The following is a 71,068-nucleotide window of genomic DNA, read 5'->3' on the forward strand; positions in this document are numbered from 1 at the left end:
ATGAGGCTGAGGGCCACTGGATTCGGGGAACCTGTGTTAATGATTTTGAAAGGAGATGCCTCCATTTCCACTGAGCTTTGGCCAGATGAGTTTTGCACACAAGTTGCTGGACCTTTAAGATATGGAAGAAATATATTTCCCTACTAGGCCTAAAGGCAGCCCAGAAGGACTCTTGTACTGTAGGTTCCTGTTAGATAAGAAGACCAAACCCAGGCTCCCAGCCAGAAATCCTAGGGTCAGGCCGTGTTTAACCAGTTTAATTGTTGTGCGAACAAAATGTAGCACTGCAGCACTTTGTAGAGTTTGATCTCAGAGGGGCCATTTCCCCTCCCATCCCTGCCTGGTGGCCTGAGCAGTAAAGACAGCTGATTAAGCATCCTTGCTTTCTCTCATCTGGCTCCTGTCTGACTCTCCAAAAGCAAGAGACAACTCTGCCCAAGAGCAGGCCAGGAGGATCTGTGTCATTTAGGGAAATGGACAAGGAAGACATCAAAGGGGAATGGCAGGAGGGTGATTAGGAGCCACAGGGAGCAAACAGCATGTGGCTGTTCCCTTGGGTTTCTCTGTTGTTTGCAAAGCCCGTCATGTTAAGACACTCTGCCCATCATGGGGACTGTGGAAAAGAAAAGCAGCATTTTAGCATTCGACATCCTAGTCCTTGTATTAACATTAACTGGGAGATAAAATTTGCTTTCTCCTCTCCCCTTTCAGTATCCACTTATGTAATAAAACCTTTTTTGATCACAAAATCTTTTAACCAGAAGCTTCAACCATCCAGAACAAAAAAAATGTGGACTTGATTTTGTAGCAGAGGTTTAGGCCCTCATTTTGAGCCTCTTTATTTACATTTTACTTTCAACCCTTAAGAGCATATTTTAACTAGCATTTATTGGATCCCTACTTTGTGCTGGCCCTAGACTAGCTGTTAGAGACTGATCAATGGTTCCAACATCATCTGCAAGCTCTACGAGGCCATGGTCTAGCTGAAAGCTGCCCAGCTACAACTTACCACAAGACGACTCAGACAGGCCAAGGGATCTAATAATGATGTTAATATTATTAATAATAAACCCAGTCAGAGCTAATACGTCTGATTAGAGGGTTTCTACAATCTATAGCAGATAAGTCAGAAAATTCAAATGTGGGAAAGAATTGTTCCAGATAGTTGAAAACCTGAAGGCAGAGGAAGGAACAAATTCAACAACTCAAAGAGCACAGTGGTCTGGGACCATGTGGTACAGGGCGAGCCATCTGATAAGCCTGTAGAGATGTCCCTGTTTTAATACAAAAGCAAGATGCTAGTATTAATAGCTGTGATTTCTTGCTAGGTGCTGCACTCTGTGCTTCAGGACAGGGTATTTCGTTAGTCCTCACTACAACGCCGAGCTAGCACCACTTCCCATTCAGATGAAGGAACTGCAGCTCAGCAAGCCCAAACAGCTTGCAAGGGCCCTCAGCTGTTCCATGCGAAGTCAGAATTTGAACCCAGGTCTGTCTATCTCCATTCCATCCCCAAAGTGATGTTCATGGTTACAAAGTCAAAGACACATAAGATTTGGCAGGGAAAATGTCTCATTCAATGACCCTATTTCATTGAGGAGGAAGCCATTCAAAAAATGAAAATTATATTTCTATATATTTCATTGAGGTATAATTTAACATATTAATTTCATTGTACAATGTAATGATTCAATATTTGTATGTATCACAAAATGACAACCACAGTAATTCTGTCCCCATATAGTTTTTTCCTGTGATTAGCACTTTTAAGAGCTATTCTCTCACTTTTAAGAGCTATTTTTAATGTTTAAAAAATGCAATATTGCATTATTAAATATTGCCCCCATGCCATATGTTAACATCCCCATGACATTTATTTCTGAAATGTGTATGTTTTGACCTTCTTCACCCATTTTTCCCACTGTGCACGTCTACCTCTAGTAATGACCAGTCTATTCTCTGTATCTACGAACTTGGGCAGGTTTTTTGTTTTTAAAATTCTACATGTGAGTGACATAAGTACCTGTCTTTCCCTGACATCTGACTAACATAAGCCTTCTAGCACCATCCGCGCTGTTGCAAATGCTAAGATCCATTCTTTCTCATGGTCAAATAGTACTCACTGTGCTGTGTATACACGTTTTTTCCTCTCTTTATCCAGTCATCCGCCAGCGGACACATAAGATGTTTCCATATCTTGGCTGTTGTAAAAATATGCTTCAGTGAACACAGTGGTTTCATGTATCAGTTCAGTTCAGTTCAGTGCAGTCGCTCAGTCGTGTCCGACTCTTTGCGACCCCATGAATCGCAGCACGCCAGGCCTCCCTGTCCATCACCAACTCCCGGTGGTCACTCAGACTCATGTCCATCGAGTCAGTGATGCCATCCAGCCATCTCATCCTCTATCGTCCCCTTCTCCTCCTGCCCCCAATCCCTCCCAGCATCAGAGTCTTTTCCAATGAGTCAACTCTTCGAGTGAGGTGGTCCAAGTACTGGAGTTTCAGCTTTAGCATCATTCCTTCCAAAGAACACCCAGGAGGTTTCATGTATAATTCCAAATTAATGTTTTTGTTTCCTTCAGATAAATACCTAGAGGTAGATTGCTGGATCATATGGTAGTTCTATATTATCAGTAATTTTTTAAAGACTCTCCACATCATTTTCCATAGTGGCTGCTCTTATTTACATGCACAAGGATTCCCTTTCCTCCACCTCCTCACCAACGCTTGTTATTGCTTGTCTTTTTGATAATAGCCATTTTAACAGGTGTGATGTTATATTTCATTGTGGTTTTGGTTTGTATTTCCGTGATGATTAGTCATGCTGAGACCTTTTTATGTGTTTGTTGGCCATCTGTATGTCTTCTTTAGAAAAATGTCTATTCAAACCCTCTGCCCATTTTTTAGGCATTTGATTTTGTTTTTTTGCTACCGAGTTCTATGAGTTCTTTATATATTTTGGATATTAAGCCCTTATCAGATATGTGATTTGCAAATATTTTCTCCTGAAAAATTATATACTCAGATTCTTTGCTTAAAAAGGCAAAGGAAAAGTATAACATTTCATGAAGATTCCCATTAAATATCATCTTCATAACCCTGTCACATGTTGGGTTCCCTAGAATCGGAGTCTGAGGCCTGTGGCTTATTGCAGAAGTGCTGTTCAGAAAACCTGTATGGGTCTGAAGCAGGATAAAGGGGAAGCGGCCACACGAGACTCTGGGTCCCAGGTACAGCTAAGCCTTGGCCTGATTCAGGGTGGATGGGTGGGACGTGGAGACCGCTGGAACACAATCAGTACCACAGAGGTGTCCCTTCCCCTCCTTGATGCCAAGGGGCTGGCCTTTTGTTTTTCCAGATTGGTCTTTGGCTCTGGGCTACCCAGGTGGGTCTCACTGATCAGGAGAAGCAGCCCCCATCAACTGAAGGCAACTCTCAGGAAAGAGTGGTACCCATGAGTCTGTGACAGGAACCCACACAGCAGGGAAGGGGCTCAGGGCAGAGCACCAAAGAGCATTCATTCACACAGACTCTGGACAAGTCCTCTGCTTCCCCCGCTAGAGCATCGTTACAGTTCAGCTCCTAGTACAGGGTCTGGTACACAGTAAGCCCTTCATAAATGCCAACAAAATGACACATTGTTAGGAAGGAAGTTGCTATCTCTCAAAGAGGTAAACTGAAGTTATCTGGAAAGAAGTTTCCAGCTGAATGAAGAATCACTGAGCATAAGGTCACCGTGGCCCACAGGAGCAGGCAGGCAGAAAGACTCATTGAATACAGAGCCACGACCTTCCCATCACCAGCAGGATTTGCCGAGAGTGCAGATCTGTTCATCTAAGCGATGCTTCTGCCTCCCCACTTTGGGAGAACATATCACCTCAGAAAGAACCTTTTGATGGTTTCTCACAAGTGGAAGTATGTGCTGTCACTGAGAATTAATTGTAGAAAGCCTGGCCTAAGGAAATGCCCCAATTTTTCCTTTTTGCTACCAGAATTGGTATAAGCAAGAAAGATGCTGGCAGGTGATTAGTGGTGTATTCCTTGCACGTCTCCAAATGGCCTACTTTTGCAAGCAATATCCCACCTTTAAATAAAGCTGCTAGCAAATGCAGAAAACTGCCTATGTTCTTTTGCCAAGTTGCATATTGGGCTTATAAGTGAAATATAGTAAGGCAGCCTCCAGCATCTATAAAGCTGTTACTACTCTGGTAACATAAAATCCCTTTACCCTGGGGTCTCATACACTGGGATGTATTTTCCACACTCATCAAAAATTAAGAAAGATACATGATATCATCTGACTTCTGAATATGGTAATGAGAACGGACACCAGAGGTAGCAAGGGAGTTGATTAGTTTCAAAGCAGAAATCAAGAGATGCAAGGCATCAAGTGTGATGGGAGAGTCAGGGTCTATTTCACTAGGCCTCCATTGCTGCTGCTAAGTCACATCAGTCGTGTCCGACTCTGTGTGACCCCATAGACAGCAGCCCACCAGGCTACCCCATTCCTGGGATTCTCCAGGCAAGAACACTGGAGTGGGTTGCCATTTCCTTCCCCAATACATGAAAATGAAAAGTGAAAGTGAAGTTGCTCAGTTGTGTCCAACTCTTCTCGACCCCATGGACTGCAGCCTTCCAGGCTCCTCTGCCCATGGGATTTTCCAGGCAAGAGTACTGGTGTGGGGTGCCATTGCCTTCTCCGTTAAGGAAAGTTAAAAAAAATCATAAGAGTTAGTGGAGTTTGGGGCTAGACTATGCATATAAGTACCCCCACATCTCTGATGGACTCTGTTAGAGCCGTCGATGTTGACTCCAGCTTACCTGCTTGTTATCGGTGAAGTATATCCTGCCTGTTCTGGCACATTCTGGTTGGGTTTCCATGGGCACACGGTGTGGAAAGTCAAGAGACTTACCCCGATACAGCTTGTCGTGGCCACAATGTTACTGAGGAGGTAGTGGGGCTGGGATGCACAGAAGAAAGGAAGCCAGATGCTACATAGGGCTCACCTACACAGGGGGAGAAAGTCTGCAAGCAGAATAGAAGCTGTAGATGTATTTTGTTTGTCTCACAGTTTTGAGGGTTTAAAACATTTCTTAAATTAGTTGCCAATTTGAAGAATTCAGAGATTTCACCCAAATATCCAGAATTTTCACTCTTCTTGAAAAACCGACTCACCTTCCTGCATGGTGAGTCCTGGCTGGGCTGGGGAGCTGTTGCCCCCTCTGGGGCGATGTGTATTGAGCAAGTCACAGGACTCACTCATTCACTTACACAATTTGCCTGGGCCCATGGATGTTTGGGCTTCCCTGGGGGCTCAGATGGTAAAGTGTCTGCCTGCCATGCCATCGAACCCTGCCACGGGTTCGATCCCTGGGTCAGGAAGATCCCCTGGAGAAGGAAATGGCAACCCACTGCAGTATTCTTGCCTGGAGAATCCCATGGACAGAGGAGCCTGGTGGGCTACAGTCCATGTGGTCACAAAGAGTCGGACACGACTGAGCGACTTCACTTTCTTTCTTTCTTTCTATGGGTGTTTGAATTTGAGACCCCTGATGCTGTGAGCAAATGCTATGAATAATTGCTTCATTTCTTTTTTATTTTTTAAAACTGTGGCAAATATACATAACACATAGCTTCCCTGGTGGGTCAGACAGTAAAGAATCTGCCAGCAATATGGGAGACCCAGGTTTGATCCGTGGGTTGGGATGATTCCCTGCAGAAGGCAATGGCAACTCACTCTGGTACTCTTGCCTGGAGAATCCCATGGACAGAGGAGCCTTGTGGGCTACAGTCCGTGGGATTGCAAAGAGTCAGACACAACTGAGCGATTAACACTTTCATACATAACATAAAATGTACCATTTTAACCATTTTTAGCTATGCAGTTCGGTGATCCTAAATGCTGCTGTGTGACCATTACTCCCATCCATTTCTGAAACTTCTCTTATCCTCCCAAACTGAAACTCAGAACCCATCAACCAACAGCTCTCCACTCCCCCACCCCTCAGAAACTGGCAACCACCATTCTGCGTTTGGTCTCTCTGAGTCTGACTATTCTCAGTTCAGTTAAGTTCAGTCGCTCATTCGTGTCTGACTCTTTGTGACCCCATGAATCGCAGCACGCCAGGCCTCCCTGTCCATCATCAACTCCCAGAGTTCACTCAGACTCACATCCATCGAGTCAGTGATACCATCCAGCCATCTCATCCTCTCCCGTCCCCTTCTCCTCCTGCCCCCAATCCCTCCCAGCATCAGAGTCTTTTCCAATGAGTCAACTCTTCGCATGAGGTGGTCAAAGTACTGGAGTTTCAGCTTCAGCATCATTCCTTCCAAAGAAATCCCAGGGCTGATCTCCTTCAGAATGGACTGATTGGATCTCCTTGCAGTCCAAGGGACTCTCAAGAGTCTTCTCCAACACCACAGTTCAAAAGCATCAATTCTTCGGCGCTCAGCCTTCTTCACAGTCCAACTGTCACATCCATACATGACCACAGGAAAAACCATAGCCTTGACTAGACGGACCTTTGTTGGCAAAGTAATGTCTCTGCTTTTGAATATGCTATCTAGGTTGGTCATAACTTTCCTTTCAAGGAGTAAGTGTCTTTTAATTTCATGGCTGCAGTCACCATCTGCAGTGATTTTGGAGCCCCCCAAAATAAAGTCTGACACTGTTTCCACTGTTTCCCCATCTATTTCCCATGAAGTGATGGGACCAGATGCCATGATCTTCATTTTCTGAATGTGACTGACTATTCTAGGGAATCATAAAAGCGGAATCATACAGCACTCGCCCTTTTGTGGTTGGACTATTTTACTTAACACACTGTCTTTAAGGTTCATCAATGTAGTTTCCAACTCAGAAGTCTGTTGCTCGTTTTACAGAGGAGGCAAACTGAGGCTCCAGGCAAGCGTTCCATGCCCACGGGGGCGTGGTGAGATTGGAACCTGGATCCCCTGAGTTCATCTCAGCACCGTCCCCCCGTGCCACCCCCCTCGGGCCAGTTTCAACGTTCCAGCAACATCAAGGAGAAAGACGTGCTCCTCCTGGCAGCAGAGCCCCCCTGACTCAGGCAGGCTGTGAACGTGTCCTTCTTGCTTGCCCCACACCAGTCTTGGGGAAAGCAGAAGAGAGGCCAATAAACCCTAGTTGCAACCACAACAAAGCAAATTCATCCTGTCCCCTCAGGGTATTTTTAGCTAATCCCTCAGCTCCGAAGAGAATTTGACAATGGCTCTCTAGGAACTGGAGTTGTCACAGCGTTCTCCCGTTGTCAGGAGACGGCGAGGCACCCTCATCCACGCCTGCAGCGTACCTAGAATAGCCCCTGCTGGCTCTCCAGGGAGTGATTCATTAGGCAGGGTTGTGTTTAGGTCACACCCACACATGAGAATTGTGCGGGAGCCATCGTTTTTCCGTGAACGTGAACCACTGCTGGGTCCTGTGTATCTGCAACGCCTCTGCATATTTCTTCCTGCTCTGCACTCACCTAAATTTGCCAGCAGGAAATGGGCAGGAAGCTGTCTGTGTGCACCAACGGGAAGACACCCCGATGGCACTTGCTTTGGCTTCCACGTACCTTCTTACTGGGTGCATTTCTTCTGGAGCAAGCTTGCTCAGAGTTAGCGTGGCTTCACACAAGCTAATTGGCTTCCCTTTCATGTTCTGCCATCCAAGATGCTAGGGGGAATCTTCCTCAGAATCAAATGCTAAATTGGTTTGGCACTTTCTTATTTTAGTCTTGAAATTATTTCTTGATTTGGAAGAGAGTAACGTTTAATTTTACTTCAGAGATGAGCCTCTTCATGTTACTCTAATCAGCAAGGCTTTTCTTGGCTGGGGGGTAGTGGTGGGGTTTGAGGACAGAAGGAAAGGGCGGGGGGAAGCAAAAAGAAAGACCTCCCAAACACCAATAATCCCTTTTCTTGCATGTAAGAATTATTATCAATACCCTAGATGTGAACAATGTGGTCTAGCACCTTCTTTATTTATGACTGTGGCAATGAATATAACTTGGTACTTAACCAATTATTTTTAAGAGGTGGGAGCACAGTATTTCTTTGAATGTTGAAAGCCAGAAATAGAACCTTTAAGAATTTCTTCCATCTGCCAGCCTGAACGTTGGCTGCATAGAGATTTCAACAGCACACGTCATAGAATAGGACTTGTTGCCCCATATGCAGAACACATGCCCACGAAATCCAACGCCCCTTGGGACATGAAATTAGCTGAATCCTGTGTCACCAGCCAGCGCTCCCCTTAACTGCTTGGCGACCAGAGAGAGAACAGTCACTCTGGGTGGCAGGTCTCACCCAGAGGTAAGTGACATTTAATCCATGTCACTACCCGTGAGCACTACCCATGCCCGGGAAGGACAGACTGCTCAGGAATAACACGCATAATGATGCCTTTCAGCAGCAGTTTGCTCATTTTAGGAACTTCTCACAGGGATAAGTAGGAGGTGAAATCTAGGGTATTGCTTTTGTCGTTTCAAATGTCTGTTTGGGTTGGAAATGGCTTGAAAAGGAAGTGGGCTTGTTCTGGATGAGTCAGGACTTTTAAGAAGAGATCCAGAGACGATTAAGATACAGTCCCCAACCCAAAGAGCTCCAGGATTTGTAGGAGAGGCAGACAAGTAGTTGGAACTGGGAAAATAAAACACCCTGATGACTTGGAGTTTGCCCTTGATGAGAGAATAAATCTCTACACCAGTTCCTTTCCTATCAGTGAGACTAGTGGTGGGGGGTGGGGAGCTCCACCTGAGAATTCAATTTGGCCTAAAGTCAAGCCAATCAGTATCACAGCTTTTGCTGCGGTGGTGCGTAGCTGAGAGTAGGGTGCGGCAGGTAGATGACTCGGAGTTGGGAAGGGCACCAAAGTAAGGCCCAGTTCTTTCCTCTCCACATTTCAGATTCCTCATCATGTCTACACTTCCATAAAAGCCTGCTGCACACACAGCCTTCCCTGCACCAGCTCCGTGAGGTCAGTTTGGTGGCAACAGTTTCCTGGAGACAGAGGACAGCAGTCCTAGAGGACACAGCTCCCCTCCGTATACACACTCTCCCCGGATTGCCAGGGAAATGGGAGCCTCACAGAGACAATCGTGAAACACTTGGGTCACATCATGAAGATTCAAGAACATGGCAGAGGTGTGCGTTCTCTACGCATAGGGGTTTCAACGGCCCCCTGTCACCCCTACCCTATTTGCTGGGCCAATTGCAGCAGCTCCTTCCTCGCCTACAGGGAGTTCCACGAAGGTGCCTCGTGTGTGCACACCAACCGCAGGGAGCATCCCCTGACCTCCCCGCTCCTGCCCCTGCTCCTGTAGCCTTGCGGGCGTGGTGCCCTCGCCGAGGGCGACACAGGAAGTGCATGTCAGAGTGTGCCCCCTCCCTCCCACCGAGGCAGGGCTTCCTGCTCCTGTCGCTGCCGGGGCCCAGCACCCTGATAACTGCCCTGTGTGCCCGAAGTCTCTCAGGGGCCTGAGAAAACGGCTCCTTCGGTCTGATGCCTCTTTAGAAGCCTTTCTCTACCCAGTTCTCAGGGGAGGCAATGGAAGCTGCCGAGGAAGACGGGGAGGCAGGGATGGCTTGTTCTTGGGTCTTCTTCTGCGTTAGCCCTGGGATTAAAGACCTTAACACGGTCCCCGAGGCTCGCTATGATCCAAACTCTGCCTTCCTTTCCAGCCCCATTCCTCACCACCCGCTTCAGTCTCATGGTGCTTCTCGCCCGCCCTGCCTCCCCTACCAGTCTCTAGAGACACTGTGCCCTCGGCCTGGAGACGGCCCTTTCACCTTTAGCCTCACCCACGTTCCTCCCACTTCTGTTGATCGAATCCTACTCCTGCTGGGTTCAACTGTGATACCACTTGCTCCAGGAAGCTACCTGTGTCTACTCCCAACGCTGGAGAAAGTCGCCTTCTATACTCCCTGTCCTCCCGTCAAAAGGAGGTCACTTAACATTGCAATGTCTGCTGGCATCTCCTTCTCCCCTACCAGTCCCTTAAGAGTGGGGACTGTATCTTACATTGATTTTATTTGCCCTTCTATTGAGAGGGTGCAGGAGATGATAAATTATCGGATGGATGCATAGTGACACATTTCCCGAGATCAAACTCGCCCCCCTGAGTCTCTTCCTTTAAGACGCATTTTTCTCGAGGAGGTAGCCAGTCCCCAGTGTGCACAGGCCCCCGATGCACCCGCCCTGCTGGTCTTCTGGCCTCACGCTTAGGGTCAGCCTGGCTTAGGCTTGAGCTAGGGTTCCTCCCACATAAGCACCTGATGGGCATGAACCACAGCAGTGCTTCTCAAACTTTACTATGTGTAGGAATCCTGGAATCCTGTTAAAATGCAAATTCCAGCTTGGTAGTTTGGGGTAGGGCCTGAGCTGCCAATGCTGCTGTTTGGAGACCGTACCTTGAGTGGTGAGGCACTAATTAGAGGTCTTGTTCAGTCTCCAGAGACTGATTCCAGGATTCTAATTTACAAGAAATAATTGGCAAAGATTCAAAGTACTGAAGAAGGCTTTCTAGGAGAGATTTATTTATTTATTATGCTTTATCTTATGACAACTGAACAAGTGGCCATCACTATAAGGTTGCTTTCTCCTGTTCTTATGCTCAATCCTCTACTCCCTTGTCTAACAGAGGCTGCTAAATTTCAAATGCCCACTCTCCTAGCCTCCCTTACTGTTCTGCATGCTAAGTCACTTCAGTCATGTCTAACTCTTTGAGACCCTATGGACCATAGCCTGCCAGGCTCCTCCGTCCATTGGATTCTCCAGGCAGGAATACTGGAGTGGGTTGCCCTCCTCCAGGGGATTTTCTTGACCCAGGGATTGAACCTGCGTCTTCTGGGTCTCCTGTATTGGCAGGCAGATTCTTTATCACTGAGCCACCTGGGAAGCCTTACTGTTCTGAATGAAATTCATAACACAAGCTGGGGATAGGAGGCGGTGAGTTCCTAAGTTCTGCCTTAAAATACTAATGCAATGGGCTGCGTTTCAGAACTAATTTCAGGAGTTTAAAGACAGCAGGCCAATATCTTTGCGATTCTCTTAGCCTTCCTCTTATGCTTTTTAACTTGTAGTCACAAAATAGCTGCTGATGCTCAGTAAGATCAAGCATCTCTAAATATCGCCATATATCTAGTCAGTTTCAAATTTTCATGATCATAATTTTTTCTACAGTTGGTTTGAGTCAGGATCGTATTACATTTGGTTATTTAATAGTATTATATGCTTTATGCTCCAAATTTCTTTTTAAGAGATAAAAATAAATCGCTGTTTAAGCCAGCTTTACTGAGTTTTATGTTCCTTACAGCCAAACTGTAATACAGTATACATTTTTTTAAATTAAAACTTTCCTGAATTGACACAAACCAACACACTCTGCTTATAGAAATCTTTAAAAACATGGAATAGTAGAAATAAAGAAAATCAGAGCCCCATTGTTGACGTACTATTAACATTTTGACATATTTCTTCCAGTGTTGTTTAGTTGTGATAATACAGTAGTAATGAATCTGCATCATTTTTGCTTACCATTTTAAAAAAAAGCATTTTAGGGGTGATGAAAATATTCTAAAATTGATTGTGGTAATGGTTGTATACCTATGCATATTCTAAAATATGGATAGGTGATGGTTGTTCAACTATGCATACTCTAAAAATCATTGAATTGTACACGTTAGGTGAACTGTATGACATGTAAATTATATCTCAATAAAGCTGCTTATTGCTGCTGCTGCTGCTGCTAAGTCACTTCAGTTGTGTCCGACTCTGTGTGACCCCATAGAGGGCACCCACCAGGCTCCCCCGTCCCTGGGATTCTCCAGGCAAGAACACTGGAGTGGGTTGCCATTTCCTTCTCCAATGCATGAAAGGGAAAAGTGAAAGTGAAGCTGCTCAGTCGTGTCCGACCCTCAGCGACCCCATGGACAGCAGCCTACCAGGCTCCTCCGTCCATGGGATTTTCCAGGCAAGAGTACTGGAGAAAGCTGCTGACAATTTTTTTAATAAGCATTTTATGTTATGATAAACTTTTAACTATTTTTAATTCTTACACAGTCATCTATTGAGAGTCTAAATAAACCTCAACTGACTAAGCCCTTCCCCTGTTGTTGGATATTTGAGTTGGCTCTACCTTTTGACTGCCGTGAAAATTGCTGCAGCTGACTTCTTGGTACTTAAGACTTCTCTCTGTCTAGAAGTGGCTCTTCCCAGAAGCTGAACTATTATGCCAAAGTGTAACAATGCTTAAGCATTTATTGAACATTTACTGAGGGCTTCTACCAGTTAGCTGTGAACAACAATAAGTATTGTATCAACACTTTATATGTGCAATTTCTTCAAATTCTTCATTACCCTAAGAGTTTCAGTTCAGTTCAGTTCAGTTGCTCAGTTGTGTCCGACTGTTTGTGACTCCATGGACTGCAGCAGTCCAGGCTTCCCTGTCCATCACCAACTCCTGGAACTTGCTCAAACTCGTGTCCACTGGTGATGCCATCCAACCACCTCATCCTCTGTCACCCTAAGCGTCTATTTTATCCCTGTTTTCAGAAGTTGAACTGAAGCTCAGAGAAGACAACTACCTCCCCTGAGCTCACAAAGCCAATGAACAGAGGCGCTCAGGTGCTTGCCCAGCCCTGCCCACTCCCAGGGCCGTGATCACTACACTCCTCACCAGGTCTTAATCCTTCCAAACCTTTCTAAGCTCGGTGGTGAAAACGTAATCTTGTTCTGAGTGCTTTTCTTGTCATTACTGGTGATGGTGGCTAGTTCTTTGGGTTTGCCAAAGCAGATATGGTCCCTTTTTTTGTTCATCACCTGTGTGGCCTTTCCCATAGTCGACTACCCAATTTGAAGAATGAATAAAATGTGATCCACAGCTTATCACCATAGTTAGAAAGAACAACTCCAGGCACAGTTTCCTTCTTAGAGGTCTGCACAAACGTGAAAGTACTTTTAATGATGGCCAACCTGACTCGGGGAACTTCCTACTATCAAGCTCTTTGACACAAATGCCTGGCTCGCTCCCTCATCCCTGCCACCTGTCTGGAGCCTGGCCTCAGACCCTTCAGCTCAGCACAGGGCACGGGAAGGCTACCCGGCTGTGGGGCTGGGTCTCCACCTTGAGAGGAGCCTCTGCTCCCTCCTGAAGCAGAGGGCTCGCAGCAGTACTCAGGCACGTGCTCATCACTCTGCTTCTAAAGCACTTAACCAAAGAGTGACTTGCTTTCCATAGTTATGTAGACAAATATCACAATAACGAGGATGCCAAACACAGCAAGCGTCAAGCCCATTGGAAACGTTTCTAGGCCACTGTCTCCAGCTCTCCTGTTCGCTCTGCAGCAGGCTTTCTCTTTGAGGTTCCTCAGTGCTTTGCATCTGATGTTTGATGTTCTTGCAGCACATCTGTGAAAACAGTAGGGGCCTTTAGGGTTCTGTACAACTGCTGCTTGAGGACCCCTTAAAATGCTTGGGGCTTCAGGCCCGAGGGAGCAACCATGGTGAGACTTCAGGAAGCAACCCTCTGCTCATTTAAAACCTAAGCTAATTTCAAAGAGTAATATTAACAGGATATCATCAACGTGTGAGAGCTCTAAAATCCCACAGAACGTGTATTTATCACCCCGTGTGTGCCGTCTTCCGATGGTGGTGCAAGGCCAGGCTCAGGGCCTTACAGTCCCCTGGTGCCCGCTGGGGATGGGCACTCGCTGATGGGGGCATCTGTGCATTGGCCCTCTCCCTTTTCTCCACAGGTATGAGCACTGATTTTTCAGGGAGGAGATGGGAACTACTTTTGAAATCTGCTTATTTTACATTGCCAAAGGAAAAAGGGGAATTTCTGATCTGCTAGTCAAATCCTGGCAATCGGCCAAAATTTATTCAGAAGTTAGGAAGTATACCAGAAGGCTTTACTGTTTTGACCCATAAAACATCCTGTTTTGAGCTCTTCTTTCAGCTCCTTGCTCTTTTCTTTTCTTTTTTTCCTTTTCTTTTCCCTTCCCTACCAATAGGAATAAAGGTTTCTAAATGACTACCAATGTTTCTAAGTGACTTGGGTTCTGGTCTCAGCTTACTGTAATTTATGCTATCCTCCTCAGCTTCTCCGGCCCATTTCCTTATCTCTAAATATGAGTAGTGAAGTGCAGAGTCTGTAAGGCTCCTTAGACTTCGAAATTGTGAGAGATCACCAATCTTTCTCCTTTCTCCACACATTCCTTTCAGACTCAAACCCTTCACAGAAATCTGAATAATGAGTTTTTTTCCAGGAGTTGCATAAGACTCATATCTTATGTACATACATGTCTTCTCATATGTTAAGAAAAGCATTACCTTCTTCCTTCAGTACGCTTAGAATCCGAGCAGAAGATTTCTACGGCTTTTGGTTTACTGGTGGAAGTCTTGCATCTCTAATGAACAGAAACAAATATCAAGAATTTATAGTTTCCAATATTTTATACAAAGAATCTTTTTTCTAGGAAAAGTCACATAATCTGAGAACTGATACGTTTTTGGTATATCAGGTAGTTTGTGCGTGTGTGTGTGTGTGTGTGTGTATGCGTGTGTGCTCAGTCGCTCAGTCGTGTCTGACTCTTTGCGACCCCATGGACTGTAGCCCGCCAGGCCCCTCTGTCCATGAAATTTTCCGGGCAAGAATACTGGAGCAGGTTGCCATTTCCTACCCCAGGGCATCTTCCTGACCCAGGGACTGAAACCACGCTTCTTGCATCTCCTGCATTGCCAGGGGGGTTGTTTACCCCTGTGCCATCTGGGAAGCCCATGGGGTAGTTTAGTACCTCATAACAAAAACTTTCAGTTAACCTTTCTTTATTCAACAATTAGGAAAAACATCCAAGTTCTGTAGTGTAATATTTTACTTCAGTGACTCAACACGAACAGTAGACACGCCGGTGACGAGGGTCACGTGATGCCAGCAGCATGCTGTTCTTAAACGTCAGCTCTTTTTTTCTCTCTTATTTGTACTCTTTATTGCTTGAAACTTTTTTTAATGAGCCCGCATCATTTTTATACAAAGAATAAAGTTATTTTAAAAGACCAGTTGGCAATGAACATGGATTAGAAAATAATTTAGGAAAATGAAAATGTTCTGTAAGAGGGGTAGAAGGAGAGATAATCATGGCATTTCTGTTTTTTCCTTTTCCCCCAAATTTCTTTCATACTGGTATATTTTCAATAAAGTCAAAAGGCCCTTTAGGCCTTTGTCCCCTCTCTGTGAAATAGAATTGTAAAGATTAAATGATTTAAACTGTATGAAGTGATGAAAACATCTGGCACACGGTAAGCATTCAGTAAACATTAGTCATGTGATTGCGAGAATGATAACATTAATTTCATGCTGTCGTTTCTCCTCATATGTCTGGTTTCCCTTGACTGTCCACTCATACTTAAGATTCAAGCCTCATCATCTCAAATGTCTGCAGTGTCCAGGGGGTGAGCCCCAGAAAGGTGACGATGCGGTGTCAGATGGTGTTGCTGACCGCCGTTTATCAAGTTCTGGGTCCCATTTCCCGTGAGTGCACTGAGCCTCCTCGACCACCCTGCCCGCATTTGTAGACAGTCATTGCTCCATGTTAGAGATCGCATATTTGAGGCACAGAAAGGTTAAGTAAGTTGTCTAAGGTCACTCAGTATTATCAATGGAACTCTACACCAAACTCCTCTTTTCCCTCCTACAAGAAGTCTTCTTCACTGCCCTTATCCACTCAGATCACTCATCTGGTCTATATTTCTTTGACCCTCATGTACATATTCTATACCTGACCTTATTGACCTGAAGTTTTATTTATTTGTTCAACAAACTTTGTACTGTTCTGCAGAGTACCAGTCCCCATGCTGGCAGTGAGGATTTTCAAAGAGACCACCACACCATCCTTGTCCTAAACAGCTAATCACTGAGTGTGGGGATTTTGTGTGTATTCTGCACTGACTTCCTTCTCCCCAGCCAGACCATCTGTTGGATCTCACAGAGCTGTCTTCTATTTCTTTCCCCCCCGACCCAGTTTTATTGAAATAATTGACATACATTGCTGTGTAGATTTAAAGTGTACAGCAGGATGGCTGGATTTTCTGTTTCTCTTTAATCAAGCCATATTTTCTACCACTGGGGGTAGATATTTGTCCCCCTCCCAGGAGCCCAGCACACCTGAACACAACAGGAGCCTCCAACAGCTGCCGTGCTGCTAGAGGCCTCAGGAGGCTGTCGGCTAAGGGTCAGGGGCTCAGGCGCCAAGAGCAAGACCGGACTTGCCTCAGCGAGGGGAGGACTGACCCACACCTGCACAGAGCAATCAAAACAGGATCCAGAAGGGAAGTCCAAAGGAGGCGTTCCGAGACTGGGAGTGAGATGGGCTGACTTGAGGGTGATGGAGGCGGTGGTGGGGGCAGGAGAAGGAGCCACTGGGCCCGCGTGTGAGTCACAGAACGAGCAGGAGGCAGGAGAGCCCTGGTCTCAGCAAGTGTGTCGTCAGGACACCCAACAGAACACACAGCTTAGTGACTGGACAGCCACCTTCAGGCGGTGCTGTGTCAGCAGGCGTGATGGTCTCAGCCCAGCGTGAGTGGGAAGGGCCTGGCCTGCTCTGCGACCGTCTACTGGAGTTCACCCACTCCCGGCAGAGACCGCCAACAGTGAGGCCGTTGTGGCCTCCACCGTTCCGCTCTACCCACTCTAACCCACGTTCTTAAACAAGATGTTCTCAGCAGCGGTGTAGTGGTATCCGGGCAGGGTCTCTGCAGATGGTAGGAGCTGTGCCTGGCACAAGAGTTTCACGTCTGAGGGAGCACTGTTTCCAGCGAGGACATCCCTACAGGAAGAGTTAGGCACCTGCACTACATCAATTTCCTGGAGGAAGAAAGCAAGGCTCTGGAGGTAGAAGGACTTTGAAAACTCCCACGTGTGGGCTGTGGGGGCCTGCTCACCAAGAGACACTCAAACTATTTCCAAGGGGGTTGGAAAAATCTTTTATAAGCACATTCTTTTCTTTAAACCTTTTTTAATTACAGAAGTTTCAAACATATACAAAAGTAGACAATAGTATAATGAACCTCTGTGTACCCATCACATGCAAGTTCTTTTTAATTCTCTTACATTTAAAAATAGATACTTTAAGTAAAGCATTGGGGTAGAAATCTGTTGCAAAATCAAATTATAGGATTTCACAGTTCTCAGGCAATCACACACTCCCCTCCTATCTTTCCTCCTGTCATAGAAGGTGTAGGTCTTTGATTTCTTTTTCTTCTATAATTTATTGCCCTTACTTGTATTCCTAGAATTCTCCTACAGTATGTAAAAGGTGAACATTTTGATTTTCAAAAAAAGAGTAATTATGCTTATCAACATGACTCTGCAGCCATCAATAATAATAATAATAAAGACTATATAACAGGGAAAGAGTTATCAGCTAAAGTTAAACACAGTAAAGTACAAAATGCTGTGTGCACATTGACGACAGCGGTGTAAACACATACTGCCTGTGCACATAAACAAAAACGAGAGAAATTGAAAAAATTAAATCAGTTTTTGCATGTTTGTAGTTGATTTATTTTTTATCTTTGAACAATTCCTTTAATGTTGCTGTAATATGATTTTCACTGTAAGCACCATTTACAATGGAACTAAAAAATATTGGTGCTCATTAAAGCCATGGCTTAGTGAGGGTAAACGGCACCCTTGGGGAAATGGAATATCTCTGCTCCTTTCTCCCTACGCCCGGAGCTAGATTCTGCAAAGGCAGCTGCTTTTGCAGAGCATTTGCAGCTGATACTGAGGGAATGCATGACCTCCTCTGCTGCTCCACCCTCTTCTGTACCCCCCTAGCACCGAAATCAGAAAAATACACTCATCCACATATTACTGATCAACTCTAGATATAAATGTAGTAGTTCTGAGATATACCAGTGCAATAAACCATGAGTGTCTCACTGCAATACCAGCTAATGCTTACATAGCGTTTCCCGTGTGCTAGTCCCCGTTCTAAGCATTTCCCAGAAATAAACTCACTTAATCCTACCACCCTATGAGGAAGATGCTTTTATAATGCCCACTTTGCAGATGAGAAAACTGAAGTACGTATGGTTTAAGTAGTATACCCATGGTCACACAGCTGGAGAGATGGTGGAGCCAGCGGCCAACCAGGCGGTGTGGCCTCAGAGTCCCCAATCCTCATACCACGCTGTACTGCATAATGACGGTGCTGCTTTACTGGAATTAGAAATACTGTGCTCGAACGTTTAATATCTTGGGCACTGAACGTGCCTCGGTTCGTTTAATCTTTCTAACAACTCTAAGAGCTAATCGTCACCATTTTATAGGTGAAGAAATAGAGACTTATGGGCTAAATTATTTACCCCAAATTACACAATTAGTGAAAGGAATAGCTGTAATTTAAATTCAGATATTCTGGCTTCGATGCCTATGTTTCCTGGTCTTTAGTCTTGGAATCATATTGTTGGGGAAATTCATTATTACAAATACATCAAAAATATTTCTGAAAACTGATATCATTAATTGATAAATAATCCAATCATCAACTAATTTCCTGAAGAAGTAACACTTGTAACCATCAGATCTCTTCTTAAATATTTCAGATAAATTGGCTTTTTAATAAGCTTTTTCCAGGTAGACTATTTTGTGCTAATTCTGGCCTACTTATCTATCAATTCAGTTTAGTTGCTCAGTCGTGTCTGACTCTCTACGACCCCATGGACTGCAGCATGCCAGGCCTCCCTGTCCACCACCAACTTTCTCAAACTCATGTGCATCGAGTTGGTGATGCCATCAAGTCGGTGATGCTACTTATATATGTGTGTGTGTGTGTGTGTGTGTATGTGTATATATATATATAGATATCATATTGAATGTGAAAGTGGATTGTGTATGCGGTATTATGTCATACTCTGTTATGGCTAACTCTAAAACACTGGGCTGTTTTCTAGAGCCAGAAAGCACAGTAATCATTTTGTATCCTCATTAAATCATCACTCATCCAAAAATGTACTCGCTTTTGAAAATAATCTACCCTGACTAAAGCCATTCATACTTGCCCATAAAGAAATGCAAGTTTGTTTGCATTTCCACAAGAAGTGTATTTTACAGTGCAGACCCAAACCTAGCCAAAAAGGTCATAGGCTGACACCCACAATTACAGGCAATCAAAGGGGTGCCACACGCTGGGTTTCCCACTCTTTTTTCCTCTTATCCTCCCGTGACTTCTAACTGTTGGACTCTGGGGAGTCTAGAGGCAGTGAAGCTCCTGGGGGTGGGGACGAAATTCTCTCCTAATCACTAATGCAATTAGTGATTCACTAACTCACTAAAGCAATTTTTTGGAAAAGGCCTATATGTAGAACCAGACTTTTTACCAATGACTTGGCAAACTGGCAGTTTGTGACCCTGCTTAAAGAAGAAAACCTTTTGATTTAGAACTCTTTAAAATTGAGTTAGCCCAAATCCCTTTATTGACTAAAATGATTAAGTTAATAAAAGATTTTACAATAATCTCAGACTCTTACTTTATTGTTTTTACTTCAACTTTGATTTTAATAAAGCTCTCATCTAAAACATTGTGTTCTTTTAACCTGAGTAATGATTTTGAATTAATTTAATAATCTGCATCACATTAACAAAAGAAAGGTTAAAAACTTTGTGATCATTTGCATTCTCGATTTTTAAAACAATTCTCAGCAAACCAGGAATAGAATGGGAATTTCCTCAACTTGTTAAAAGGTTTCTTCTGACACCAAAATCATACTCAAAAGGAAAACGTCATAAACATTTTCTTTTGATCAGAATTAAGTAAGAATTCTTACTATTATCCCTCTGACTTAATATTGTAATAAAGAGGTCTTAGGCAGCACCGTAAAACAAAAAGAAATTAAAGGTAATCAAAACGAACTAAAGAGATTTACAGAAAAATGATTATGATTGCAAAAAGTTCATTGTTAGAAAACCAATATACCAAAGTCAACTGCATTTCTATCTACAAGCAACCAACCATTTAAAACATAATTTTAAAAAGATGCTATTCCCAATAGTAATCGCAAAGAGTCGGACACGACTGAATGACTAAGCATAGTACAGCACCTAACACAGCTACCTAATAAAGCTAACAAAAGCAGAGCCTGACCTTCACTGAGAAAATAATAAAATCTTACTGAAGGACATTAAAGAAAATTTCAATAAATGTAAAGAACACGAACAGGAAGACTCAGCAGAGTGAAGATCCAGCTTTGTCCAAATTAATTTATTAAGTCAATACAATTTCAATCAAAATTCCAGTCTACATTTTTCATGGAACTTGATAAACTTATTCTAAAACTTATATAGAAGAACAAAGGGACAAGTAAAGACACCATTTAAAAACAAGGTGGGGAAGGTATATGCTAAGGGAGTTAAGACATTCTGCTCTCAGCACAGGCCAGCGAATTATCAGAATAAAGACTCCATTGTATTAATCATAGATGTTTATTTCCTGTATTTTATGATGCTTTGACATCTTGGGGCCTTGCTAATCCAGGAGAGACTGTAAAGCATGCCGTTTCATATGCAAACCAACCAATCCAAACCCACCAATCCCTAACCACCTCTCACGCACCAAGCTAATTTTTCTCCTGCTGTGAATCAGCCCCGACTCCGATAATGGACAACTAGGAATCACCCTATACTATAGCCCAGGCCCACTGAAGTTATTCAGACTAGCTAATCCTAAAATGTTTACCTTGCCTGACCAATTCCTTCCTGCAAACATCACACTAAAGGCATGAGACCATGCTTTGTTCCACTCCCGCCTCCTGCCTGATTCTGATACTTCTCCACGTGGCCGAGCATGGCATGATGCGCCCATTCCTCTTGGGAACTGTAGGCAATAAACTCTTCTTTCAAAGGCAGTTGTCTCCATGTCTGTCACCTTAACATACTTGATTAAAACAAATCCTGTGTACATTTTAAAACACCCACGTATGTTTAGAAATTGATGTATGATGAGAGTTAGCACTGCGGATAAGAAGAGAAAGGACAGACTGTTCCAAATGGCGCTGAGGATGAGACGGGATAGAGGTGCTCCTCCCGGCCTCTTCAGTTAAGTGTAGCCCAAACCCTGGAAGTCACATTTGTGCTCAGTCGTGTCCAACTCTGCGACCCCATGGACTGTAGCTCACCAGGCTCCTCTGTCCATGGGATTCTCCAGGCAAGAATACTGGAGTGGGTTGCCATTTCCTTCTCCAGGATGTTATAAATAAAGCAAGCATAAAAAGACTCTGAGAGGTGGAGAGAAGCAAGGAATGACATGTGGTGAGTGCTCTGAGTTTTCTTTTCAGTTGGTAAATCCTGGACTGGGTGCTAGAGAAGCCATAATCTGCAATCAGACCCCAAAAAGCTGGCTAAAAAGCCAAAGGACTAAGAAAAGGAAAAGGAGCAGTCTAGAGTCGGACATGACCTAGTGACTTCACTTTGACTTTTCACTTTCATGCACTGGAGAAGGAAATGGCAGCCCACTCCAGTGTTCTTGCCTGGAGAATCCCAGGGACGGGGGAGCCTGGTGGGCTGCCGTCTATGGGGTCGCACAGAGTCGGACACAACTGAAGTGACTTAGCTTAGCATAGCATAGTATAGTAAGACAGAAGACTTTTGACAGTAACGGCCCTACTCTGCCAAACGGCATACTCCACCCGCCACACAAAGGCACATGAAAGCTTGGACTTCCGCTTCCATGTGTCAGAAGCCCCCACCCCAGCTGGGGTGAAGGCCAGCTGGGGGCCTCACTCCCCACAGCCCAGCAACAGTAAAGCGTGTACACCTACCAGGGCGGCAGTGGAGGCCCAGTGGGACCCTGGGCTTCTATTCGCACCAGACGGCAGAGAGTTGGCCCTCCTCTTTCCCACCAGTGTGGAGCAGGCCCGCTAAAATAGAAGACTTAAATAGCATCCAGAGCCTCATAACTCAGGCGAGAAAAAACTAACAGAGGCCAGCACCAAGTTGACACACATACTAAAATCATCTGACCAGGATTTCAGAGTAACTTTCACAAAGCGCTTCAAGGATCAATGAGACATGTTTGAAACAAATGAAACACTTTCAATTCTCTACAGAAATGGTACAATATATACAGAAAAATCAAGTGTAAATTTTAGAATTGAAAAAATTCAACAACAAAATAAAAAATTTATTTAGATGGGCTTGACAGCAGAATGAAGAAAACAGAGGAAAGAATCGATGTCCTTGGAGATAGAAGAATATATCATCCAAAACAAACAATACTGAGAAAACAATAAAAAAAAGTCTCAGAGTCTTAATGGATTATAAGGTCTAACACGTATGTAATTAGAGTCCCTAAAGTATGGATGTGAGAGTTGGACTGTGAAGAAGGCTGAGCGCTGAAGAATTGATGCTTTTGAACTGTGGTGTTGGAGAAGACTCTTGAGAGTCCCTTGGACTGCAAGGAGATCCAACCAGTCCATTCTGAAGGAGATCAGCCCTGGGATTTCTTTGGAAGGAATGATGCTAAAGCTGAAACTCCAGTACTTTGGCCACCTCATGCGAAGAGTTGACTCATTGGAAAAGACTCTGGTGCTGGGAGGGATCGGGGGCAGGAGGAGAAGGGGCCGACAGAGGATGAGATGGCTGAATGGCATCACTGACTCGATGGACGTGAGTCTGAGTGAACTCTGGGAGTTGGTGATGGACAGGGAGGCCTGGTGTGCTGCGATTCATGGGGTCGCAAAGAGTCGGACACGACTGAGCGACTGAACTGAACTGAAAGCAGAGGAAGATGAAGTCAGGCTAAAAAGGGTATTTGGAGCAATAATGACTGACAATGTCCCAAATTTGACAAAAGGCACCAACCTACAGAACTAGAAAAGTCAGTTTTCATTCCAATCTCAAACAAGGGGAGTGCAAAAACTACTGGATGATTGCATTCATTTCACATGCTAGTAAGGTTATGCTCAAAATCTTTCAAGCTAAGCTTCAGCAGTATGTGAACCAAGACCTCTCAGATGTACAAGCTGGGCTTAGAAAAGACGAAGGAACCAGAGATCAAATTGCCAACATTCACTGGATCATAGAGAAAGCAAGGGAATTCTAGAAAAACATCTATTTCTGCTTCATTGACTAAGCAAAAGCCTTTGACTGTGTGGATCATAACAAACTGTGGAAAATTCTTAAAGAGATGGGAATATCAGACCACCTTTCTTGTCTCCTGAGAAACCTGTATGAGGGTCAAGAAGCAATGGTTAAAACTGGACATGGAACAACTGACTAGTTCAAAATTGGGAAAGGAGTATGACAAGGCTGTATATTGTTAACCTGTTTATTTAACTTATATGCAAAGTACAACATGCTAAATGCCAGACTGGATGAATCACAAGCTGGGATCAAGACTGGTGGGAGAAACATCAACAACCTCAGATACGCAGATGATACCACTCTAATGGCAGAAAGCGAAGAGGAACTAAAGAGCCTCTTGATGAGGGTGAAAGAAGAAGGTGAAAAAGCTGGTTAAAACTCAATATTCAAAAATCAGATCATGCCATCTGGTCCCATCACTTCATGGCAAATAGAAGGGGAAAAAGTGGAAACAGTGACAGATTTTACATTCTTGGGCTTCAAAACCACCATGGACATTGACTGCAGCCATGAAATTAAGACTGTTGCTTCCTGGAAGGAAAGCTATGACAAATGTAGACAGCTTATTAAAAAGCAAAGACATCATTTTGCTGACAAAGATCCATACAGTCAAAGCTGTGGTTTTTCCAGTAGTCGTGAACAGATGCAAGAGTTGGACCATAAAGAAGGCTGAGCACCGAAGAACTGATGCTTTTGAACTGTGGTGTTGGAGAAGACTCTTGAGACTCCCTTGGACATTAAGGAAATCAAACCAGTCCATCCTAAAGGAAATCAACCCTGAATATTCACTGGAAGGACTGATGCTGAAGCTGAAGCTCCAATACTTTGGCTACCTGATGTGAAGAGCCAACTCATTAGAAAAGACCCTGATGCTGGGAAAGATTGAGGGCAGGAAGAGAAGAGGGTGGCAGAGGAAGAGATGATTAGAATAAGCATTACCGACTCAATGGACATGAATTTGAGTAAACTCTGGGAGATGGTGAAAGACAGGGAAGCCTGGCAGTGCTGCAGTCCGTAGGGTTGCAGAGAGTTGAAACAGTACTTAGTGACTGAACAACAACAGCAACTAATCTACAGATTTAAGAAGCTGAATGAATTCCAACAGAATAAACCTAAAGAAAGCTATGCCAAGATATGTCATAATCAACTTTCTGAAAACTTTTGTGATGTTGAAGGGTATCATAAAGAAAGTGAAAAGGCAACCTACAGAATGGGGAAAAAATATTGGCAAATCATATATCTGATAACAGTCTAGTATTCAGAATATATAAAGTCTTATAACAAAAAAAACCAACAAACGATCTGGTTAAAATGGCTTGAATAGACATTTCTCCAAAGAAGATACACAAAAGGGAAATAGATATTTGAAAAGATGGTTTAGCATCACTAATCATTAAGGGAAAACGCAAATCAAATCCGCAATGAGATACTACACCCACCAGATGGCTATTAAAAAACTTGGAGTGGAATAAGGAGAGTTGACAAGGATATGAGAAATTACAACTCTCATACACAGGTGGTAGGAAGATGCTTCAGCCATTACCGTATGTCCCAGCAATTTCGCTCCTAGGTATGTACCCAAAAGAACTGAAAACAGGCACTCAACTATTTGCATGTGAATATTCAGGGTGCCACTATCCAAATGTCCTTCAGTGAATGAATGAATGAATAAAAAAATTGTGGTATATCCGTACAATGGGCTTCCCTAGTAGCTCAGTTGGTAAAGAATCCACCTGCAAATCGGGAGACATGGGTTCGATCCCTAGGTCAGGAAGATCCCCTGGAGAAGGGAACGGCTACCCACTTCAGTATTCTGGCCTGGAGAATTCCATGGACTGTATACTCCATGGGGTTGCAAAGAGTCAGACATGACTGAGCGACTTTCACTTCACTCACATACAACGGACTACTATTCAGTCATAAAAGATACAGATACATGCTACAGTGTGGATGAACCTTGAAAACCTTATGGTAAGTGAAAGAAGTCAGTCACAAAACATCACATACTAAATGATCCCATTCATATGAAAAATCCGGAGGTAAATTCACTGAAACAGAAAGCACATAAATTGTTATTAGGAGCGGGGTGGGGAATAACTGGCCCCTGGGTGCTGAGGTTTATTTTGGGGCGATGAAAATGTTTTGAAATTAAATAGAGGTAGTGGTTTCACAGCATTATGAACGTTCTAAGTGCCATTGTTCATTTTAAAATAGTAAATTTTGCATTATGTGAATTTAACCTCAATTTTATAAACGTCCGACTCCTGTTGTTGTGCTGTGCGTGTCTCTATGCAGTGGTCCCGGCCTTTTTGGCACCAGGGATCACTTCTGTAGAAGACTGGGGAGGGAGGGAAGTGGTTTTAGGATGAGGCAAGAGCATTATACTTATTGTGCCCTTTATTTCTATTATTACCACATTGTGATATACAATGGAATAATTATCAGCTCACCATACTGCAGAATCAGTAGGAGCCCTGAGCTCGTTCTCCTGCAACTAGACGGTCCCACCTAGGGGTGATGGGAGAGCAGTGGGAGTGGCTGTAAATGCAGATGAAGATTTCTTCAACTGCCCACCACTCAGCTTTTACTGTGCAGCCTGGTTGCTAACAGGTGGTTGGGGACTCCTGCCTTTATATCTTTAGTCTAAGAAAATACATAATAAAGTTTTGGGGAGGGAGTAAAAGGTCATAATGTCTACAGTTTAGTTTGAGAAACAGTAATATACGAACAAAGCTAGTGGAGGTGATGGAATTCCAGTTGAGCTATTTCAAACCCTTAAAGACAATGCTGTGAAAGTGCTGCACTCAATATGCCAGCAAATTTGGAAAACTCAGCATTGGCCACAGGACTGGAAAAGGTCAGTTTTCGTTCCAATCCCAAAGAAAGGCAATGCCAAAGAATGCTCAAACTACCGCACAATTGCACTCATCTCACACGCTAGTAAAGTAATGCTCAAAATTCTCCAAGCCAGGCTTCAACAGCACATGAGTTGTGAACTTCAAATGTTCAAGCTGGTTTTAGAAAAGGCAGAGGAACCAGAGATCAAATTGCCAACATCCAGTGGATTGTCAAAAAAGCAAGAGAGTTCCAGAAAAACATCTGTGTGCAGGTCAGGAAAGCAACAGTTAGAACTGCACATGGAACAACAGACTGGTTCCAGATAGGAAAAGGAGTACGTCAAGGCTGTATATTGTCTTACTTTGCCAACTAAAGTCTGTCTAGTCAAGGCTATGATTTTTCCAGTAGTCATGTATGGATGTGAGAGTTGGACTATAAAGAAAGCTGACCCCCAAAGAACTGATGCTTTTGAACTGTGGTGTTGGAGAAGACTCTTGAGATTCCCTTGGACTGCAAGGAGATCCAACCAGTCCATCCTAAAGGAGATCAGTCCTGGGTGTTCTTTGGAAGGAATGATGCTAAAGCTGAAACTCTAATACTTTGGCCACCTGATGTGAAGAGCTGACTCATCTGAAAAGACCCTGATGCTGGGAAAGATTGAAGGCAGGAGGAGAAGGGGACGACAGAGGATGAGATGGTTGGATGGCAACACCGACTCAATGGACGTGAGTCTGGGTGAACTCTGGGAGTTGGTGATGGACAGGGAGGCCTGGTGTGCTGAGGTTCATGGGGTTACAAAGAGTCGGACACGACTGAGCGACTGAACTGAACTGAACTGAATAGATAAAGTTATAAAACAAATGTGGTAAAACATTGAGACCTGATATTTCTAGGTGAAGGAACTCACCAACAAACTGGAACTCCAACAAACAGGAACTCTTTGTTGGAAACTTTGTTAAGTTTGAAATCATTTCTTTTAAAGACACCAAGAAAAGAGTAAGAAGACAAACCTCCTGATGGGGAATGTCCCTCTCTAACGGGAGAGGCCGGGCATGTCACGGGGCAGGAGTTACATGGGAAATCTCTATCTTCCTCTCAATTTTGCTGCGAACCTAAAACTACTGCAAAAATACTTGTCTCACAAAAAAAAAGAAAATCTCAAACTACTAGAAGATACATTCTACACTAAATGACTGACAAAGGATTAGTATCTAAAATATACAAAGATTTCTTACAAATCAACAAGAAAAAGGTAAACAATCTAAGAGAAAAAAATGGGCAAGAGACATGAACAGGCATTGCCCAGATGAGAAGACACAGACGACCAATACACGTGTGTAAGGATGCTCAACTTGCAATAAGAAAAATACAAATTACAGTCATAATGAAATACCATCTTCCACCCACTGCATTGACAAAAATTAAGTCTGTCAATACCTCACTTTGAAGAAGATTTAGAACAATGGAGCTCTTACTATACCGCTGGTAGGAGAGTAAAATGTTGCAGCTACTTTATAGAACAACTTAGCATATTCTCTTAAGTTGAAGAGAGAGAGATCCTTGGATTCTGCTACTAGTGGAGAAGGTCCACTTCTCGGTATATTCATTCAATCAGAAAAAATTCTCGTGCATGTACACAGTGGGTCATGCGCCCCAGTGTTTGTGGCAGCACTGATTGTATCAGAAAAACTTGGAAATGATCTGAGAAGTCCAATAAATAAAGAATGGATAGAAATGTTTTCATAATAACTATATAGCAGTAAAAATGAACTAGAGCAACAGATAGAGTGAAGCTCACAACATAATACAAAATGATAAAGGAAGGTTGCAGAAGAATACTTGGGTTTCCCAGGTGGCTCAGTGGTAAAGAATCCACCTGCAATGAAGGAGACACGCTTTCAATCCCCAGGCCAGAAAGATCCTCTGGAGAAGGAAATGGCAACCCACTCCAGTATTCTTGCCTGGAGATCTCATGGACAGGAGCCTGGTGGGCTACAGCCCATGGGGTCGCAAAGAGTTGCACACGACTCGGGGACTAAATCACCACCACCACAGAAGAATACTTACATTGTGATATAACCTAAATAAAATCCCAAATCACGGGAGACTAAAGTTTGTGGATACTGTAAAGAAAACGAAAAGAATGAAAGGTAGAAAATTCAGGTTAGTGGCTACCTTGGGGAAAGGCAGGAAGGGAATACGGTCAGGGAGGGATACACTGGGGTCTTCAACTGAATTAGAAATGATTTTTTTTTAATCTCTGGAGTGGGACTCTAACTATTCATGTGATTCTCTATACCTTTTTAAATGCATAAGATACGTTATAACAAAATGTCAAAAAAACTTTTTCAGGTTTGAATTTTTTTGTCCACTTGGGAAAGTTCCGGGTACCCATATGCATATACATCAGCCCATTTTAACTCTCCCGATTTCTGTAGCATGGTTTAATGAGTGAATGGAAGGATGGATGACAAGCGCCTCTTTTTACAAAGAAAGTCTTTGCTTCCATGGGTGAACATGGAGTCCTTCTGCGATACAAACAGAAGAGACACTGGGGGGCGCTGTTTCACCACTCAGGCGCCCAGTTGTTTTTCCGCCCCTTTGAAAGCTTGACGTACTGGAAAGGGCAATAGAATGGAAATTGGGAGGCTGGAATTCTACTCCAGCTTTTCTTCTAAATCTGTGGTTTGGGCAAGTCATATTCCCTCTCTGCTTGTTATTTCATCTCTAAGATGAACCATGTGCAAGGCTTCCTCCAAGAAGCCTTTCAGTTAGGAAATTCCATAATCAATAATTATCTCTACTAAATCATGCCTAGACTCATGAATTGTGATGGATAGTTTCTGGTGCTCACAAAGCCCTAACAAGTCCCAAATAACTTAGGGGTCCTCATGTGAGTAATTCCTATCCCCCAAATGGATACATATATCTACATATAAGGCAAATTATAAATTAGTTAAAGTCGGTGTGGTTATATTCTTAGATGAAAGGGAATAGAAAGATGTACATCCTAAACAAATACATATTTTTCCTATAGAAAAAGACCACCACTGCTCATAATTCTGTTTTATGAAAATAAATGTTTACTTTTATTATCAGCTTAGAATTACTATAATCAGAGTTTGGTTTCACTATCTCTTCCTGCTGCTCTTGTATTTCAAAAACTGGGTTTTACTACATAGAAAGAACCAGCATGTAACCAATAAGATAAAGGCAAAAAAATAAGATAAAGGGACATTGATTATTAAGCATATCTTCCGGGAGGTCAGTATTTTTAGAAGAACAATGTTAAATTACATTCCTTGTAAAGATGGCATTTAGCTCCCATTAGCACATGTCATAGGTAAGAACAAAGGGCTTATTAAATAGTTATAGAATATGCAATTTACTCTTCACTTTGACTCAACTGAATATACAACTATTATTGGGAATAAGGATGTTTCTCAATTAATTAAGAAACTATGGTTTCCTAAAATCTTTACATGCCACTCAAACCACACACTTGATGGCAGTCTTAAGAGTAGCATATTCCCTCAGTATGTAGGGTCTTCTGTTTGCAGCGCTTGGGGTAGGCTCTGTACATGATACTTACAGGCCTACAAGGCATATTATCAGCAACAATTGCAATTGAGACACAGAGCAAAAAATCCTATGAAAGTCCTGGCACAAAGACGTTGAAGCCGATCTCAGAATCAGAAATGGAAAAGACATGAAGCTTTCTCTCCTTTCCTTTTCCTTCCCCGGATTGTCAGTGTGTTCTGCACTGGAAGATGGGAGGTGGGGACAAGGACGCGGAGTGCCAGCCTGCCTGAAGGTCAAGGACGTGGAGCGGGGGGCTGTGTGTATGGGCGGGACTTTGGGGGTACCTGATGGGTAACGAACAGGAACTGAAGGGGAGAGAATGGCTTGGAGGCTTTGTGTACTCTCTGTCCCAGGACAGAAAGACAGCAAGGGGAGGGCCACATGGAGGTGTTGGCATGTCCAGGGGTCAAGGAAGTAGTGATGGGGGCTGTGCAGACAAGGAGCTGGCGATTATGATTGTGAAATTGCTTATGCTGAGAGAATTGGAAAATTGAACAAAAATGTAAATACACTGAGGATAATGGAAGGCAGGTTTTTCCCTGTCAGAGAAGTGACTTAACAAACACAGAAAGGGGAAAGGTTAGAAAGAACACTGCAATGCTGGATTGTAATTGAAAGCCCATTGTGAAAGTGGAGAGTGAAAAAGTTGGCTTAAAGCTCAACATTCAGAAAACGAAGATCATGGCATCCAGTCCCATCACTTCATGGGAATTAGATGGGGAAACAGTGGAAAGTGGGTCAGACTTTATTATTTTGGGCTCCAAAATCACTGCAGATGGTGACGGCAGCCATGAAATTAAAAGATGCTTACTCCTTGGAAGGAAAGTTATGACCAACCTAGATAGCATATTCAAAAGCAGAGACATTACTTTGCCAACAAAGGTTCATCTAGTCAAGGGTATGGTTTTTCCTGTGGTCATGTACAGATGTGAGAGTTGGACTGTGAAGAAGGCTGAGTGCCGAAGAATTGATGCTTTTGAACTGTGGTGTTGGAGAAGACTCTTGAGAGTCCCTTGGACTGCAAGGAGATCCAACCAGTCCATTCTGAAGGAGATCAGCCCTGGGATTTCTTTGGAAGGAATGATGCTAAAGCTGAAACTCCAGTACTTTGGCCACCTCATGCGAAGAGTTGACTCCTTGGAAAAGACTCTGATGCTGGGAGGGATCGGGGGCAGGAGGAGAAGGGGCCGACAGAGGATGAGATGGCTGAATGGCATCACTGACTCGATGGACGTGAGTCTGAGTGAACTCCGGGAGTTTGTGATGGACAGGGAGGCCTGGCGTGCTGCGATTCATGGGGTCGCAAAGAGTTGGACACGACTGAGCAACTGAACTGAACTGAACGGACTCATACTTTTAAAATGTATATATAGAGAGATATAAAAATAGTGATCGATGCATAAGTCTATGTGTACCTAGAAACAAACACTTTCTAGCTCTGTCCACTGAGAGGGCCTAGAAGCAATGACTCCCCAGTAACAGCGAGCTCACTGAAGATCTTGGTTTCTGAATATCGTTCTGCAGTAAAAGGAGCCAGCATTCCTGGGAAAGAAAAAGCACAAGATGGGTCTGAAACCTCTTGTTATGTTTCAGAAATGAAGGAAATGCTCAAGGAATGATGAGCACATGTCTTTTTGTCTTTGTTTTGTCTTGTCTTGCTCTCACTGCACTGCATGTGGGATATTAGTCACGCCTTGTTGTTATTTAGACACTAAGTCATGTCTGACTCCTGCAACCCCATGCGCTGTAGCCCACTGGGCTCCTCTGTCCACGGGATTTCCCAGACAAGAATTCTGGAGTGGGTTGCCATATCCTTCTCCAGGGGACCTTCCCAACCCAGGGACTGAACCCACGTTTCCCGCAATGGCAGGCAGATTCTTTACCGTCTGAGCCACCAGAGAAACCAAACCAACCAACCAACAAACAAATAAATGAGGGTGAAGGGAAAGTCTTCCTTAGAGTAAAATACCAACTAATAAACGTAGAAGAGATAATAGACATAGAAACTTTCAACGGGCCATCCTGATGATGGAAGTTGAATTAGGCAGTCATTTCTGAGTAGTGGGCTAATGAATACTGGGTTTGATGAGGTATCATTTCAGAATAGTTTCCCTCAAAACTCTGTTCAATTCCAAAGAGAGAAATGATAGCTTTATGGAGGGGCCTGACAGACACCAACTTTTCCAGGTGATTAAGGCTAGCATTTACCAGCAGTGGGACAGAATGACAAGAGCACACCATTTCTGAGGAATTCCTGCCTGGATACATGGGCTGAAGGAAAGTCAAAAGAAGAATCACCCTGCAAAATGAAAGGCCTACCCTCCTTAAAACAGTCCAGGACATTTGACAGGGAAAGACTGAGGCACTTTGTTTCAGATTGAAGGAAGCTGCAAAGACTTGACAGCCACAGGCAGCACGTGCTCCTGGATTGGCCTTGGGCCAGAAACCAAAAGACATAATCGGAACAGTTGGTGAAATCTGAATGGGGTCTGAACACTGGGTGGTAGCACTGAATTACTGTGCATTTGCGTGTTACACAGTGGTTATGTGGGAAGGAATCCCTCAGGGGCAGGCGGAGTACATGCTGGAGAACTGAGGGGCTGTGCGGCTGCTGTTTGCTCTCGGTGGTTCAGACATAACGGTGGGACACACGCACGCGTGTGCATGTGCACATATGTGCACACACACACAAAATAAGGACCTGCTGTATAGCATAGGGAGCTATACTCAATATTTTGTAATAACCTAAAGGAGAAGGAACATATATGTATATATACAAAAACTAAATCACTAAAACTAACCAACACTGTAAATTAACTATAGTTCATTTTTTTTTAATGTGGTGAAAGGTAACCATTGGATTTTCTGGGATACAGGAATTCTATTGAGTTGGTCAGAAAGTTCTTTTGGGTCTTTCTGTAAGATGTAATGGAAAAATCCGAACGAACTTTTTGGCTAACCCAAAACTGAAACTCCAGTACTTTGGCCACCTCATGCGAAGAGTTGACTCATTGGAAAAGACTCTGATGCTGGGAGGGATTGGGGGCAGGAGGAGAAGGGGACGACAGAGGATAAGATGGCTGGATGGCATCACTGACTCGATGGACGTGAGTCTGAGTGACCTCCGGGAATTGGTGATGGACAGGGAGGCCTGGCGTGCTGCGATTCATGGGGTTGCAAAGAGTCGGACACGACTGAGGGACTGAACTGAATACTATTCTTGCAACTTTCCCCAAGTTTGAACTTATCTCAAAACAAATTATTCAAAAAATATTTAAAGAGGCAGGGATAGATTTACATCTACGATTGAGAAGAAGGAATCCTATGTACTGATAGAGCACATATAACATTTTTTTTTAAAGTTTGATCTGCCTCATTCAACACACAACACTCACAGAGAGCAATGTTTAATTATATGTGTATATTTAACTGTATGAATACATTTGTGTGTGATGCGATAAGTCACTTCAGTCATGCCCGCTCTTTGTGACCCTATGGACTGACGAGCCTGCCAGGCTACTCTGTCCATGGGATTCTCCAGGCAAGAACACTGGAGTGAGTTGCCTTGTTCTTCTCCAAGGGATCTTGCTGACCCAGGGATCCAACCCATGACTCCTGAGTCTCCTGCATTGGCAGGCAGGTTCTTTACCACCAGCGTCACCTGTAGGCAACTGTAAATCACATTCTATGGCACTTGGGAGCTCGATACTGAAGATTCCATTTCCATTATATTATTTTTCACTAAGTATATTGCTTTGTATTGCAGATAATTAAATATCATGCCTTTTATATAATATTAATGATAAGAATATTATTTATTTGTACTTATATAACTCCTTATTCTCCATCACTTCTCTATTTTACCCACTCCAACTTAATCCTTACAGAATTATATGAAGTTGAGATTATTATCATCCATATTTGCGGATGAAAAAATGAAGACACAGAGAGGGCAAGTGTCTTGTCCAAGTTAGTGGCAGAACTGGGATATGAGCCCAGGCGGTACAGTCCGTATTTTTTATATACATGTTCTTTGTTTCCGGAGCTCTATTTAAATTTCTGCAAGACAGAAACTATGGCTTCTTTTGCACCTATTTTCTTCCTAATGAAGGTCTAACACAACACCCTATATACAGGGTGAGTAACTGTATATGCCCTATATACAGTTAAGAACCAAGAGTAGTCGCTAACTCACACGCTGAGAGCCGGTGGAAGCTCTGCAGTCACGACCCCCTGGGTGGTCATTACTTTGCTCTGACCCAAGTACTGTCTCTCGAGAGACTACAGTAAGGTGTGCCCAGGAGATGGCACAGACGACGAGGCCAGAGAGCCAGGTCATCATCGCCAGTGCAGGTGAAGCTTCCCTGCAGGTCAGCAGCAGGGACTGAGCAACTGCCCCAACCCACACATGCCTGGCGTTGAGCTAAACAGAGGACTCAGATACAGTTTTTCACCCTCAAAAGTTGACTGCCTGGAACACTCCTGGGCAGAGGGTGGAAGTAGGGGTTGATTGAAAAGGCAGATTCCTAGAACCAGACCCACAGAGCAGATGAGGAGAAACTCCTGGTGGAATGTAGTACAGGAGAGGCGGCAAGATGAGAAGAAGGCATTCCAGGCTGGGAGAGCAGAATGAGCGGGGATTCTGGCCGAAAAGAGCACGCTCTGTCGGGGAGAGAATAAGGAACCCAGATGGGACCAGGAGCACACACCTTCCAGGGCCAGCTGCCCTCTGGGTGTTGCACATGGCAGCCCCCCCACCCAAAGACGTGTGCATGCACAAACACGTCACCCTTTGGAACCACTCCCAGGCCCAGGGTGACCATATGCCCTGTTTTGCCAGAACAGCCCTGTTTTTACTTCTGCTATTTCAGCATCCCTTCTGGTTTCATTCTCAAACGCATCCTGTTAGGGATAATAAATTATATGGTCACCCTACTCAAACCCCACTGTATGCAACCTCAGTGCTTAGATTATGTTGCCTCCCTACTTCCACCCGAACACTGTTTTTCCCTCTTTGGGAGAAGGGGACTTAGAGCCCGAGTTATACACACGGGCCCAACTCCTTCCTCCATCAGTGGAAGCCCAAACTGTGTCTAGTCTATCCGATGGAAAACACTCAGTTCAAAATGTCCACCTGGCTTTGCTGGTAGTCTTAACCACCGAATCAAATGGGCCATACATGTGGCTTGATAACACACACACACATATAGTATTCAAAAGTGTGCAGAAATTGACACAATCCAAATCTCAAAGTGGTTTGTATTCCCCTAGAAATCTTCTGAAATAAGAGGGAAATGTGTGCTCACTGGTGTTTCAGAGAAATGTAAACACTGCCCTTGCAGGTACTTAGAGGCCTGTTAGGTACAGACCAGTGCTTTTAAGTAATTAAAGTCTATGGTGTTCGACAAGTGTCTCAATAAACACACTTTCTACCACATTGTACATGGAAATTTAAGTGCTTATTTACATTTACTTTCAGACTTAAAGTTGAAAAGATGTCTTGGGGCCCTTCCAAGAATCAAAATGGCTTATATAAATCCTTCAGATCAAAACATCTTATGCCATCACAAACTTTCTATTAAATTCTATTGCTCATTTAAAATATTGACATGTTTTATTTCGGGTCTCCGTAAAGCAAAGCATGAAGGGCATTGGTCCCACCTGATGCATTTTAAATACTCAGGCTGCTATTTTTTTCTGTAAATGTCTTTGCAGGAACTATACAAAAGGCTTTTTCTGTGGAAATGAGGTTTACTGAATGGAAAGGATTCCTTTAATGAGCCATTTAGAAGAATTTAAAAATCCTTTTAGAAAATGCGTAAGATATCAGAATTCTTCATCAAATTTGAATTATGTTTCCGTGGGAAGCTGAAGCTAGAGTGTACTGCAGGAATGTTTACATGGGGGCTCCTTTTCACTCGGTATTTAAACTGAGCAAGTAGTCTACACACTAGATCACATTGGTAAACTTACCCATTTGTCAACAGAACTGTTTGGTAGATTTGATGAGGTGAGCTTTGTGCTCCTACTATGCGCAAGAGCCTGTGGCAGCCACTGAAGGGGACACAAGGCACCTGCAGAGGGACGCGTTGCACTGGCCTTTGAGATGCTCCTTAAGTCATCACAGGATTTTAACAGGAAGGAAAACGGGGAGCAGGTGGGAGAATGAAAAGAATTCCATGCAAAGAGAACAGCTGAGGCAAAGGCCTGTGGAAAGAAAGTGAGCGAGGTGCAGAAACAAGTAATTACAGTTGAGTCTGATGAGGGTGATAAAGTTACTGGAGACACTGGTGTCTCCTCACGGTGTAGAATAAGCCTGCATCCTGTTCTACAGCCTCCAGGCAAATTAGAAATGTGATTTAATCTCTACTGGTAGGTTTGAGCCGACTCGGTAAAGTTGGAGGAAGAGGCCAGGTAGGAAGATGTTGCAATTGTTCAAATTTTTAAAAAAAGTAGATGAATAGCAATCCCACTGCTGGGCATACACACTGAGGAAACCAGAAGGGAGAGAGACACGTGTACCCCAATGTTCATTGCAGCACTGTTTATAATAGCCAGGGCATGGAAGCAACCTAGATGTCCATCAGCAGATGAATGGATAAGAAAGCTGTGGTACATATACACAATGGAGTATTACTCAGCCATTAAAAAGAATACATTTGAATCAGTTCCAATGAGGTGGATGAAACTGGAGCCTATTATACAGAGTGAAGTAAGCCAGAAAGAAAAACACCAAATCAGTATACTAACGCCTATATATGGAATTTAGAAAGATGGTAACAATAACCCTGTGTACGAGACAGCAGAAGAGACACTGATGTATTCATCAGTCTTATGGACTCTGTGGGAGAGGGAGAGAAAGATTTGGGAGAATGGCATTGAAACATGTATAATATCATGTATGAAACGAGTCGCCAGTCCAGGGTCAATGCACGATACTGGATGCTTGGGGCTCGTGCACTGGGATGACCCAGAGGGATGGTATGGGGAGGGAGGTGGGAGGAGGGTTCAGGATGGGGAACACATGTATACCAGTGGCGGATTCATTTCGATATTTGGCAAAACTAATACAATATTGTAAAGTTTAAAAAAAAAGAAAAGTAGATGAATGCAAACCAACATAGCAGCAGTGGAGAGAGAAGGAGGGATAATTAAAAACAAAACTCATAATTCTAATCCACAGGACTTGGCAATGATGTATGTGTAGGAAGCTGAGGACTGTGGACATCCCACAATAACTCAGAGGTTTTGAGCTGGAACAGTGGGAAGGCAGTGAAGCCATCAGAATGAGCAGAGGCCACAGATGGAGGTTGGGGTGAGTGAGAATGAGCTGCTGGGATATAACCGAAGCGGGGGAGTATAAGCACATCTATCTAATCTGTGAAATGTCCATGATTACAAGCATTTGTTGGGTGAATGTGAGAAATGGGGAAGGAAGGACAGGGAGGAGAAGAAGGAAGGAGCTCTCCAGGACAGGAGGCAGTTGGATATGCAGACCCAAGCCTAGGAGAGGGTTCTCTGTGTAGGCCATGTAGAGACACCCCAGAGAGAGGCCGGAGGGGAAGAGACAGAAAGGGAAAAGACGCGGAGTGAGGGGGAAGCGGCTGAAGGCAGGCTCGGGCACCAGTGCCTGTAGGGGCCAACAGACAGAGACCCAGCTGGGAACAGGAAGAGGCCAGAACCAAGAGCCGAGAGAGCACGGAGCTGCCAAAATCTAAGCAAACAGGCATCTCAGCAAGGAGGGACAGTGATCAGAAGGCTGAGAAAGCGGCTCTAGAGTTGATGGCCCGGAGTTCACGACATGGGCTAACAGTGCTCCAGGTCCGAGGCGAGAGCCTTCCCCTTCCCAGTTGCCCTGTGTCACGGCACAGCGATCCAGCTGCACTCGGGGAGGCCTAGAGCTGTTCAAGTCGCACAACCAGCAAGTGGAAGGGCGGGGCTGCTAACCCAGCGGGGCTTGCCCAAACCTGTGACTCCCACCAACCGGCTGCTTGTCTCAGTGGTGACAAGGGTGGAGGGCAGACCTTGGCGTCCGGGAGACAGAGAGAAGGGCACGGGAACTCACACTCACCCCATGCTCACTGTGGGTGTACGTGTGACCGCAGGTGAGAGGAGAGACAGGGGACGACCGCTGGAGGGGGCGAGGGTGGCTATTCAGGGAGGGGCGGGAGACACTTACTCTGGGCCCTGTGCTGGGATGTGGAAATACTTTCACAAAACAGAAACCTGCATTAACAGGGGCTTTTTAAAACACTAGGATTTTACCGTTATAACTGAGTGTAGCGGACTAGCTATTTCCTTTGCTAAGACACATGAACAGTGCTATTTCCCATATTTAATACATGTGTAAAAGTATTCATGCATTAGAATTGTACATACATTTTTGGGTCCCTTGCTTTTTTCTGATGAGGGTGTGATATTTCGTTTCAAAATGATAGTGGCATTAAACTCTGGATGATGGGAAACAAAAGGAAAATCGGCCATGAGAACATACAAGCTAGCAAAGGGAATATACATCCATCACAGGAGTGAATCCTCTCAATCACAGGGCAAAAGATTCTTGTGAGGGGGAGAAAATTCATTTCGCCTTCTGAGAGCAGATTCTGCACTGGCCTTTGTGGAACACACAAGCACGCTGCGGGCTCCTCCCTGGGAGGCTGCAGTCAGCTTTGTGTGCCTCTAAGAGAACACGCTGCAGAGCCAGAGCTGGCTGCTCATCTGGGCGTGTTTTTGGTCTCGTCATTGCCCTTTCAAAGTGGCTGTGAGCCTCATGCATCTCTGATTGTCAAGACAGGGCAGAATTTGTCCCGTATTCAAAGGAGCACCCAGAGGAGGGAAGGCCTGGCCTGTGCTAAAAAGGCTTTAAAATCAGGGGAACCACCATGAGCAGAAACCGCCATGAGGTTGTTAATCAGCTCTCGGCTTCAGTTGGTGGAGAACTGTTTTGGTCAACTTGGAGCAACTGTGTGCTGTTGGACTTGCAGCTGAGGTTTTCTTGCATAGGATTTTACATGAGTCCTCTAAGTAAAAAATATTTGGGACGTTTGAAGAGGTTGTGAAAACTGAAAGTGGAGTCGCTCAGTCTTGTCTGACTCTTTGTGACTCCATGGACTGTAGCCTACCAGGCTTCTCTGTCCATGGGGTTTTCCAGGTAAGAGTACTGGAGTAGGTTGCCGTTTCCTTCTCCAGAGGATCTTCCCCACCCAGGGATCAAACCCAGGTCTCCCGCACTGCAGGCAGACGCTTTACCCTCTGAGCCACCAGGGAGGCCCCTGAAGAGGTTAGATCCACCGAATGCCAGCACAGTGAGTGAGAACAAGAAAAACCGAATCCACTCATTGATTGGACGACCTAATGCTCAGCCTCAGGTCTGGTGCTGCCCTGTCCCCTCCACCACAACCCCACCCCAGGACTGTGTGCTTCTGTGAAACAGCCAAGGCCGAATGTCCACAAGACCTCCTGAATTCCATGACAACCTCTGCATTCTAACGGCACCAGGGTCTATGAAACTCCTCCAATGGGCAGATTCAAGCGTCTAATTCAGACCTGGCCTTGAGAAGCAGGTTTTCTGCTTGTACTACCCACCGGCCATTGACTCTTGCTTTACAAGAGCAGGACTGAAGCAGAGCTTCCACTCTGATTGCCTGCAGTTGGCTAGTGTTGGGTGGACAGTAAAGCAATAGCAGAGCTTGCAAACCGAAGGTCCACCTCCCTCCTAGACCTCGCGTAAATGCACCTCTGTGGAGAACCTGCCTGCTGAGAACCAGGATGGCTTGGCTTGAGAACACAACAGCTTGGTTGTGTAGCTCTGACCTGCAGTCCTGGGCAGTCATGAGCAGTGAGCGTACAAGCCTTCCTCTCTGGAATCTTCTAGGCTCACCCTGCATTTCATCAGAGGGCTGGTCAGGTCCCTTCAGCTCTTGTCTCTGGCAGGGTACAGTGGTAGCCCCAGATCTGGATCAAGACTCTGAACACACCCCACCTCCAGAAAAACTCTGCAGTAGCCATTTGTCCTGAGGGACCCCCATGCTAACTACTCTGCTCAGGGGCCAGTGAGGTCCGTCCCCAAACTCTGCTGCCATTTCCATGAGGTCATGCCGGGCTCAGGGAAAGCCTCAGGGTCTGCACCACCAACACTAGGTATTCCAGGGGATTCTTCGGGGGCCCCAGGCATTTATTTGTCGAGTTCTTAATTTGAACTCTATGAAATTACCATTTTTTGTAGGTCAGACAGGATAAAAATGTCATATGTTCATCCTCATAATGGAAATTATGAGAGAAGTGTAGAGTGACTTCCTGCTGTGTGCACAGTATTGTTCCAGGACCTGGACACTTAGTGATAATGAAGACGGATGGGCCTTGCTCTTCGTGGCACATTCTATTGGGAGCTGATTTTCTGGGGCCACTTCCGAGCTATATGTTAAGCCGGCTACTTGGCCTCTCTGAGCTTCACCTAAGTATTGTGAGGGTTAAGTGAGATAATGTATACTAGGCCAGAAATGCATCGATGGCCTTCAACGAATAATAGTTCCTTTTATTTTACTGTGCTTCACATAGGACTCTAATCAATGTCTATTGAACAAAAAAAGCCTCAGAATGCATTGTGGGACTCTTAAAGCCCACCCCCTCAGAGCCTAAACTAGACACTCCTGCAGGAGAACTGTACCCCTGCAGCAGGGGCCCCTGAAAAGAAAAACCACGGATCCCAGAGTTCACCACTCCCTACCCACCCTGGGGCCTGGAAGAGACCATCTGTGGTCCACCCCCATGAAGTCAGGAAGGCAGGAGGCACAGGAGGACTTTGGGGAGGTACAATTTGGTTCATACGTCTGAATGGACGTGTCATCATTTAGTCTGAAGAAAATAACTGCCAAATTTATTGCTTGAGGCAAAGCAGAGGTTGAGACCTCAAAGGAGACTAGGAAGTTACCTGTCGGAACTTCTGGTTTTAGAAATCAAACACAGAGTTGGCTCTGATTAGTAACAGAATGTGCAAATTGACCAGTCCTTTCTCCAACAGTTCACCCACTGAGTCACTGGCATGACTGTAGATGTGGCGTTAATAGATTCCTTTTGCAGCCCAGGGGCCTATTTTTCGGCTCTGTGTGCAAACAGGCCACAGGGATATTTCACAGGTCACCTGGCATAGCATTTAAGGCTGCACAAACCGTACCGTAAAGGCGTGAATAAGTGCACAGCTGCTATCTACAGGTCAGCTTCTGATGGTACCTTCACTGTCGTCATTGTCCTGAGCTCTGTTCAGTTCTCCGGGTCCATTCTTCTTGGGTGGTGCACAGGGAGTTGAGACCAACAATTGCACTAGCTTCTTCTCATACACTTTTCTGGTGGAAGCTGAGCAAGAATGTGGGGAGCAGTTAAGTCAGTCTGTGATTCAAAATATTACACAACTTAGATTTTTATTCTTACATTATTGGGAAATTGTGGCTTTTACAGTAAGGTGGACCCCATACCTACTGGACTCACTCCTCGCCTTCCACCAACACTTAAGGTGGGCTTCTGTGGACTGGCCACAGAGTTAGGTGTCGTGGACATTGGAGAACAAGACTGACAAAGTCGTACATCCTATTTATGGGAAATACGGACAAGGACATAAACAGTTAACACGGTGCACATTCTAGAAATGTAAAAAGAGCCCAGGGTGATATAATCAAGAGTAACTCTCACGATTGTAAAATATCCATACTTTCTCTTCACTAATCTGTGAGTAAGAACTGGGTTACTTATGGTCTCTTCCTTCTATATGGTTTTCTGGGTTTTAAAATTTTTTCCTATTTCTATTTTAAAGTTTTTTATTGCATATGTTCCTTCCATTACAAATAATTTTCAGGCCTTTGGAGTTAGCTCACAAGTAATCGTTGAGCAGCCTCTAATAATTGCCGTATACGTACGTAGTATTGGGCCAGGTGGAAATCCAAGTTTGTGGAGTTCATTCTGTAATTCGTCATCACTCAGACACTTCACTTCCACCATGGTGACAAAAGTTGGGTCCCTTTTCTGACAGTGGAATCCTTGAGATAGCAAAACGTTAAGTTATAAACGAGACTTGTAAATGAGAACTAAAACTTTACCAGTCCACAGAAGTGTTTACAGCCCCAGCTCCCCAGCTGTGGAGGTGCAGAATCAATAAAGCAAAACCCACCATTTTCTGCTGTTTGTCTGTCATCAATCTCTTCTGGCTTAGTGGCCTCAATGCAAAGCTTTGGTAGGGTGTCACTTTCCCCAGTGTCTTTGGGGTTCAATTATTTCTAACTTTTCTACTCAACTAATGTAAGAAAAATCTTCTACACAAAATGAACAGATATTTCGATCACTGCTTAGGAGCTCTGAGTAAGACACAAGCTCTTAGAAGATAAGTTAATTAAATATGAAAGAGCTGAGAGAGATTTTTTAGTGAGTTAAATAAAAGTTATTTATCCCCGCCCTCCTTTTGATGAGAGCACAGAGTGTGCAGAGCACTCCGCTACTGCAGACAGTAGTCTTTTCACACTTGTAATTCAAGTCTGAACATAACGGACGGCAGTTTTTAATTAGCTGCCAACAGGCTTTGTAATTGCTGAATTGGCATTTGAAAAAAAGTCAGCTATTCATTCTCTGGCACACAAATTGATTTATATAGATTCAGGCAATTCTTGATATGGCTTTCCAAATCTGCAAAACCTCAGGTTCAATCAGTTTTATTTCATTGATCCCTGTATCCCCTAAAACTGACTTTCTACCTACTTAATCTGAAAAGACAGATGCATTTGTCAAATCTTTGTTTATTATACCTCATTTTTATCATGTTTCCAGTCTTCTTAATATTGCAGTGAAAATGACTTCAAGACAATTACTCAGCATATCAGGATCTGAACCAATTTTAAGTAATGACTTTGAACTTTATTTGTTCAATAAAGCTATACTTCGACCAGAGTCACATTCTGGCACATAGTAGGTACTTGGTAAATGTAAGTTTCCTTCTTTCCTATGTGTTTGGAAAGCTGAATTGACACTTTTAGGGCCGCTAGTAAATGACCTAATGTTATGAAAGAAAAGGATGATGCACCTCAGATATTTTTTAAACTGGAAGCTAGCTTAGGCAGATCCTATGACACTTGTTCCCAAGAACAGCTGTCTGTTATTTCACCACCTTCCCAAAAATAACCTCCAAAAGAGCCCTCATCAATTTCAAGTGACAGCAGACAATTGCTTAAAGGAACACCCATATGGAAGAAAAATTCAAATAGAATCCAGTTGAATGATTAACTCACTTACCCGTTTACATGGTTGTCTAAAGTCTCTGCAGTTGGGTAGTTACTAAAGCTGGGTGAGTTTCACCCAAGGATTTCCACTAGCAACCAATCCCTTTTTGCCTGTTAAGTATTATGGTAATCATAATACTGACATGTGACATCAGAAATCCCCCTGGCAACAGACTGATGTGAAAGTCAGATGATGAATTTAACCTGACTTCAAACAGAAAGGGGCACTGGCCAACTTCATAGGCCAAGTGCCATGGTAAAATATCAAGGGACGCAGAGAGACTGTCATGCATAGAAGTGAGAAGGGTCTGTTACCAAACCAAATGGTGCTCAGGAATTGGGAAGATAAAGGAGAAATCAAACAGACTCAAGTGTCCAGGCCATCATCAAGACTCACAGTAGTAGATGGGTAATTTGGCCATATACTCTAGGGAAAATGGGAAGGTAGAAGGAACTCATATTAACTTGTTAAGGAACTGCTCATGTAGGAAAAAGACTATTTTGGTAAACAATGTTTCAGAACTTTGATGGTTTTGGCCTTTTCAAAGCACTCTCATCTCATCTCATTTCACCCTCCGCACACTCCTGAAAGACCTCTGGCACAGATATTATTTATTATCCATATTGCAGAGGCTAGTTTTTGTTGTCGTTGCTTAATTTTGTTTAAGAGAGAACCCTCAGACTATTAGCTTGGGTATTTCAAAAAATACTGCTGAGACTTTAAAAACAATTATGCAAGACAAAATATAGCTTTGTGAAAACACAATGCCTTCATTAAATACCAGGGGTAGGAGGAAATCACTGGGAGGGCTTAAGAGGACAGTGGAGCCAGCCTGGCTAGAGTCAAATTCCAGTTCTGTGTCTTACTAGCTGAGTGCCCCTGGGTGGGCTAAGTTACTAACCTTACTGTGTCTCCTTTTCTTCATCTGTAAGACGGATGACAGTGGCACCTACCTCACAGGGCTGTTACGTGGATTCACTGAGTGCTTGGCATATGAAGTGTTTGGCACATGAAGTGCTTGGCACATAGTAAGTAGTGTATAAACGTTTTCTGTTGTTTTGATTTTTCATGAGCTCTATTGCAGAAAGTTTCTACAACCAATGTCTTTCTTAGAAGTCTCCACCCCACTTACACTTGCCCATGGGACTCTATCATGTCAACACTTTGCAGGTTCTGGGAAGGGACTGAACATCTCTGTGTGCATGGTCAGGGAGTCTCACTGAGGGATCCCAGACTGCGGTTCCAAGGGCTCTGGCTCCCAAGTCTGTGAATAAAACATCAGTTTCCAAACAAACATACAATGCAAACATTTGCCAACATCTGAACACTGGGTTTACCAAACAAAGACTTTGAAAATTGACACATGTGTTTCAAATCAAAGCAAATAAATGATAGGCTTGGGTTATTAGGATGCACAAGCATTTTATTTACATTTCCCAGAATTGCTTTAAACAAAGAAAGCAGCCAGCAGGTGGAACGGCTTCCACTGAAACAGACTCTTGGGAGAAAGTAGCATTTCTAAAATACTTTCTTGGTCAGACCTCTGGAGCTTAAAACAAGCTAGGCTGACAAAGAGTTTAATCAGATGGTATGATTGGGTTGACCCCCCTATTATTCGCAAACCATTCTGTCTGAAGCGTATGCATGATTCTATTCTCAGTGTTATTCTGTTTAAAATTTCCTGTGCTCTGCGATTTCCTGAAATATTTGATTTTTATTTTTACATCACCCACTTCCCTTGGTTTTATCTGTGAAGTCCCGGTCATTAGCTTGTTTTTTGTTTTATTCTCTCCATGACTGCAAAGATGTTTTATTCCATTTCTCCAGGGAAACAAGTTTTAATTGCCAATCGACTAGGTATTCAACATGATAAGGTATCTAAACCCTGAGAGCTTCCTCCTTTCATTAAAATGTAGATCCAATTTCTTTTCCCTTAATGCCACATGCTGTTATTAAACTGAAATAACGGAAATACTAAAAGCCAGATGTCACTTCAGTCTCAGGTTTGACATGGGGCACAATTTCCTCTCCTCAAGCTTAATCTGATGTTATTTACTAACCCCATCCTTTGGAAGAATGCACAATTTAAATGTAAATGCAATTTACATAGGGGAGCAGAGAGTAGATATGCAGTTTCAATTGCCAATAACCATTTGCAAAGGGGGAAATCAACTAAAGCAAGGATCAGCAGCTGTCAGGCTGAAGTCTGCATCACTTGCCATTCTCTCCAAACTTTCCTTCTAAAGCCAGCTGCCTCTGAGCCACAGCTATGCAGGTACAAGGAAGTGGAGAACTGAGGCATTTTCTCAGATATCTCAAGCTGCACTTACTATGGACTGAGGGACAAAGGAGGAAGTTTGTTTCAGTGAGCTAATCCGGTTGGCATCACTATTGAAATTATGAACTGACCAATTTCTTTCAACAAATATTTATTGGTCATCTCCTATGGGACAGACTTTATGCTTGGCCTAAATTAGGGAGACAGAGAAGAGAAAATACAAACATGCAAAACCCACAGTCCTTTTAAGGAGCTCATTCCCTTAAAGAGAAAAGAAAGCAAATAATATCAAGAAAATAAGATAAACTGTTAACAGAGTGCTCCAGGAGCCCAGAATTGGAAGTTTCTAAGGGCTGAAAGTTTCATTTGGGCTGAGGCTTCTAGAATAAGCCATAGTTTGCCCTGTAAAAAGAGAACTGGGGACCGTCATTCTGGGATGTGGTGAGCAAGAAGGAAATGAGCCTGGTGGACAGGTTGGGCCAACTTATGAAGACTTCTGTGGCCCATGCCAAGGAGTTAACCCTTCACCCCTATGCACATTTGGAAGTTCAGAAGCAGCGCATGGCGTGACTGTGTTTGACTCTGGGTTGAGGACAATGCATTTATGCATTTGATACAATTTCAGTTTGAGTCTGAGTAGAGAATGAGTTGGTAGGGCAGAGTCTGGAGGCCTCTTGGGGAAGTTATTACAATAGTCCAGAAAAGAGTTGACTCAGACTGGACCAGGCCAGTTTGCAGGAGGACTAGAGAGAACGACATGTGGTTTGCGAATGGTTTAGGAGCTGGAACAGACTGGACAGGATGTCTGATTGGAGGTTTCCTCTGCCTCCCTTGCACGGGAACTATTTCAGCCTAAATCTTTTGTCTCAGCCATGAGCCTACTTCTGGAGTTTGGTCTGCACAGCACTGACACTTAAATGATTATTCTTTGCTCACCTAGTCAACTCTTGATTCTTCACATTGCTTGAACGCAGCAGCAAAGCAGATAATCCATAACTCTCCGCTATTTGGCTTTGGAATTAATTACACTTTTAAGAGCAAATTTGCCTTCCTAATTAATCTTTCTTAGGCTAATATTAAAATTAACTAATATTCCTGGAGCCCGTGATAGTCGGGCAGGGGAAGAGGGGAGCAGGGGAGGGGAGGGCAGGGGAGGTGTTCAGCCTTAGGCTGTGAAGCAGGAGAAAGACACGCCACACCCACAGTCCATGTGGATCAGCCACAGAGGCCACGAGCTGCGCCTGGCTCACTGAGAGAGAGCTGCATAGCTAGAGACTCAGGTCCCTTGGGACATCAGTTACTGAACACCTACTGCACACCAGACACCCTGCTAAGACTGAAGATGAGAAGATGGGTAAGGCAGAGTGTCTGCTTTCAAAGAGCTGCCTCTTTAATGGGGACAACAGAGGACTGAACAATTGTTTAACCAAATGCAGTGAGGGCTCTGGCAGAAGCATCTTCTCCTCAGGAGAATAAGGCATGAACAAGGCTAACGGAAAAAAACAAAACCAAATTTCTGTGAAACAAAGAGAAGAAAGTTGCTTAATTGCCATTTTATAAACACAAAGCAAATATGTTTTTAATAAGATCGAGTGCATACAGTCTCTTCTTTCAGCCTCCAAGTTAGTAGATGCTGCTTATGTGAAGTAAGACAAGATGGATCGTTCCCAGTGGTTTTCAAGATACAATGCTCCATCCCCAAGGTTGCCTCCAAGCTGCTGCGGAGGCGGGTGGTGAGCACAGAGCAGCCACACTCCAGGGCGGTCAGGACGAGTCTGCCTCTGCCAGCTTCGCATGTTGGGCTCCTATGAAGACTGCTTTTAAAGGCAGAATTTCACTGCTGTGCAAAGTTAGGAGGCTACCCATCCACCCTGTTCTCTGTGCTGCTTCTTAAAACCGAAATGAATCTGTCCTCTAGTTCTCTTATGAAGACAAACCAGCCCTTAAATGCTGACAAATTATTATCTTAAGCACTCCCTTTCTGGTATCCTGTAGGTCTTGCATACGAGATTTATTGTGCATAACTAATGTACAAAAAATGTTGGATAATCTGTGGACAATAGAAAGAGATCAAAATGTGATTTTTGTCTTCAAGGAGATTATGTCTACATGAAGAAACAAACTCCAAAGACATAAGATTAAAAGTAAGAAGTCAAAGTTCATAATTGGATACCAACATAGTACCCAAAAATGTTGCAGAAATTCAGAAGCAGAGGGGAAAAAATCACCCCTGGTTAGGGGTGGGAGGTGTTCAGGGAGAGCTTCCTGGAGAAGGTGAAACTCTGACTGTGTGTGTGTGTGTGAGTCGCTCAGTCATGTCTAGCTCTACGACGCCATGGACTGTAGCCCACCAGACTCCTCTGTCCAAGAGATTCTCAAGGCAAGAGTACTGGAGTGGGTTGCTGGAACCTACGAAACAAGTAAGGTGTGGGTAGGCAGAAGCAAAAGGTTGGACCTTCCAGGCAAGGACAGACACATTACGGACAAAGAGTTAGAGTAGGAATGGGGATTAGAGCAGACCAGCTTCAGCAAAGGATTTGCTTTACACAGGGATGGACACGGTTGAACAAGAGCCCTAGGATTTCCTACAAAGGTGTAGGGCCCCAGGTCCCTTCTGCCTCCAGGAGCCTCCCATTCTGGGGCTCTCTGATGACAATGATGGGTTGTCCCTGGAGGTACCTGACTATAAGGAAGACTAATCTGACAGTGCAGGACAAGATGAACCACAGGGGAAGAGCGGCTGTGGGGAGGGAGACGTGGGGTCCTTCACCGTAGTCTCCCCGTGAAATGATAATAAACAGTAGCAAAAGCAATGGAGGGAGGCTGCGGACTGCCAGAGTCTCAGCCGGGAGCTCAGGACCCTCCAGAGGAACTTAGAGGCAAATGCAGAGCGATCAGGAGCCAACTCGGGCCAGGCTGCCTCTGCTTCTATCCTGGACCCGCCACCTACTCTAAGCTCTGGGATTCTGTGCCTTGGCTTTCACATCTGTGAAATGGAAATGCAATAAAATTACCTTCTCCGCAGAATGCCGCAGGACTGAGGTAATGCACTTCACGTGCTTAATGCACTGTTTTCAATAGTGCCCATGGTAAGGGCTCAGAAGTGTGAGCTGTGAGCGAAGCCCCGTTACTCTGCAGGGGCAGCAGCGGCCTCTTGCAGGGCTCTTGGTGGGGCGGGGACATGGCCTCACGGCCTCACAGCCTCACGGTCACAGCCCACCTCTCCCTGTGAATCAGGGGAAACTGAAGGTAGCTTGTCCTCCTTTAAGGACCTGCTTGTATATTTTGGAGATTAATCCTTTATCTGTTGTTTCACTTCTTATCTTCTCCCACTGCGGGCTGTCTTTTCACCTTGTTTCCAGTTTCCTTTGCTGTGCAGAAGTTTTAATTAGGTCCCACTTGTTTATTTTTGTTTTATTTTCCACTCCTTTAGAGGGTGGGTCATAGAGGATCTTGCTGTGATTTATGTCATCGAGTACTCTGCCTATGTTTTCCTCTAAAAGTTTTATATTTTCTGGTCTTACATTTATGTCTCTAATCCATTTTGAGTTTGTCTGTGTGTGTGTTGTCAGGAAGTGTTCTAATTTCATTCTTTTACACGTAGCTGTCCAGTTTTCCCGGCACCACTTATTGAAGCGTCTGTCTTTTCTCCCTTATATATTCTCACCTCCTTTGTCAAAGACAAGGTACCCATAGGTGCGTGGGTTTTCTCTGGGCTTTCTGTTTTGTCCCATTGGTCTATATTTCTGTTTTTGTGCCGTACCATACTGTCTTGATGACTGTAGCTTTGTGGTATAGTCTTAACCCTCTTGCACTGTTGGTAGGAGTGTAAATTGATACAGCCACTATGGAGAACAATATGGAGATTCCTTAAGAAATGAGGAGTAAAACTACTATATGACCCAACAATCCCACTACTGGGCATATACCCTGAGAAAACCATAGTTGAAAAAGACACATGAACCCCAGTGTTCATTGTAGCACTATTTGCAATAGCTAGGACATGGAAGCCACCTAGATGCCCATCGACAGATGACTGGATAAAGAAGCTGTGGTATATATATACCACAGAATATTACTCAATCATAAACAGGAACACGTTTGAGTCAGTTCTAATGAGGTGGATGAACCTAGAGCCTATTATACAGAGTGAAGTAAGTCAGAAAGAGAAAAAATATCATATACTAATGCATGTATATGGAATCTAGAAAGATGGTACTGATGTACCTATTTGCAGGGCAGCAATGGCAATGTCCGCATAGACGGCAGACTTGTGGACACAGTGGGGGAAGGGGAGGATGGGACAAATTGAGTGAGCAGCACAGAAACACAGGCGTTACTATGCGGGGATCTGCTCTATGACACAGGGCGCTCAAGCTAGCACTCTGTGACGACTTAGAAGAGTGAGATGGGGCGGGAGGTGGGGGATAGGGTCAAGAGGGAGGGGATTTGTATGCCTATGGATGACAATGAATTTAAATAAAAAGGCCAGTCAGGGATCTGCTTTTACTCTAAGGGACATTTGAGAGAGAGAGAATGCACTGGAGGGAATGGGCTCACATCACAGGGAGAGAGTGTTGTTCAGCGGAAGGAACAACTCACAAAAGAGAGACCAAATTTAATAAAAGATGAGACAAACCAAGATGAAGAGGGCATGGTGGGACATCCATTCCTGCCCCTAAAACCAAGGAGAGGCGAATTCTCACAGCTTGAAGGAGACTGTATCGGCAAGGGTTTGAAGACAGGCATAGAAAGATAATCAAGGTAGAAGCAAAGGAAAAAAGCGGGAGCATAAAACGGAACCAAGAACGAGGCTAAGAGAGATGGAAACCCTAATGGCCTAAATATCCTTTTACAGTCCTTGCAGGAGAAGCTCTAAGCTGACCCTACTTTCCAGCAGCCACACACACAGACACGCACACACACATCTACAATTCTACACTGGTAAAATGAAAACAGAAAACTGTTCCAGCAAATTCTGAGTCTTCCTGATGCTAACAAGTGTGGCTGTTTCACGGGGATCCTCTCAATGTGCAAAGCAATGAGGTGACTGCTGAGGGTGAGGCCGGAAGCCTGGCAGGGGCTGGAGAGTGAAGGGCGTGAGAAAGAGGAGCACCGAGGCTTTACCCTGAGGACAGTGGGAGCCACTGAAGGTTTTACAATTTTTTTTTTTTGCTTCCACAGTTTTCAAATTCAATTTACTTTAAACGGTCTCAAACAGTAGTAAATTACAAGCAAGTAAAGTGGAAGTATGATAAAATCCACACATACCCTTCACGCTGCTTCAAGAGTTGCCAGCGTTTTGCCTCACCAAAGGGCTCTGAGCAGAGGAATGACTCGGTGACACCGATGTTGGAGGAAGATGCCTCTAAACGTGACGGAAAGAGAAGAGCGGGGCAGGGCTGGGCTACCATGAGGTGGTGGCAAGCTATTCACTCACTGATTCATTCATTCCTTCAACAAACATTTCCACCACATGCCTGGCACTGTTCTTGGTGCTGAGGATTTAAGGGTAAATAAAGCAGATGGGGTTCCTGTCCTGCTAGAGCTTGTGCCCCTAGAGGGGAAAGCAGAGAAACAAGCAAATGGAGTGCAGGAGGGGATTCAAGAGTGTGACGATGAGACTGACAGGCGACAGAGAAGGACTTGGGAGGGGAGGGCCTAACTGCTAGAACGGGCGGCCAGGGATGGTCACGTGCAGCTGGGGCACCACGAGGGCGGCTGGAGAAGCGCCAGTGCAAGGGCGGTAGAGACAAGATCCAAGGGCGAGGTGAGACGAGATGACAGCTTGCACCAAGTTGCTGGCCGTAGAGATGGAAGCAGGTAGTTTCAAGGGAGATTTAGGAAGGAGAGCCCACAGGCATGGTGATGGGTTGAATGTGGGGGCGGGGGTGGAGAGTGGGGGGACGTCAAGATGACACTCTGGCTTGAGTTGAAGGAACAGTTCTGGCTTGAACAAGGGTGCCCATCACGGGGTCATGGAGGAGTGATGGAAAAAGTCCAGGTGGCCGCTTCACAGCCTTTCAAAATGACCTGGAAAGGTGAAGCCCCTTCCACCACTAGACCCAGTCAAGAATCAACTATCTGTGTAGCTTTAGGATGGGACAGTTCCTCACGCAATTCTGAGTGACCATACCCTCCACTCCAGCCCTCCAAAGTAGGACCAACCTGCCTTCACCCCCCAACCACTGACAAGTACGGAAGGACACTTCTGAGTCCAGCTTAGCTGGCCCGGCCAGCAGAGAAGGCTAAGGCCATGCCGCAGCCGGGATGGGACACGGCCTGGGGAAGGGGCGAGCACCGAAACCCCCAGGTGCGGCGGCCAGCAGCTGGGCGAGGCTTTTATCGCAGTAGCAGCGGGCCTCTGAAGCCATGTCACTGTCTCATGCCACCTTAAGGCTTCACTCATCTCAGCGTCCCTTGTCTCAGGCAGGGATGAGGGCTGAGATTTAAAGGGAGCAGGATTTTGCTGGGAGGCAACATACAGGCCTGGCTGGAGGGAAGTCTGGAATTAGAACACAGTTATACCCTTATCTGTGAAAGTGCTGCACTCAATATGCCAGCAAATTTGGAAAACTCAGCAGTGGCCACAGGACTGGAAACGGTCAGTTTTCATTCCAATCCCAAAGAAAGGCAATGCCAAAGAATGCTCAAACTACCGCACAATTGCACTCATCTCACACGCTAGTAAAGTAATGCTCAAAATTCTCCAAGCCAGGCTTCAGCAATATGTGAACCGTGAACTTCCTGATGTTCAAGCTGGTTTTAGAAAAGGCAGAGGAACCAAAGATCAAATTGCCAACATCCACTGGATCATGGAAAAAGCAAGAGAGTTCCAGAAAAACATCTATTTCTGCTTTATTGACTATGCCAAAGCCTTTGACTGTGTGGATCACAATGAACTGTGGAAAATTCTGAAAGAGATGGGAATACCAGACCACCTGATCTGCCTCTTGAGAAATTTGTATGCAGGTCAGGAAGCAACAGTTAGAACTGGGCATGGAACAACAGACTGGTTCCAAATAGGAAAAGGAGTACACCAAGGCTGTATATTGTCACCCTGTTTATTTAACTTATATGCAGAGTACATCATGAGAAACACTGGACTGGAAGAAACACAAGCTGGAATCAAGATTGCCAGGAGAAATATCAATCACCTCAGATATGCAGATGACACACCCTTATGGCAGAAAGTGAAGAGGAACTCAAAAGCCTCTTGATGAAAGTGAAAGTGAGAGTGAAAAAGTTGGCTTAAAGTTCAACATTCAGAAAATGAAGATCATGGCATCTGGTCCCATCACTTCATGGGAAATAGATGGAGAAACAGTGGAAACAGTGGCAGACTTTATTTTTCTGGGATCCAAAATCACTACAGATGGTGACTGCAGCCATGAAATTAAAAGACGCTTACTCCTTGGAAGGAAAGTTATGACCAACCTAGACAGCATATTCAAAAGCAGAGACATTACTTTGCCAACAAAGGTTTGTCTAGTCAAGGCTATGGTCTTTCCTGTGGTCATGTATGGATGTGAGAGTTGGACTGTGAAGAAGGCTGAGCACCGAAGAATTCATGCTTTTGAACTGTGGTGTTGGAGAAGACTCTTGAGAGTCCCTTGGACTGCAAGGAGATCCAATCGGTCCATTCTGAAGGAGATCAGCCCTGGGATTTCTTTGGAAGGAATGATGCTAAAGCTGAAACTCCAGTACTTTGGCCACCTCATGCGAAGAGTTGACTCATTGGAAAAGACTCTGATGCTGGGAGGGATTGGGGGCAGGAGCAGAAGGGGACGACAGAGGATGAGATGGCTGGATGGCATCACTAACTCGATGGACGTGAGTCTGAGTGAACTCCGGGAGTTGGTGATGGACAGGGAGGCCTGGCGTGCTGCGATTCATGGGGTTGCAAAGAGTCGGACACGACTGAGCGACTGATCTGATCTGATCTGATCTGATCCCCTTATCCAGTGACTTGAGCATGATGAACAGATTAGAAAGGACATAAAAGGCGGCCTCTGAAGACAGCTGGGCAGGGGAGGGGAAAGACCCGAAAGAGCAATCTAGGCAGGAGATCACAGTGGTTAGGGCATGTGTCTGTTCTCGAAAATGACTCCACTCTCTGGTGCCGATTTCTGGCTATCCTCTGTCCTTGCAGCACCTTGTCCTAGAAGGGCCTTTCTTTCCAGCTATCAGGGGAGGGGGGTTGGCAGGGACGGCGGTGGGGTCATCGTCTGGGAATGAATCCTGGACAGCAGGAGGCTGCTGCCCTGACTCCTCGTCGCCCTCATCCGTCACCCAGCGAGGGCGGCGGGCAGCCAGGCTGCGGGCTGCCTAATGAAGACGGAGAGGCGGCTCCGGCTGTGCGCAGGGCCGCCTTCCCATCAGCAGAGGTGACATTCCCAAACAGCACTCATTACAGAGCAGACGTTGGATAGGGCTGGGACACATATTGATGGCAGCAGAGCCAGCCAGCGTCTGTCTCAAATCCCACTGCCCCTGAGAGAGCGACCCAGAAAGAAAGCGTCACAAGCGTCAAACCCGCAGGCCCCTCACTTTGCCTAGAAAAAATTCATTCTTGCCATTGCTGACATTTAAGGCGAAGTCACTCTCTCCACTGCTTGCAGATCCAAGGGGCCTTAGCTTCAGGCCTGTCCAAACGTTGACCAGCACCTTCCTTCCCGGGAGTGGCTATGCTGTGGATGCCCGTGTGTATGTGTGTGTGTTGTGGCGGGGTCGGGGGGGGGGGGTCCTCAAAATGACAGCTGGATCTGGAGCCCCAGAGGTCCTGCTTTATAGCTCGGTGGATCCAAGATGCAGCTAGGAGGGATGCCGGTTGCTGAGTTGGGGACTGAGGTCATCAGGGGCTGGGGCAAGGGCACTCTCCTTCCCAGGGGCACAGGACAGACCTCCATCCTGGCTCGGGGGGATGCGCGGTCACCCCTGTCGGCTCTGGGAAGGCAGGCATGGCCGGTTTGGGTGTCCGCGCCTCCCGAAGGTCGAAGCTCGGGGCAAAGCGGCCGGAGGATGAGGCTACGGCCACACGCCCGGGCTCAGGTACACACAGCCCCCGGGAGCCCCAGCTCCGAGCCGCTCCGCGCGCCCGCCGCCCGCGCTCCCGGCAAGGCGCCCCGCCCCCGCCCTGCTCGATTTTAAGCCGCAGCAGACGGAGCTCGACTTAAAAATAACTATTTTGACAGTTCGGATGTAAATATGTGAGCTGCGCGTGGGGCTGTTTTCCCTGCACACTCCCCCTCACCCTTCGCTCCCTACCCCAGCCCCAACTCGACCGGCGCGCCAGCGACCGGAGCGCGCCGCCTGCAGGACGCTCCCCGAAGTGCGGCGCGGGGAGCGCCGGTCCTCGGTCTCCAGCCCTGGAGGGGGGAGGGGAGGGCAGGAAGCGGCAGAGGGAGTGACTGGTCCTCGATAGCTCAGCCTGGGGTTGGGTAGGGGATGGAGAAGGTGAGAGGTGGGGAAAGGGAGGCGGGGAGGGCAGAATAAAAGAGGAACCCAGGCTGGGGTTGGAGGGAGGGGGGATGGGGGAGGGGAGGGGAAGGGAAGGTGGGGAGGGGAGGGGAAGGTGGGGAGGGTGGGGTGGGAAGTAGAGAATAAGTCAGAGGAACCGCGGCTGACTTTTCAGCACACCACCCCACTGTGCTAAAGGCAGTACATGTGTGAGATAAGGGCAAAATCTGCCATTCTTAGCTAACCCTCTCAGTTAACTCATTGAACTCGTGCTTTATGCCAGGCAGTGAGCTAAGTAAGCATTTTAGCACATGCTGTCTTTTGTTTGATCCTCAAAAAACATGCGGTGGGCATTATTATCTGCATTTTACATATGGAAAACAGAGGGGTGGGGTGACTGAGTTCTCTGGGCTGCCACAGCTAGTGAGGAGAACTGAGATCAGAACCCAAGTCTTATGTTCTTGCCCCCATAGCCAGCTGAGAGGAAGGGAAGTGGAGGCAGAGATCCACCCTTTCATAAGGAGGGAAACCGGAATTCAGACAGATGAAGTTACGCGTCTTCCTGGCCACCAACAAGCATCTTAGCTGGGGCAGGGCAGCTTTAGGACAGGCAACCCACGCCTCTCTCCCCAATCTCCTGGACCCTGGCAGTGTGCTGGGACATGATGGGACATCCTTTGGAAGGAAGCTGGGGGGAAAGTACTTGGAGAGAGAAAACAAGAGGGAAGGGAAAGGAGGGAGGAGGTCTAGAGAGTGAAGGAGCTTAAGTGTGCATAGACTGCACACCTTGGCGCAGAGCCGTGCCATGGGGGAAGCTCATTGTCAGAGCTCCCAGCCACCCTTTGCTTCGTCCCTCTTCCCCACCAGGTGCCCCCTGCCCCGTGACCACCAACCCATGCCACCCTGGGACCAGATGTCCACTGACGCTCCTGTGCTTTTCTCCTATCCGAGTGAAACCTGCTCCGGAAGACAGCCTGATGTATTCTCTGATGCTGTGGGGCAAACGCCTGATAACTGCTCAGGGTTCCCCTTCCTCCTGGAGGACAAGCCTCAGGGAGTCAAAGCCTGAAGAGGAAGAAATGTCAGACTCCTGGAAAGGAAAGGAATTTGGGAGCAACAGGGCCCACCTGCGACAGAAGAGGCTCTGTATGGCACTTGTTTGCAAAGTCACCGCATGTGTGTATAACCATGGGCAAACGTCCTGCTGCTGCTGCTGCTGCTGCTAAGTTGCTTCAGTCGTGTCCGACTCGGTGCCACCCCAGAGATGGCAGCCCACCAGGCTCCCCCGTCCCTGGGATTCTCCAGGCAAGAACCCTGGAGTGGGTTGCCATTTCCTTCTGCAATGCATGAAAGTGAAAAGTGAAAGGGAAGTCGCTCAGTCGTGTCCGGCTCTTAGTGACCCCATGGACTGCAGCCCACCAGGCTCTTCCATCCATGGGATTTTCCAGGCAAGAGTGCTGGAGTGGGGTGCCATTGCCTTCTCCTGCAAATGTCCTAGATGCTGGCAAAGAGAGAGGGGTCCTGGGATCTGTGCTTTGAGCATGCCTTCCTCTCCATCTTTCAAATCTCAGCTGGAAGTCCATTTCCACTGTGAAGCCTTGTCTGATCCCTCCCCACTCTCTGAACGGTTGAGAGAGTGTTTGGAGGCCCCTCTCAGGCCCCTGAAGCCTCAAAGCACTTTGCTTGTGCCCTGCATCTTGAATCCTTCAAGTCTTTTTGTTTTATTAAATTGTGAGTTCCTCAAGGGCCCAGACAGTGTGTGATTTCCCCGTGTTTCTCCTACGGCTCTTCCCCGAGGGCCTCGCACAGTCAGGACTCAAGTCTGATAGGACAGATTAATAGACAGCAGTATGCCACACACATTTCCCCACACGAGGGGCAAGGACTGGGATTCTGACAGCAGAAGCTGACACTCCAGCTGACTCCTGAAGGCTGAGCGGCGTGGGGCATTTATTTATCTCAGACCATCAGCAACCACCATTGCGAGCCTGTTACTAGCTCTGCAGTGGCTGCACCAGGAGAAGGGGCGGGCCGCCCCAGGGCATTCAGTCGGCTCTCCAAGCTGCAGCAGCCTGAGACACTTCAGTGCCCCCCTGCCCCAGCTACCCTGGGCGTCACAGGAGGTGACTCTGGGTGAGACCTGATGGCTGTAGCTCTCTGGCCTCCTCAGAGCCTCTTCAGTGATGATTTGAAATCGCTGGCGTTCTAATCAAAGTGGAGTTATGATATAATAATCCTTTTAAAAGACAGTTTTATTGATATATAATTCACATACCGTATGATATAATCATTCTTGTTCCTAATATTATGGCATCTTTCTCTCCTTGTAAGTCTGAAAATTCCCATTTGTCCTGTCAATAGTCCCGAGAAGTACACCTAAAGGTCTTTATTTCTCTTGTAAAAAATATAAGCATCTTCATAGCCATGTGCTCATGCTGTAGTCCCAAAGCACTCTTCCTGTTCCCCACGTCATCTGCTCCAGCCAGCTTTATCCCACTGTTTCTCTGAGATGCTCGGAGGGAGAAGGGCTGCCTTCCTCCAATTTCTAGATAGCACAAGTGAGGTTCACGGCCCAGGGCTCTGTGTGTCTCCCAAAACCTCCTCCAGGACCCCATCACTTCATGTTCATACTCCTCTTTTTCCCAGTCTCCCTTCTCCCCAACAGAGCTGGTGGAAATAAATGCTTAGCTTTTACTGCTGCAGTGTATTACAATGTGAAATAAACACGGATGCCCCATCTACCCTGACAACATAATTCATTTACTGCAAAGGGATATAATAAAAGTCTGTTTATTACAGCAATTAACAGAGCAGCATTTGCCGGCATGCTTTTCCGAGGCAACCAGGAAAGTGCTTACTCCAGGTGCATAGATTGTGGAAACCATGCATCTTGAGCCAAAATGAAACCCATTAGAGGCTAGGTGAATGGGTCCCAGCCACCCTAGAAAAATTAGCCATCCAGGAGTCAGTTCACCTCAGTGCGAGAGTATGACACAATACGATTGTACTTTACTGGGTTAAGACCTGGGACTTGTCTCCAGGAGCATGATCTTAAGGACATGCAAGAAATGCTCACTCTGAACCCAACTACCCCAGCTGGAGGGCTCAAATCTCACTGGCCTTCAAAGCGTATCAGTGGGGAAGCTTAGCACCATTGGCTCTCAGGGGTACCTTGCCACGGGAGTGGGTGGGGCGTAGGGAGAGGATCAGAGGCTGGGCCAGGGAGGAGAGGCTAAAAAAGCTTTTCATTAAACCCAGCCTTCAAGAGCATCATCAACAAGTTTAAGACTTCAAGCCTCTGGAGAGAGACAGCTGTTGAGGGGTTAGAGGGAGGGAAGGCGACAAACCCAGACTAGAGAATATATGCTAACAGGCTTTGGGCATGAAGACTGGACAAAGGTATGATGCCCAGTTGGCCCAGTTCTTTGGTGGAGGGGCAGAGGAAAGGGAGGAACCGTTAGGTTCCCTAGTGATGTCCAGTACATCTGATTGCTAACTAACCAAACTTAGCTCTCCAGCCCCTTTCAGGGGGCCAGGGGTTGGCTTGTATCAACAGGACATTCTTCAGAACCAGCTCTGGTTTTCCCAAGAAGGGCAGCAACCCCAGTGTGTGGGAAAAACTCATTGCAAGCAGCAGCTCTTCCTTTTTCTCTGGAGCAGCCTCTCAGGGAGACCATGGGGAGTTTTGATCTCACTGAAAACATAAAACTGAGTGCGTAAGCCAGCCAGAAAACAAAGGCTCGCAGGTGCAGAGGAAAACTGCTGTCAGGCAGTCCCCCTGGCTGAGGGTGGCCCAGCGGGCTTTTGTTCCCGCCATTCCGCTTTCCCCTGCCAGGCCCCTGGGAGAAGGTGCTGCAGTGAAGGATGAGGGCAGAAGCCCGCCTGGCCTCTCTCTGGAACAGAGAGTCAGAGCTTTGAGCGGCATGAACAATGGGATAAAAATAGCAGCGTTGCCATGGCAACGAAGGCTGGGAGAGTCCTGAGGATCTCTGGGTCCTGCCATCTCCCCCTCCAGCCTGCCTCCCACCTCTCGGGTGGAACTCAGGGATGGGCAGAGGGAAAAGGGAAGGCTGCCCAAGGGGAGGGAGACAGGAGAGTCACACACTAGGAAACCCCTGAGCTCTAGAGCCTGAGGTTTCCGCCAGAGCCTGGACTGCCCAGTTTGGGGGCTCTTGGATTTTTAAATTTCTTCCTCAGTATAATAAGTCCAGGGTAGCCCCCATACTGCACCCTCCTGGTGGACGGTCCTGACCTTCTGGGCTCCCCTGTGAACAGCCAAGGTTACTTTTAAGTCTTCACGGTCTGTGGTTCTGATCCCAGGCAGGACTGGCCACAGCAGCCAGCGCAGCGCGCACTGAGGGGGTAGAGGGTTAACGCCCCTGTTTCTTCGTTCAGTGCCTTGGCCTTAGGGAACTGTGTGTCTGGAGCAGGGTGAGGGCAGGACCACTCCCTCTTGCTCTTGCTTCTGTGTCTGAGGGGTTGAGTTTGCTCTTTGGAACAGATTCTGGTTCTTGGTTCTGGTGGTGGTGTCAGCTTCATCACCTGCTGGATACAGCGGCCACCTTCACAGTGAACATCACGCTTTCTGGACCAGCATGCCAAGGAGTCCACCAGACCCAGCAGCCTGAGATTTCCTTCTCTGGTGAAAGCCCATCTTCATGGCTATAAACCAAGTGTCTGTCTGCAAAAGTTCAAGCCACTGCTGGGCACATCTGATATAATGTACGCCTTCCTATGAGGTAGGGAGGAAATGGATCTGGTCACCACCTTTCTTGGAGGCCCGGAGAGCGGAAGCGGGCTGCCGAGGTCAGGAGTTAGCCGTGCGGAGCGTGGGGAGATGCGGGCCACAGCTCTCCATCCAAGGACAGTCAACGCCCCATCCCAGAGCGCTGGGCAAAATGCACGTTCAAGTCTGTAGACAGCAGATTGCAGCCTGAGGCACTTCCCCTTGCAGAAGGCAAGGTAATAACGTGGGCCGGGTCAGTCAGCTTGGAGATGGGGCTCACCAGCAGCTGTGCAAGGGGTTGCGTAAAGTGCGGCAGGGAGCAGACCCTTGAGACCCATCTGCAAGGTGTGTGTGTGTGTGTGAGAGAACGTGCACGGAAGTGGCACTCGGGATGGCCCCGACAGGGCCTGGAATTGGAGTCCTGGCTACAGGAAGGAGACAGAACTGCAGGGTGTCCTGGCTTTGAGCTGGGGGCCGGGGCGGGCGGGATTCTAGCAGAGGCTCTGGGTGCCTTGGCTTTTCCTCAGTCCTCCCACCTTTTCTTAGATCCACCTTATCACTCCCATCCCCCGTCCCCATATTTGCTACATGGACAAAGCACTCCAGTGGGGGCACAGGAAATCTGCCAGTGCTCTGGTTCCACAGCCCCGGGCCCCACTGACCTCCCAGACCCACAGAACCCTGGAGTCTGGAGGGAACTTAGAGGACATTAGTGCAGTTCTCTCTTTACAGTTGAGGAAACGGAGTCCCAGAAACACAGCATAATTAGCCTAAGGCCACACCACTGTCCGTGACCAAGCAGGGCTGGAGCCCAGGAGTCCTGGTTCCCAGCTCGATGTTCTTTGCATCCCACTGTGCTCACTTGTACATACTGCACTTAAATTACTGCTTTTTTCCTCAAAACAGAATAATCTCCCTGTACTGTCCCATTGACTCATATGCTCCGGAGAAGGAAATGACATTCTAAAAAAAAAAAAAAAAAGACCTGAGACAAGAAAAAGACCCCTGGGGGCCCTCCGGCCAGGGTCCCAGACAACAGTCAAGTCATGGGAGACTCAAGCACCCTTCACGTCTCTTTATCCTGCCGCTCAACAGCCCACATGGAGGGGAAGTGCGCCTGGGGAGGTCTCCCTTTGACAGACGGGGATACTAAGGTTTCCCACGTGTCCACAAGGACTCATGCCACGCGGCAAGGCCAGGAGGCCCGACCCCTCCTCAGAACCATCACCTCCTCAAGGTGGGGTCTGGGAGAGAACGCTGGACTGGAGGGAATTGGAAACGGGGAGGACACAAGTACCACCTGATCTCTGGGAAGGAGACTTAGGGCCGGAAGCAAGGTGACAGACCCCGCCCCCCTCCACACACACACACACACACACACACACACACACACAAGGAACAGGAGGAAGAAGGGCCTGGGCTCCAAGTCCGCTGACCTCCCTCCCCCCGCCCCCCTCCCCACCACACACACACAAGGAACAGGAGGAAGAGCCTGGGCTCCAAGTCCGCTGCCCGGGGAGCGTGGTCTGTGGATGCCGGGGCTGCTTCTGCCTTGTGGGGTGAAACCCGTGCCCTGGGCTCACCTTCGAGACTCTGAGAGGAGTGAAGTCCCCGTTTCCCTGAGATCGAAACTAAGAGACAGTAGACGGTGGGGTAAGCTGCCAGGAAGCTGCCGCCGCCTCCTACTCAGCTGTTGGGTTGCCTCAACCTCAGCGTGGGACGGAAAAGGGGCCAAGGCTTGGAGGCGAGGCCAAGGGCAGCTGTCTGCAGGCACAGCTGGGCCGTGACCTTGGGACCTTTCCATGTTTCCAGAGCGGGGGCTCAAGGTATCCAGTATCCCTCCAGAGCCAAGGGAGTTCCCCTGGGGGAAGCAGCTCTCCCCAAACCGGCTCACGGCCAAACCCCTGCAGCTGAAATCCCTGCCGGGCCTGAGAGCAGAGAAGCTCTCGTTCACCACCCCTCCCGCGTGTTCCCCACTCTCCTGACCTTTCCTCCAGGTCAACCCGTGTGGTCAGGACAGGACACCCAACACCTCGGTCTCTAGGGATACAATTTCATCCTCCGCCACAGAAGTGACTTCGCTGGGGCTGCAGCCTCGCAGGCAACTGCCAGAGCTGTCTCCAGCCACCCGGAGGGCTCTGTGGCCTCATACCAGGACCCTGGGAAGCTTCTGCCTCATCTGAGGCCGCTACTGTTCAGGAGGCCGAAGAACCAGGGAGGTTTTCTTCTGTCCCTTGCGACCCCAGTGGCCATTATTACTCCTTCCTCGAGGGAAGGATTTGTTTATAATTATCTGGATGTAAAAGGAAATAACAGATTGTAGAGGGCTGGGGCTCGGCGGTGAGGGCAAAGGAGGGTGCTGGAGGCTGGGAGGAAAGAGATCTTAAGCTGTGCTCTGGCCTTGCAAAGAGGACCTGGAATCCACCACATCTGCTCAAAGCTCAGGAAATGCCCCTGAGCGTGGGGCTGGCGGGACAAAGGCTGCCAGGATGGCACATGCCCTTGCTTCCAGAAGAAACAGCAGGTCTCCTGCCCTCCCCCACTACCCAGAGATGGGCACATTCCAAGCAGAGGGTGCACAGCCCCTTCTGTGCTGACCCTGACCTCCTCTACCCAGGTCACTTGTTATGTGTCAGCAAGGCTATTTTGTCCCTGGATGCAGAGTGTGTTCCTGGGCTGAGTTGTTCCAGTGACGAAGTAGACGGCAGACTCGCTCAAGACGCAGAATCTGCTTAGCGTGCCTCAGCTGTTGGCTTCGCTGTGTGTGACCCTCTAGCACCTGAGAAGTCCAGACACAGTGACAGAAGGCCAGGTTTCATCAAAACGAGAGGACGCAGGAAGGCAGGCAGAGAAGGAAGGAAACGGATTTTCCTTTGCTTCCCGCCTCCTGGAAACAGGCTGGGAGTGGGGATAGATTCTGACCCTGAAGATAGGATTAGGGGACACGTCCAGGAGGGTATCAGAGTGTCCCCTAAAGGCACCACATGCAAGCATTCCCCGCTATGGCTTCTGAGAAGACAAGGAAGGGACAGGTGAGTGAGGCGAGAAGACGGGAGAGCAAAGGAGGGGCTCGGTTTAGTGCAGGAAAGGGGTCCCTCGGTCTGGGCCCGGAGGGCAGTCCCTGAGGAGGCCCCGCCATATCTGAGCTGCCGTTGAGGAGGCCCAGTGGAGGCGAGTGAGGCCAGGCTGGGCGGAGGTGGGCTGGAGGGAAGGCTGCACTCCATGGTGGAGGAGAGTGGGGCAGAGGACAGGCGGCCCGCTGAGCTGAGGACAGACGTCTGTCTCTGTCCCTCCATGTCCCTGTCCCTCTACCGCGCTCAGGGGGCCTCCCTGCGGCAGGGCCCAGCGGGACGCCGGGAGGGTATGGAGGGCAGGGGACTCAGCTCCTGGCCGCACTCCTGCAGAGGTGGCTCCAGGCTCACGTCCTGAGATCCCAGGGCAGACTCCATCCTAGGCTAGGAGGGGTCTGCCTCACGCTTCGACCTGCTTGAGGCTTCCCCGGGGTCAAAGCTGCTGGAGTTTCTCTGGCAGAGAGGCCGGTTTCCTATTTTGCAGCAGCTCTCCTGGCCCCAGGCAGTATGTCCCTCATGGGAGTGGTTGCTCTGGGCAGAAGCCTCCAGGGCAGGAAGATGCTTCACTCTTGGGGCCTCCCTGGGGCTTCTCTGACTCTGGAAGGCCCACAGCAGATCCTGGGCTTCCCCTGGTGTGACCAGGGTCTCTCTTCAGGGAGCTCTTGGGACTGGAAACTCAGGGGTAGGAGGCCAGGCCACACGGAGGAGGCTGTTGTCTACAGGTGAGATGGGGTCAGGGGTCACCTGAGAAGAGCCCCGGTCAGAGGGAGGCTTCTTGCTCCAAGCCTCAGCCAGGGGCAGGGGCTGAAGAAGGGCCCCCGGTTCCGCTCACACCGCTGTTTCCCGCTGCCTGTGAGCTTCCTCCTTCTTCCTCTTCATCTTGCAGAAACCGTGGAGGCCACAGAAGCAAGCGAAAGTGAACTGGGGCATGCCCTGGGCCAGGCCGGGGACTACTCACCAGAGATCTGCAGGGAAAGGCAGAGGAGGAAGGGGGTGGGAGAAAGGCAGGAGAGAGAAGCAAGCTGGGGTTCACCCCGGGGACCCCCAAGGCTGCAGAGGCCCCGTGGGGCCTCTCCCGGCGCTGAGGGTGGGGCCAGTCACCAAATGGCGGTCTCTGACAGCTCCTCGCGTCCTGGTCTCTGTGGAGCTGAGTCCCGCCTCAGACTGGAGCCGGGCGAGCCCAGGGAGAGGGGGCCCTGGCTGCAGCTGCCTCGTCGCCGCCCACCCTCGGCCTCCCCGTCCCCGCACCTGCGGCTGCCTCGTCCACGCACACCTGCGGCTGGGGGCAGGCAGCATGCCAGCTCAGAGTGAGCTCTGCGCTGTGCCACCGCGGGCATCGGGCGTCCACCGGGTCCTCGGGGTGTGTCCACCGAGACACACAGTCTCGCGATCCAAGGGCGGCCTTCGGGGGCCTTGAGGGCAGCCCCTCAGCCAGCACCACCCGACACCTGGCACTGAGTCTCGGATTCCCTGCGCCCCTCACAGCCCTGATTTGTCTGAGGCCCTTTGGGAAACCTATGGGGCACAAGAGGCACTTCCCCTGACCAGCCCGAGTCCACACCCTCCTCAGCAGAGAGCAGACAGTTATTTCAGCACCCTGGGCTATTTTATTGAGCACTAGGCAGGGCAGAGGGGTGGGGGTAAGAAAATGGGGTAAGGACAGGGCTTCTTCCCTGGTGCAAAAGTCTCAGCCTGAAGTACAGGCTGAGGCTGGATCTACCCCACTGTACCCCTATTCCGGCTGACACGACCCTTGTCACAGGAGGCAGGGGCCCCTCTGGGGTTGGGAGGGGTCATGGCTCCTCAAGGCCAGCTCTCAGTCTGTGAAAGTACCCCCTTCTCCAAACAACAAGGCCTCCCTGGCCGCGGCCACCCGCAGACGCCTGTAGCTCGCTTCTCTGCCCTTCCTCTGGCCCTGGAAGAGCAGAAGGGACAAAGGAAAGCCCCCTGCATGGAAGTCAGGCCCACACACCGGGCCTGCTGTGATCACTTCTCTTTTTGCAAGGAGCGCCAAGGACAGCCCAGATACTGCGAGGAAGCGGCTGAGAACAAGCAGGCCCGCGTCCCTGCCTCGGCCCCTCCAGCTGTAGACAGAGCCCGGGATGGCCAGCCCTGAGTGCTGGGTGCCCGGACTGTCTCCATCGTCTTTAAGGAACCTGGCAGGGCCCAGGTGGTGGCTCTCCGGAGAGTTCCACGGGTCCTGCCAACCTTGCTCCTCTGAACAAACTTCCTTCACGCTTCTCCGGGCAGAGCAGAGTGCCCAGCTGGCTGGCAGGTCCTCCCTAAGCACAGCACCCACAGCGGACTGGGTCCTGTCGGGATTCTCTCCTCCCTCCTGCGCTCAGGATCCCGGTAATGCGGATAATGACTGTAATGAATAGGTGCAGCGCATTTCCAATGGCCAGCTGGGTGGGCAGGAAGCCCAGCTTGAGTCAGCATGGGTAGGTAGACTGGTTATTTAATCACCCGCTTTCCAGCACCAGCCACACACCCACTCTTCTGGAGTATATATAGAGAGCAGAACACAATCTCCAGGATATATATAGACAGAGCCGAGACACAACTACTATATCTATCTCCAGATTCCTCCCGTGACAAACCTAGAGACACAGGGATCTTAATGGGGGCTTCGGCGGCCTGGGCTCTATTCTTGGCTATGACGCTGGCGTGTGTATCACCCTAAGCACGTGAGTGTGCCTCTCTGGGCCTTCATTTCCTCATTTCAGTGTTCCAGGAGATTAATCAAGGTTTAACAAATTAGACCCCAAAGCTAAGGGGCTGAAAGGGAATCCCAGCCTGATCAGGAAGAGGGCGAGAGTCGGGGTTCCTTTTAACCAGTAATTGTTAATGCACACACTTTCTTTGCTGCAGGATGTGGAGTGTATCACGGGTACTATGGACAAAGTTCAGGAGAAAGTATAGGGGAGGAAGCAGCAGGCGAAACAACTTGATCTGGGGAAGGAATTCACAACGGAAACAAGTCGGGAAGTACCTTTGACCGTGGCTCCCTCACCTCCACCCTCACAGTCTCTGGTCCCAGTGTTCAGAGATCCTTTTCCATCCCCACCCTACTTCCCTTCCAGTGCCTGCTTTCTTCAAAACAGCAAAATGCACACAACCACCCCAGCCCCAACACGCACTCCTAGCTAGGCCTGTGACTGTGCCTCCCAGGGGTCCTTTGGGGAAGATGAGAACAAGCTGAATGTTCTGCACCCTGTAAGCAAGGTGGGGGATGGGGGAAGGAACCAGGACCTACACGTTAGAGAAAGCAGGGTTAAAAAAGCCACTCAGAGCTAAGCGAAGGGCTGCAACCTGGCTCTCCAGGTGTGGATCTGGGGACTGCCTCCCTGGGAAAGCCAGGTCCTTGTTTCTAAGGGTGGAAGGTGTATCGGGGGAGCCTGGTTATTCTGCTCAGGGCTTTGACCGGAAGTGCCTGGCTGGCCTGCCATTCTCTCCTAGGGCATGCAGGGTCTTCACTCCAAGCCCTTTCAGCACCAAGTCCCTGGGCATCCCCGGTGTCCACTCAGTGTCTGGCCTGCTGAGAGCCCCTTTCCTCCTCCCTGAGTCCCTCTGCCCCACCGGCAGGAACCTGGGTGCCCTCTGTGCCCCTTCCTTCTTCTCTTCACAGTAGCTGGAGGGCTCCCCGGAGAAGCCAGACCTTGAAGAACCTCCTCTTCCTGTTTCTAGGGGGAAAGGGTCTGAACGTTTGAAATGAATGGAGTCTGAGAGTCGTAATGACACCGGCGGCGGGGTGGGCATTCCCCACTCATGTATGTGATGGAAACTTCCCTTCCCACTCTGCAGCCTTCCCCTCCAGCCTCAATTCCCCTGCCCAGGAGGGGCACGGAGTTGAAAAACAGCTCCCAAAACTCAGAATAGGAAGGAAAGGGACGTGAACACTGGACAGATGCCTGCTCTCCCATGCTAGGCTGCATCTGACTGCAAGCTGTTGGCCTTGGTTTCCTTCCCATCCTCCTCCCTGGCTGGACCCCAGCTCAGGTCCAAGATGGTCTGGGGTACCGGGCAGACCCATACCAGTCAGATTCTCTGCCAGTCAGCTTTGTGGGGGCTAAGCAGAAGCGCTGCCCACCCCCAGATCATCATCTCCAGCCAGGAGTGTCCCCGCCTCCCTGCCGACCCCTTCCCAAGCCCTCACCCCCCTTCACTCCGAGAGGACCATGCAGACACCCTACAGGGTCTTCCAATTCCAGCACCTTCAGCAGAAACGGGGCAGTGGGTCAGAGAGGGCTTGAATGGTGGAAGAACCAGAGGTAGATGGGAGCCAGAGCTGGCCAGAGACTAAGGCGAGGAGAAAGCCAGGGTTCCAGCGGGCAGACCACAAATTCTTAGGTGTCTCAAATTTTGGTAATGTCCTTCACCAAGGTGGGCGGGAGTGGGGGTTGGAAGGACAGGAACATATTTACAAGTGTTGAGACAAGCCTGGAATTCTCTGACAGGCTAAAAAGGGATATATCCCTCCCCACCCCCTCACGCCCCCCACCTCCTGAAGCAGGGTAGCTTCCAGCAAGGCACTCCCGTCCGCACTCTGCCCCAGCCCCACCCCAGGTAAAGGGCAGAAGGGGAATGACCCTGAGAGGAGGGGTGCTCTCAGCCTCCAGAGTACTTCGGAGCGCCGCCCCCCACCCGTTGCCCCTCCCCAGCTCCCCTCAGCACCGCGCCTTTGTAATTAAAATATGGATTCACCTTCCCTCCCCGCGCCATTCATCACAGGGAAGCAGCTGCGGCTTAGCAGACCGGATTTGGGGGATTAGATCGGCGCGGAGCAGACACACCAGGAGAGAGAATTAAAGGGGAGTGAACTGGGATTTCTCTCCACCTCCTCCCCTCTGCCTCTCCCTCCTGCCACCCCAGAGCCTCACACCCCACCTCTTCCCCCTGAGTCTGGCCTCTGTAGGTTTCTGGGAACTGTAGTCTCCAGGCTGTGTTGATAAATAAGGCAGGCCAAGGGTGGGTGGTGGCACAAACTACAGATCCCAGGCCTTCTTCCCAGAGTTGGCAGCGGCAGAGCTGGGCACCAGCCTCCTGTCTCGGCCTCCTGTCTCGGAGAAGTTCAGGTCTCCTTGGAGATTAACTCCTTCTTGGCCTGCTTGAGACCGCGTTCCAGCCTCTGGCTCACTGAGCCCCTGGAATCTGAAGCCAAGGTCCCCTCTGCCTTTGCTGACTCGCCCAGGGCAGCCCCCACCCTTGTATCTTGCTTGCCCGCTTGCTTACAGAGATGGAGGGGAAACTCCATCAAGCTTTCAAAACTACAAGGGCAGCCCCTCATTTACCAGTAGTTCTGGGGAACTTGGGGGCCTTAGGAGCTCAAGTGGTCAAAACACTAACAGTCTTGAAATGTCTTTATGCCCTAGCTTCCAGGGTCTTCCAGGCCTGCTTGTCTGAGGGTGGCCTACCCCCAGGGTCATCACAAGAGTGACTGGGGTCATCAGCATGACATGGTGACATGGGCCCCCAGATGTCAAACCTTAACGCCACCCCCTTCTAAAGATGGGACAGAGACTTTTTTTCGATAGTCTTTGCATTCAGAAAGCAGAGTTTTAGAAGTCCAACTCCATTTCCACTAAAAACGGGACAAATATGGCCAGAGAGATTCACTTGAATCTCAGCAGCATTAAGCACGGGCCCACTCTCCCAAGGGAGGCCTTATGCTGGGTAGCTCTGAAGACTGTGAAAAAGACTTAGATTGCTCAGAATATTTTAGGTTTCAGCAGTCTGCAGGCAGAGGACTGGATAGATGCAGACTTCTGATCTGCACGTCGTCCGGGAGAGGGCAGGAGGCCAGCTCGCCTATTCAGTTCAGTTCAACGATTATGTGAAATATTTAACTGCCTATCTCTTCCAGGCCTGCCCCACTGGCAGGGGCCAAGAGACAAAGAAGAGAAAGGAGCTGCAGTTTTGTAACTCCAGAAGCACCCAGCCCCAGGCTCTGCAAGGGGGGACTCTCCGGTGAGTGGTGGGCTTGCTCCTGAGCCCGTTAGTGGCTTCGACCCCTCCCTCCTGCTCTCCCGGTTCAGGATTTATTCAGCAAACATTTACCCAGCAACCCCTGCTAAGAGTCTGCCTTGCTGGAGCGTCAGAGAGGGATAGTAATCCTTGAAGGGGTCATCTGTCCCCTTCTTCCCAGGCCCAGCCCAGTGTCCGGGGCCTTCCTGGCAAATTGGGCAACAGGATTCCTGGGAGAGACTCAGCTTAGGCAGGAAGGGGACACTGCTCCAACCTCTGTTAATCTAGGAGACGGGGAGCTAGAGGGAGCAAATCAGGTGCCTGGATGTCCTGGAGGAAGAGCACCACAGACTCATGGGAGGGGGGCGGGGGAAGGAGATGCCGGCCCCCGCCCCCACCCCCACCCCCCGCCCCGATCTCTGGCCAAGGGAGCTCAGGGGGAAAGTGGGGAGCCCTGGCAAATCCTCATCCCGGTTCCTGCACCGTCTAAGCTGGGGCAAGAGGGGAAGTGACTGGGATGAGCCCCAGCAAGAACCCAGCTGCCTCGGGCTTTCTCTCGCTTCTCCCATTGTTTTCATTTCCCCCCTCACTTCTGATGGAAAAGGAAAACCTGGATGATTAGAGCTGCACCTGGGGGCCACTTGTGCCTGGTGAGGAGAGGCCCGGTGTGAGGCAGCGCTTTCCCATGCCCTCGGCCGTGGGCTCTCCCGGCACCCAGGATGACATGGCAAGAGCATCTATTTGAATCCCAGCCCCGCCCCTTTCCAACCACACAAACTTGGGCCAGTTCCTTAGCACCCTGTGCCTTGGATTTCCCAGAAGTAAAATGGGATAATAACAGTATCCTTTTCATGGGGTTGTTTCCAGGATTAAATGAGTTAGTCCAGGTAAGTTAGAATCATGCGTGGTACATGGCAGGTAAATGCTGGCCGGGGAAATTAAGGGCTCTGAGACATTATAAGTAGCTTGCCTTCTGATTCTCAATACCAAACAGATGACCCTCTGATCCTTCAGTGGTCTTAGACAGACCGGGGGCTGGAAGAAGGACCGAGGAGAAGGTGGTTCCTCTGCTCTCTAGCCAGTATTTCCATCTGTTGGCGTCTTTCAGGATGGAGTCAGGCAGGTTAAACACAAAAGCAGAAAGAGCCCTGGGGAGCCCGGCAAGAGGCATGACAGGCAGGTGGGTGGACGGAGAGCAGGCGCCATCCGGAGACCCAGAAGGAGGGCGGTAAGCGCCTGGACTGGGCAGGAGCCCAGGCCTGGGCACCAACTCACAGCCTTCCCAGCTTCATTCTGTTGCCTAAGCTCTCTCAGTTCAACCCCTGAGAAGTCCTGAGGTCTCTCTCACACAGAAAAAGGCTGAGGATCCCGAGCTGACAGGAGGCGTCAGCAAGGCCAAGAAGCAGAGGCCAGAGTGCTGTGTGGCCCAGCACCCCGACTCCAGCCCCCGCCACCCGCCGATCCCTGAGAGCACAACAGGCCTCAGGAACTTGGCAAAGGGAGAGGCACCGGCCCAGAGAGCCCTGCACCCCTGTGCACCCCTGCACCTCTGTGCTGAGGGAGTCCTCCCTGGGGAATCCCTCGTCCAGCCTCTTCTTATCAGAGTGAGAGACCGAGTCCAGAGAGGGGAAGTGACTTGGCTAAGGTCACACAGCCTCCCGATCCCAGGTTACCAGACCCCCCACATGCAGAGCCCCCTCGCAGGGCCCCCTCGGTACCTGCTTTGTGGCTGCCCCCAGCCTGGTCCTGGGGGAGATGCAGGTGGTGCGGGAGTAGGCGCGCGCCCCTCACTGTAGCCCATGGCTTTTAGCCCTACATGAGTTTGGAACAGTAATCACATAGGAATGAAAAGCCATAGGCCACAGCAGAGCTGGGGGGAGGGGGCTGTCCAGCGGCAGGAATCTCAAAAGGGAGCTGGGGGTTTCTGGGGAGCGCTCATTCATCTTCCCACAGACCCACCCGCACCGCCATCGCCTCCCTGGATAGGATGTACAAGGGCCCCCCAAGTTACATTCTCTTACCATCCCCCACCACCTGCCGGGGCCTCAGCAGCTTTAAAGCCATCCCAGTAATGAGTTTCCAGCTCTTGCCCTACAAAGGCCCCACACAATGGGTCTCACACTGGGGTATGAGGAGGGGTGGCTTCCTGGCCATAAAGGACCTCCTCAAATGTCCTTAATGAGCCTCCAGCCCCCTGCCCAGGGTCCTTAACTACCTCCTCCTCTAGAGAATAAGGCCGGATATTTCATCGCCACTGCTGCCTGTGCCCAGGACCAGTCCCATACTGGGCTCTCTCCTTACAAAGCTTAACCCTTTCTAGTCCAGCCACCGGAAGCAAAGAGGGCAGAGGAGGGCCTGGGTTTACAGGCATGAGCAAGTTTCTTAAGCAACCCCAAGGCTGGGGGCCAGCCCACACTTCCTAGACTAGTGCGGGTGGCTAGCAACTGCATCCATTCTTGGGTGGCCCCAGAGTTGGGGAAAGGGATCTGTCTTCAGAGCTCACTGGAGGCAGGGAAAGGCCAGACCTCGAAATCACCGCAGCCTAGGGCAGCTAGCTTTGGAGCCATCCCTGGGCGATGCTGGGGGAGAGGGCTCCTGGTATTCTGCCTCTCTCACTGGAAGGATGTGTGGTTGGCCAGGCACCTCTAGAACTAGGGTGAAGAGCTCAGCTGAGATGAACCAAGGTCTCAGGACCCCAGAAAAGATGCTCTCGAAGCCCAAGTACTGTGTCTTCACTGCCTTTCCC

At 47.6% G+C, this 71,068-nt stretch overlaps 2 protein-coding genes, 1 long non-coding RNA gene and 1 other non-coding gene across 4 annotated transcripts; 1 reads left to right on the top strand and 3 right to left on the bottom strand.

Annotated features, from left to right (window-relative positions):
* Nucleotides 1-12,237: 12,237 nt before the first annotated feature.
* On the bottom strand, nt 12,238-42,927 carry LEMD1 (LEM domain containing 1). Its single transcript, XM_015475034.3, has 6 exons — nt 42,837-42,927; nt 41,474-41,593; nt 40,794-40,916; nt 37,944-38,014; nt 14,336-14,412; nt 12,238-13,411 (listed from the first exon to the last, which is right to left on the bottom strand). The coding sequence occupies exons 2-6, from the start codon at nt 41,553-41,555 to the stop codon at nt 13,213-13,215; spliced, it is 552 nt and encodes a 183-aa protein (XP_015330520.1). The 5' UTR covers nt 41,556-41,593; nt 42,837-42,927; the 3' UTR covers nt 12,238-13,212.
* A 14,408-nt stretch (nt 42,928-57,335) lies between these two features.
* Nucleotides 57,336-64,371, bottom strand: BLACAT1 (BLACAT1 overlapping LEMD1 locus). Its single transcript, XM_059875641.1, has one exon. It carries the CDS (start codon nt 63,286-63,288, stop codon nt 63,187-63,189), a length of 102 nt encoding a protein of 33 aa, XP_059731624.1. The 5' UTR covers nt 63,289-64,371; the 3' UTR covers nt 57,336-63,186.
* On the top strand, nt 58,410-69,165 carry LOC112441811 (uncharacterized). Its single transcript, XR_009490807.1, has 7 exons — nt 58,410-59,523; nt 60,194-62,319; nt 64,364-64,799; nt 64,941-65,045; nt 65,230-66,109; nt 67,090-68,325; nt 68,927-69,165. It is a non-coding gene; the product is annotated as an uncharacterized lncRNA (long non-coding RNA).
* A 932-nt stretch (nt 69,166-70,097) lies between these two features.
* MIR135B (microRNA mir-135b) lies at nt 70,098-70,192 on the bottom strand. The gene has a single exon (NR_030860.1). It is a non-coding gene; the product is annotated as a microRNA mir-135b (primary transcript).
* Between the last annotated feature and the right edge of the window lie 876 nt (nt 70,193-71,068).

This window comes from Bos taurus, chromosome 16 (genome assembly GCF_002263795.3).
Source record: "Bos taurus isolate L1 Dominette 01449 registration number 42190680 breed Hereford chromosome 16, ARS-UCD2.0, whole genome shotgun sequence".
NCBI classification, from domain to species: Eukaryota; Metazoa; Chordata; class Mammalia; order Artiodactyla; family Bovidae; genus Bos; species Bos taurus.

Coding starts and splice junctions, on each gene's coding strand:
- LEMD1 (XM_015475034.3), bottom strand. CDS start 41,555: ATGGTGGAAGTGAAGTGTCTGAGTGATGACGAATTACAGAATGAACTC. Junction 38,015..40,793: donor GGACAATGACGACAGTGAAG/GTACCATCAGAA, acceptor CCCATCATCCAG/AGTTTAATGCCACTATCATT. Junction 14,413..37,943: donor AAAGCAAGGGACCCAAAAAT/GTATGTACAATT, acceptor TCTGTTCATTAG/AGATGCAAGACTTCCACCAG.
- BLACAT1 (XM_059875641.1), bottom strand. CDS start 63,288: ATGCCCCAGTTCACTTTCGCTTGCTTCTGTGGCCTCCACGGTTTCTGC.